General features: G+C 45.7%; 1 protein-coding gene across 3 annotated transcripts; it reads right to left on the reverse strand.

Annotated features, from left to right (window-relative positions):
- Positions 1–248: 248 nt before the first annotated feature.
- Positions 249–58,405, reverse strand: BARD1 (BRCA1 associated RING domain 1). Of its 3 annotated transcripts, XR_008450336.1 has the most exons (12): positions 58,222–58,405; positions 57,018–57,074; positions 52,325–52,470; positions 43,729–44,729; positions 31,470–31,550; positions 30,583–30,755; positions 21,255–21,363; positions 19,503–19,632; positions 18,375–18,467; positions 6,782–6,879; positions 3,685–6,105; positions 249–446 (listed from the first exon to the last, which is right to left on the reverse strand). XR_008450336.1 is itself a non-coding variant. In XM_054069550.1 (11 exons), exons 1-11 carry the CDS (start codon positions 58,362–58,364, stop codon positions 5,776–5,778), a joined length of 2,361 nt encoding a protein of 786 aa, XP_053925525.1. In that variant the 5' UTR covers positions 58,365–58,405; the 3' UTR covers positions 3,427–5,775. The 3 variants fall into 3 exon arrangements, 2 of the variants coding, with proteins under 2 accessions (XP_053925525.1, XP_053925526.1); XM_054069550.1 differs by lacking the exon at positions 249–446 and having other exon boundaries at positions 3,427–6,105; XM_054069551.1 differs by lacking the exons at positions 249–446; positions 52,325–52,470 and having other exon boundaries at positions 58,222–58,287.
- Between the last annotated feature and the right edge of the window lie 13,438 nt (positions 58,406–71,843).

The following is a 71,843-nucleotide window of genomic DNA, read 5'->3' on the forward strand; positions in this document are numbered from 1 at the left end:
CACCCTGTTCCTCTACAACCAAATACATTTTGACTTCACTGAGAACCATCATTTTGCTAAACTAGCAGGAAACTAACTCAGCCTCACACTAACTAAAGAAATAACTAAGTTTTTATCAGTTCAGCAGGCTGAGCAAGGCAGCGCATCCCCATTTTATGTATATTTTGATCCCCTTTCTCACCAGGTATTTGTTCTGCATATGAGCTTGTGATTCTGCCCTTCTACTCTGCTCTCATGAGACCTCACCTGGAGCCCTGCATCCAGTTCTGGAGTCCTCAGCACAAGGGGGACGTGGAGCTGTTAGAGCAGGTCCAGAGGAGGCCACTGAGATGATCTGAGGGCTGGAGCACCTCTGCTGTGAGGACACGCTGAGGATTGGTGTTGTTCAGCCTGGAGAAGAGAAGGCTCTGAGGAGACCTTAGAGCAGCTTCCAGGACTGAAAGGGGCTGCAGGAAAGATAAGAAGGGGCTTTTGATCAGGGAAGGCAGGGACAGGACAAGGGGGAAGGGTTTGAAGATGAAAAAGGGGTGATTTAGATGAGATCTTAGGAAGAAATGTGAGGGTAGGAAGGCCCTGGCCCAGGTTGCCCAGAGCAGTGGTGGCTGCCCCATCCCTGGAGGGGTTCAAGGCCAGGTTGGATGGGGCTTGGAGCCCCTGATCCAGTGGGAGGTGGATCTGGATGGGCTTTGAGCTCCCTTCCAACCCAAACTATTCTACGATTCAATGATTCTAAGGTCAGCACAGCGTGTGTTCACACAACCCTTCTCATGGCACATGGTTAACTCCTCCCCAACGGGATGCACAAAGCTTCCCACATCCACTGGGGCCAGACATCGCAACCACCGCCGCAGAACACACCCGGGAGTACCAGCCATCCCCTCACCTGCCGCTGCCTCGGCACCTCCGCCTGGGGAATGACCCCAGGGCCTCCAACATACGGCGGGAGCCGACAGTTCTCTGCTACTTCATCAAAGCAGCCCTGCTGCCAGGAGCTAAATTAAAGCACAGAAAATGCATTTTCTCCATAGGGGTAAAAAGAAGAAAGGTGGGAACCTTCTTCCCCTTCCTCCATCCGATTACACACAAAAAAGCGCTTCTGCTTTTAAGGGCAATTTAACACTAGTTAAACTACCGTTAATTTAAATCAAACAAGTCTGAAAAGATAGAACATGCTGTGCTGCTATTAAAAGCAGCTGAATCTTCATTTGTTCCACCCGAGACGCTCCTGCCCATCTCGCAGCCAATGCTATCTGGCTGCCCAAAGACCTCCTTCTGTCGTTTTTAAATTGATGTTTAAGCCTACTTTGTTGGCTTTTGCAACACAGTGCAATCTGCTTTGGTATCAGAGAAAGATTCAAGAAAGATTCAAGCCTACCCATCACGCTTTTTTTCTTGCAAAGTATGGGAGAAAACCAGACAAAGCACAAGGGGGCTAAGATCGATTAATCTGACATCAAATTCACCCCCTTCCCAAGAGCAAAACCAGGCGGTCCTCCAGCACTGAAGTACAAAATACCTTAAGGAGGGGAAAAAAAAGAAGAGCTTTGCTCTCCCATAGACCTGTTCTCAACAAGATCATAGAATCATAGAGTCACCAGGTTGGGAAAGACCCACTGGATCATTGAGTCCAACCATTCCTAAGACTCCCTTAAACCATGTCCCTAAGCACTTCATCCACCCACTAGGGTTGAGTCCCCCCACCCCGATGCCGGGGATCTCGAGGTGCTGCTCTCCAGGCTCTGCTGGCAGCTCAGCCGATGCACCAGACAGGCCAGAACAGACGTTCCTGCCCAGCAGCTCCACTGGCACTGCAGCACTGGCAGCTATAAACCCATTTTTCCCCTTCCCTCTAGTGCCCCGACAGTAAAGCCAGCCTGGGTGAATTGGAAGCAGCACTGAAAGTACGGTCGGGGGGAAGATGATCCCTACTTTTCCACATTTTCCCCCAATAACACACACCAATGCATAGTTTTACAGCACTCTGCGGCTTCTATGCAGGTGATCTTTGCCCTGAACAGAGAGTATTTGCAACAGTTCCGCTAGCCGAAGTGCCAATCTGCTGGAAGAACTGCTCCAAACTAAGTTTGGCCTTGGATTAAGACACTGGACCTAGGCTGGGAATACAACCAGCTTCCGTCCCCCACCTAGAATTGTTCCCTCCCTTGAGTTATTTCCCTTCAGTGGCTCTTGCTCCTTCTATAGCTGACCATGACTCACTTTGTGATGGGTCTCCCGCAGCTCAGAAGCTTGTGACAGAGCAGAAGAGAGGGGCTTTACCTCAAGCCTAGCGAAGGCTGTGTAGAAGCCAGCTGAGCAAAGTGCTTGCTGACATTCTTCTTCTCAGAGATGCAAGACTTCGCACCCTCCCACGCTTGTTACTCATTCGGAAGAAGACTCCGAGACCCTGAGCACCTCCCAAGTGTGCCAATCCGTCTATGAGACCAAAAGCAGGTACCGCTGTGACGTATTATTCATTTGCCTGCTCTTTCCTTAAAACACTGCCGAGATAACGCAACATCCATCTCTCTTGAGTTGCTCTGGTAAGTTCTTTCTTTTGGGCCACTCACTTCTACCTGAGAAAAGTCACTTCTGAGTATCTCCAATAACAAATGAATCCTCAAAATTCAGCAACAGAGAACAGATTTTATCTTGTAGCCAGGAGAAAGTCCAAGGAGAACTACCGATATTTTAGGGATATAAAAAAACCTATGAGATCTTTGAAAACGACTAACCAGGTAGAGGTAGAAACAGCCAAAAGTATGAGCCATCCAAAGGCTATATTCCCCGGGACCTACCCAGGACAGCGATGCAAGGAAGCAACCTTCATACTCACAATTATCTTTCACTTCAATACACAGAAACCAAACCCCACACAAAACAAACCAAGCAAACCACAAAAGGCAAAGCAAATAAACAAAGCAGCCAGGCTTCATATATCCCCCCTTAGATCTAACGGCCGTTCCAAAGGATTACACGGTATTTATTACAATTTTTTTTGTCCATACTCTCTTAGCCCCGTTAAAGTGATGTCACTGAACCCCAGACGTTGCTACGGAAAGAATTTATCCGGGATGCCTGATAACAAATTCATAATGAGATAAACAGAGAAGTTTCACGGGAAGCTGCCTGAAAATCATTAACTTTTCTGAGATTTACAGCACTTTTAAGGTATTAACTACAAGATTAATAAGCACATCTATAACTGAGCTTTCACCTCTTCAGTTGCCCCAGTCACCAGTGCACATTAAGCAGAACGCTAATACAAATTCATGTCACAGGTAAGATTCTTTACTAACCTTTAACAGATTCTCTTTGATGAGCTCATCCACTCCCTGCTTCAGACCATGCCAAAACATACAGCACCCAAACCGGTTTTCGGTGCCACAATCCCGCTTACACTGCATGAAATCCCCTCTGTTTCGAGCCTGCCTCCTCCCAGCTCCCTTTAACGCACTTCAGACTGGAAGAGACGATGAGAAACGATCCCTACCATATGACACCTGATTTTATATCCTTGCTTTCACGAGCCAAAATCCATCCAAGGGATTAAGGGACTTGATTTATCCTTAGGACAAGATGTTTTTTAGACCTGATTTATCAAGTGCTGTCCCTCCGCTTTTAGTGATTAGCAAAGGTGGATTGAGCAGGGTCTGTGTCACTGACCTCTGGCTTTGGTGGGCTTACCTACTGCTCCAGTTGCGTTCGACACCTGCTGCTATTCTGGCGCCAAAGTCTACTCCCAGCAGTTCTATTTAAGTCTACATAAGTTGATCACACTCAAACTCCAAATTCCCGAGGAGACCTGAAGGAAACGGGCCAGAGTTTATAGCAAGTGCACTTCACTGAGAAGGATAAGCGAGGAATAAGACCTTAGGAAAAGTTCAGAGTCTGGCTTAAAATAAATGAATCAATGGCAGTTTTCTAGCAGTTTCTTTTCAGCTGCCAAGGAACAATGCCTCTTAAAACCTTGTAAATCTGCTGCCTCTGCTTTCAGTCACAGGACAGGATTACCGATGGGCCAAATTTCTTCTTGGTACACAGCAGGAAAGCTTCATCCTGAAGACCTTTGCTGAGATGCACTGCTACTGTTGCGAAGCATATTGCATTAGGTATATTGATGTGCTATGAAATGCCAAGCTAAAATGTGCTCCAATTGTTAAAATAAATGAGCGAGTCCACGTAGTATCGACTCGGTGCCTGTTTATCTGCACAAAAACCCAAGCCACGTTCATCCCACGGGTTGTTCCGTTTATTAATGAGCCTTGCATTTTTGCTCGCTTGCGCAAACGTGCAAGAACTGCATTTAGTGAAGAGCAATGATTCAGTTGAGCCGAAGTGATAGATGAAGATACTCCAGTGACTGAAGGCTAGAGGATGCTACTGAAAACTGTACCTGTTGTACTCGACGGGTAAAGTTCTAAGAGTTCTACAGAGCGTATTGAAAACTGCCACAGGCTCTCCAATGGCAACGGTTACCAAAAGCAGCTGTCTCTTACATTGAAGAGCTCTCTTTGCAGGTGGATATTCAATCTTCCCAGCGCTATCGAGTCCGCAGCAAAGCGTTTACATTTCCATTTACCTGTGGAGATACACATGGACAATGTACTTATGCTGCAGCTAAGCTCATGCAATAAGACACTCCAATCTCACAGGCACCAGAAGTTTTATTATTACAAGCGATACCAAGGCAAACACAAGCAGCTTTGTTTTATCCCGCAGCCACCATTCTCGTATCTTATTACAAGACACCATTTTAAGATTATGAATTCACAAGCCAAGGCAATACAAACGATGCCAGACATCACACAAGAGTGAAGAAGTAGGAGCCTGACAATAACTTATGATCAATTACAAAAACTGAATTACTAATTTATTGTAACAAATATGAAGGAATCAAATATTGCTCCAATGCTGAAGTAAAATAGGGCAAAGTGAGGCATTAATTCTTTCGCAATCATTAATTTTTTTTCACTTAAGTAACCATGATAGCAACCATCCGTACGTATATTTTTGATTTTAATAAGTTAATAAGCATCCTGATGCTTAGAAACCTTCAGAAAAATAGAATCAAATTTGAGTTACACAATTGCAAGTACGAAAGAGGACAGAAGTGAACAAAGTATTACTTTGCTACAAATAACGGATTTTAGACCATGATTTTTTAAAGACAGCGTTGTCTCCTTTCAAATTAATCCAGGCCATTAGCTCTACCTCAATTTTTCGCCAAGCTTACCCCATGCCAAGAATTTCCTGCAAAACCCAGTTGTAAGAAGTCACAAGAAACACCACACGAGAGGTCTGCGCAGGCAAATGCCTCTGTGCAAAGAGTCCTTTTCTTAAAAAGTACAAATTCTGGCCTGCCTGGGACATCTTGACACACACAGTAGATCCTTGTTAATAGATATTAAACAGAAAAGAAACAGAATGAAGCTCTACCACTTAAGAAGAGCTGGTTTAAATCAAGAATGCACAAGGTTTCATTTTGCAAAATCTTGGTTACAAAATGTCAGTGATTATTACGCTTAAGCTGAATGCAAAAATAAAGGACACGAAACCACCCGAGGCACTTTTTTCAATGCAGTACATTTATCTCCCTCCTCCATTCTAAGTTCATTTATCCCAGCGTATCAGTGATCTTAGTAACTCACTTAAAATGGTCAAAGCTCTTCTGTATTCCTGAGCGCAAAACATAAATCACGTTTCAGGCCAGTGTTTACCAGAGTGCTCCAGCTGCTCAAAATTCAGCACAAAACCTCGCTCACGAGACACTGACATTCACTTTACCGGCAGGAGCTGAAACGACATCACACAGTCTATCAGCCAGCTGGAGGGAGCCATCCAAACTTTGCCTTGACGAACCTTCTCCGGTTTGAATTTAGAAGACGTGTCGTAGATTACATACTGAGTGCAAAACCTCTGGTCGGAAGCAGATTCGGCGTGGTAAGCCACCGTGTTGATGGTCTGCGTCACATCGCTGTCTGGTTTTGGTTGCCTAAGCAGAATCTGTCCTCCTGCTGCTTTGACCAAGTCCACGAGATCAGCCTTCTGGTGATGCTTGAAAGATCCCAAAAAGTAGAAGTAGCATCCGTCAAATAAGTTGGGCAGCTAAGCAGAAGGGGGAAAAAAAAATGTAAAAATAGAGGACTTCACAACTCAGCACGCAGGAAAAAAAGGCTAAATGAGCAATCAGTGCCTATAAAAAATACAATTTAGAATAACCAACGCTGGAAGCTAAAACAGTAACGTAACACGTAAGGTGGTAAGTATGGCAATCAAGAAAAGCTTGCTTACATGGTAAATTCTTATGTTTAAATATTTGCCAGCACAACAGGGTTTAACTATGAGCTAGGAATATTTACAGCTACCGCTAAAATACACATAACGAACTCCTCCAGCGTCACCCAGAAATTAACTCAGTCAACTACAGAAGTGGCCCTAAATGGAAACAAGAAATAATAAAAACATTTTTATTTCGGCTTTCAGATAGTTTCAACTAGGCTCTAAAGCTGAGCAGAGAGGGCCACTTCCTATCCCGCGCAGCTTCTTCCCTGAATGTCACACAACATTCGCTCTGACAAGGTTACAGCAACACATCCGCTAATAGAGACAAATGACAGCTTTATGGGCGTTCGCGGTTCTTGCGATCACCTTGCACATAATCAAATTTCTGTACAAGACCACATTAAAATTTTACATCTCCTGCACCTGCGCACGTGGCAAAGGGCAAAACTGCATGAACCAAAGGTCATTAAGATAATCTGTCTCAAGCAATAAAACCCACCAGCTGTTCTCTGTTGAGCCGGCCTCGTCGCGGGCCACCTTGGATTTCATACTTCTCCTCTTGTTCACGTACAGAGGTCCGTAGACAGGCTTGTACCCCTACAAAAACCACAGGAAGACAGACATAGATTAGAGATCCCATGTTTTAAGAGGCTTGTGTATCATGCAAGACCTCATCTGGAGTACTGTGTCCACTTCTGGAATCCTCAACATAAGAAAGAAATGGAGCTGTTGGAACGGGTCCAAAGAAGGCTACAAAGATGATCGGAGCACCTTCTATATGAGGACAGACTGAGAGAGTTGGGGTTGTTCAGCTTGGAGAAGACTCTGAGGAGACCTCACAGTGACCTTCCAGTAGCTGAAGGGGCTACAAGAAAGCTGGAGAAGGACTATTCATAAAGGTGTGTGGTGATAGGATCCGGGGAATGGGTATAAACTGGAGAGGGGCAGATTTAGACTGGACAGAAGGAGGAAATTCTTCACCATGAGAGTGGTGAGGCCCTGGAACAGGTTGCGCAGGGACGTCGTGGCTGCCCCATCCCTGGAGATGGTCAAGGCAAGGTTGGATGGGGCTTTGAGCAACCTGAGCCAGTGGGAGGTGTCCCTGCCCATGGCAGGGGGTTGGAACTGGATGATCTTTAAGGTCCCTTCCAACCCAAACTATTCTATGGTTCTATGATTTTAGGGACTAGAGTCGCACTAAAATAAAAGGACTACTCACGAGGCACAAGATAGCATCAAAACTTGTGTGCTTTAGCAATTTGCTTTCAAACTTGAAAAAACGCACATCAGTGGTTGAAGATGCAAGTTAGATGGAGAGAAGCAATATCACGCTCCAATCAGCGCTGTAAACACTAGGAATTATTAGCTTTTCCTCTTATCCACTAAAGGTCAACCACTTACTGTCAAATGTCAAATTGCTGATCATTTGGAAGCTCGGAGCCAGTGTGTAGATCCAACTCCGCAGTTATGGAATGGAAGCAATTGCCTGATAAAGAGCAATTACAAAGCAAGCACAAAGCTGTTTCCAAACAGCTATGGCCTCAAATAACAAATCAGATGGGATTTTAAGGTCTCCAAGATCAGCACAAACTGGAGATTTATGCTAGGGTTTAACAGTGGCATTCATTTTTGTTACCAGTGCTGCATAATGAGATTGTCTTTCAGAGTCGATGTGTTTCTACCTTGTTTTAAGGCTAGTTATTTTTTCCAATATGGAATGCGCTGATGCTAATGTATTGCTAACATCAGTTAAACACACTACCTGACCTCGCTTTGGGAAGAGAAATTGCTGTGGTCACCCATTCGAGGATGGAATGCTTTCTCTACACAGACGTTGCACCCATTAATAAAAATTACCCGAGAAAGAAAGTTTGCAAAGCTGATTTTGAGAACCATTCCATGAGGATTTACAGTGTTGTCAAGGTTGGAACTTTTAAAGTAGCACCTCACTCCTTGCACAAGGTTTCTTACGCGGGCAACTTATTTCTACCCTGCAAACACGAAACCCACAGGATTCAAAAAGACTCTTACAAATGAAAGAAAATCAGAAGTAAAATGTGAGGGCTTGTGCCTAAAAAGGATGGTACCAAGGTGCTCACGGATCTGGTTTAGTAGTGGGAAGGTATGGTTGGACTCGATCTCAAGGGTCCCTTCCAACCAAGTGATTCTATGATTATTCTATTACTCTGCCAAGTCCTCCAAGGAATCTGCCTGCCTCAGAGTTTCTTGTCATAGGTCATGACAATCCTCCAGCACAGCAAGGAGACAGACTCATCTACCTGCGTCCTGCTTTCATTACATCTATAATAACCAGAAGATACACGTCTTTCCTTGCAAAAAACACAAGCAGAGCATTTGTCCAGCCAGCAGCTGCGTGATCGGCGTTCTCATCAACTTCAACTTTTCTTTACGAGGCAGAATCAGAACAAATCTGTGTCAGAGCAATTTGTGGCACAAAACCTCTGTATTCCTGATAAGACAAAAAGCCCTGAAGATAAGTTCTCAGTGCCCAGATGTTTCTCTTTGACATAAATATGTTAAGAGGCAACACTGTTAGGCCGACACACACACACAAACACATCCCCCCTTGCGGATCAACAGGTTCTGTATGTTTCTTTGGTGATGAAAAAGCAACACATTTTCAATTCCCAAACATATTTTTCATGCAAGATGCAGAAGCAGAACTGGCTCTGACTCGTGGGTCTTATCACATTTGGTAGATAAGAACAAATGCTTCTTGGAACCACTGTGCTCCGGGACATTTCAAGCGGTCACATCTAACACTTTGTCTATGTGCAGGTAGAGAAAGAGGTAAGAGGCATTGGAATCCTCAAGCTCAGAAGAGGTGGTGCTTCAGGCTTTAGCGTACTTCATGGCATCTTATCACCAACAGCACAACTGATTTGGAGTAAGAGCATCTCTTGGAAAGAGACAAGACAGGTTATCAGTGAAAGGAGAGCCGTAGGCACAAGGAAATGAGAGAAACAGCATGTCACGTGTCATCAGAATCATGGCCTAGCTATACGTTCAGAAAACCGATGCCGTTAGCCATGGATGTTTGAGGAAGGTGCTTCCAACTGTAAGGTGAACAGTCAAGGAATATCCACACAGAGGGGAAGGCTTCGTAACTTAAATGGGAAGGTAAAATCATTTAAGGTGATAGAGACCAGTACGTCCTTTAACTGCAGACTTCTTTCAGACTGATTTCCTCCCAAGTTACTCATTTCTCTTCCACAACACTAGAAAGAGATTTTGTATTAGAGAATTAAAAGATTCACACACCATAATATAAAAAGAAGTCAGTGAAAAAAAAAAAAGGGACACATCCCCCTGTTCTCACATTTGAGATAAAATGACAGAGGGCCCGAGCTGTGTTTCTACCTAACCCATTATGCATTTGTCTGAACAAAAGGTTCATATTTGCCTGTTCTTTTTCCCCTTCTCCACACAAAACTTGGTGTCAAGTCACTTGCTCCTACATCACCAATTTTAACCACATCATTCTCAGACGCAGCGACTCCAACTGGATGCACAATCAAAGTGAGGTTCTCCAAGACAGTACGATCAGTTTGGGTTGCGTTGCCGTGTCATTTGGAAGCACCAGGCATGTACAAGCTTTAACCATTCTTCTAATAGATGGTAGGACCACCACAAGGTGACCTTATGCTAAAACCCCCTGGATTTCACAGAATCATAGAATCGCTTGGTTGGAAAAGACCTTTGAGATCATCGAGTTCAACCGTACCTGTCCACTACTACACCATATCCCTGAGCAAGGGATGCAAATGTGAGATTAAAGCATACTCCAACCCTTCCAAGGTTTTTTGTGGGTTTTTTTTTTTACAGCTAGGGATTTTATTTTGACAATTGAGTGCTAAGCTGAGCTCACACAGTAAAGCCCAGGTCTTTTTCTTGAGTAGGCATTACTAATTTTAAAGCTGCTAACGTGTACAGGTGGCTGGATAACATGACAGTTCCCTTTTAATAGTCTCTCCACTGGACTGAGACTCATCCTGATTAAGAGGATGTATAAAAGGAAATAAAATTCCATGCTGTGCTCGAAGGTATATCACTCCACTACTTGCAGAGACATTTCCAGAAGCTCTGCTGACCTTAGAGCACTCCTGTCTAAGAGAGGTGATACAGTGTCCTTTGACTTCAAGCAGAAGCCATGTTATATTGATTCCCAGAACTCCTGAGATTATAGTCTCGTTTGTTCAGCACTGTACCGAAAAGCCACCAGTGCGAACTTGATGCCAAAATACTGGGCAGAAGAATGGACTGAAAAGAATTGCAATTACCCTAATTAAAAAGTGACCGGGACACCACTACCAATACTGTGCTACCTCCTTTCTGAAATCACAGAACGGTTTGGATTGGAAGGGACCTCAAACCCATCCAGTCCCATCCCTGCCATGGGCAGGGACACCTCCCACTGGATCAGGGGCTCCAAGCCCCATCCAACCTGGCCTGGAACCCCTCCAGGGATGGGGCAGCCACCACTGCTCCGGGCAACCTGGGCCAGGGCCTTACCACCCTCACAGCAAAACGTTTCTGCTTAAATTCTCATCTCAATCTCTCCTCTTTCAGACTAACACCATTCCCTACTTGCCCTTTCCCTGCCCTCCCTGACCAAGAGCCCCTCCCCAGCTTTCCTGGAGCCCCTTTCAGGACCAGAAGTTGCTCTAAGGTCTCCCCACAGCCATCTCTTCTCCAGGCTGACTAACTCCAACTCTCTCAGCCTGTCCTCATATGGGAGGTGCTCCAGCCCTCCGATCATCTTTGTGGCCTTAAATCAAGAGGGACATCTTAATGCTCACACGAAATACCTTTAGATTAGGACTGAATCTTGGAAGGACAAGGACATCCTTAAAGAAGGTGTTTGAAAATGCAGTTAAAAGTGAAGTTTTGGAGGACACCTGTAACTTTAGGAGAGGGCAGAGATCAGGGTTACGTTGTTTTCCTTCCCAATCTTCAGTTATTTCTTGATACTACTGCCAATAAGAGCTGTGGACCTTCTAAGTCTGAGGCTCACCAAGTTAATTCATTTACCGCATTCTCTTCCCTAAGGAGAGAGGGTGATTATTGCAACTAAGCTTTTTAATGGCCCTTTAGCTTAATCACGGTAGCCGGATCAATCACCCACAAAAGGGTAAGACTTGTACCAAGGCAAGTGGCATTTTTCCCTTTCAAAGGGCGCAGAACTGTTTTGCGATGCCCAGTTCCAGCGTGCGAGCACTCGTTATTAAAGCTTGCCTTGAAGACCGTACTGGGGCAAGACTGCATGTGCAAACTGGTCCCACAAGGTTCTTCCCTAGAAATATAGACCATTAGAACTTTAAAAGCCTCTTAAATCGCTGATTTCGCACTTGCGATTTGTACATATAAACAAGATCATTTGCACTGAATTCTAGCAAAAATCAAGCCTGCATTAAAGTCCCTAGGAAATATTGCAGAAAAAGGTTTTAACTTAATAAAACCGCATTTTAGCTTGCTGCTTCCACATTTGGCAAGGATAATACCGCTCATTTTTTTTCCCCTCATTAGCAAGATCGGCAAAGCATCACTGCTTATGCTGATGCTTATTACTCGACTGAACAGCTGCCCCTACCTTCTCACCATCCAGGATATAAGGAGCGAGAAGGTTAAAAGGGCATCTGCTCTAACAATATCGTTAATTGGCCTTTGATACAGCTGTAGCTACTGGTACCGGAACTAAAGAAATCATTATTTGCAAAATTTAAGATCAGAGCCCTCTAATCCTTATTCACGTGTGCGTTATTGGTTTATAATGCAACCGACTCCATCAGCAAAAACTATTTAAGCTGGATGAAGCACAAAAAGAACCGGTTGCCAGGAACAAGTTGTAATCACCCACCGATACCCAGGGGTGGCTCTCAGTAACTCAATTAGTCTTAGAGGAGTTTTGTTGGATTTGCATTAATAAAGCAAAGAGCAGAGGTTAGTCCCAAAAAATCTCTTAGAACAGCTAGAACCAATTTAGAAATGCATGATAGCAACAAAGAAGATAAAGTACTGCACATCCAAGATCTAGTAGAACTTCCTCAGCTCAACGTGTGCTGGGTTTTAAGACTTATGTGCAGACTGAGCCAAGCTTGATGAGATTATTTTCCTAGAAAAGGAAGAAAACTGGACTGAGAGAAAGCCCGAGAGGAATTTGGCATGGCTAGCTTCAATTTGCTTCCATCAACAGCATTTCTGGTCTGTGCTACAGCAGAGAAAAGAATTTTCATACTCTTATATGCTTAAAAAGTAACTTGAGAATAACGGATTTTCATGGGGTGAGGTAGATATCTCATTTGGTGAAACAAGAGCAGCCCATTTTTCCAACACATGGAAACGACACAAGATGCTGCAGAGACTAAAGATTCAAGAACGGTAGTTAACGAGTCAGTCCAGGTGATATTTATTAAACATGATGGAACAGATGCTCAGGAATCCTTAAACACCAATTCCTAGGAGCGTGGAGCATGTGATATGAAAATCATTACCTCACTTATAACCCCAAGCCTCTTATCTTCCTGAAGAAACCACTATTTGCCTCGGCTGTTTTCCGGATTGATCCAAGTGACTGCTCCTGTGGTGCACAGGTCAGGTTAAATTCCATCGAAGTGCTCATCCTCCAGAGCCCCTCACATGCTTTTAAATAAAAGAGGTAATATTTCCTATCCTTTCCCATACAACAGGCTTCCTTTATGCAATGTTTTCTTCAAACCAAAAGCCAATTAGAGCAATAGGACTCTCTAAGCGTGAAAACCTGAGTACCTGATGACATAGAGGAGAACAGAGGGAGCAGTGGAAGAAGGGTTTCCTTTTCCTCTAGACCTTATTTCACACCAGCCAGCTTCCTAGCTCTGCAGACAAAGGCCACATTTAAGCCATTCTCACCCCCGTTTTCACCTCTGCAAACACCAGAAGGTCCACAGTCCAAGTCTGTGCCAACTTTGAAACAAACCCATCTCCCTGATCCTTTCCAGAAGAGGCAGGCACTGCGGGAGCACAGAAGTTCAAGCCTGCTTGATGGGAAACATCCCCCTCAGCTGTGTACGTACAATTATGCCCATCAGATATTCCCACCACCTCCCACCAAGCTGTGAGCCCTTCTGTACAAGGAGGCAGTTGAAGCCTCCGCTACAAAACAAGCATGAAACTCCAATGATTAAGTTTGGAGCTGTTTTAAGGAAGGAGGGCTTTGATGAGTCCCGGCCTGTTATCCAGAAGATGTTTACGCACAGCAGAGAGACGGTCCAGCCCGAGAAGCAGACAGCTTTGTACTTCTCTTGCCTAACAGCCTCAACAAGGATGGGCGCATCGCTTCAAGAAATTCAAAAAGCCCTTTTCGCCTTGAAATGTCAGTCATGCAATCCCTTAGGCTTTTCCAGTCAACCCCCAACGCCCCAAGCCCTTAACAAAAAAAACCAGGGTGGTTTTGCATTCTTTTAAATGAGTGGAGCTGCAGCTCCACGTAAGGAAAATAGAGGAAAGGAATAAGCAATCGGATGCTTACGATTCCGCCAGATCCTTCTCTGCAAAGACTGACACAAGCGTGTTTCATTGCCTATCGTTACCGAGATCATTTTTCATTCCCTGCTTTAACAGATGACAATCAGTTTAAGAAAAAAAATTTAAAAAAACCAAGCTGAAAAGCTATTAAAGGCTTCTGCTGGTTTTAATTACACTATTCTATGCTCTACAAAAAGAAGAGAGGAAACACAATGATGCTCGAATCTTTGTCTCAGCCTACTTGCAGAATAATGATATGCTACTTTGTGCCCTATTACCGTCCCAGAAATAATGAAGGCAATAAAATAATGAAACCAACGGAAGATATGGCCAAGGGCAAGGAGCACAGTGAGAGTGTCTCAATTGAATTCCATGCTGCTTTGGGAGTGGATATATTGCTGACAGTGTAGTACACATGGCAAATACGGAACTGCAACTGGTAAGGGGAATTCTTTCTTCTGTGAATATCTAATATTACCCAGTGGCGACATCTTTTCAGCCTCATCTTCTACCTGGAGACAACAGGGAAAGCCAAAACTGAAGATACATCTTTACATCTTGGGCTGCATCAAAAGAACCGTGGCCAGCAGGGTGAGGGAGGGGATTCTGCCGCTCTATTCCGCTTTTGTGAGACCTCAGCTGGAGTATTGTGTCCAATTCTGGAATCCTCAACATAAGAAGCGTATGGAGCTGCTGCAACGAGTCCTGAGGAAGCTACAAAGATGATCCAAGAGCTGGAGAACCTCCCATATGAGGACAGGCTGAGAGAGTTGGGCTTGTTCAGCCTGGAGAAGAGAAGGCTCAGGGAGACCTTCCAGCTTCCAGCACTGAAAGGGGGCTACAAGAAAGCTGGGGAGGGAGGATGTAGTGATAGGATGAGGGGGAATGGCTCTAAATTGGAGAGGTGAAGATTTAGATTAGACATTAGGAGGAATTTCTTCACAAGGAGGGTGGGGAGGCCCTGGCCCAGGTTGCCCAGAGCAGTGGTGGCTGCCCCATCCCTGGAGGGGTTCAAGGCCAGGTTGGATGGGTCTTGGAGCCCCTGATCCAGTGGGAGGTGCCCCTGCCCATGGTGGAGGGTTGGAATTAGGTGATCTTTAAGGTTCCTTCCAATTCAAACTGTTCTATGATTCTATGATTAATTCTAAATCTTGGCTCTTGGATACTTCCAGGCCTTACATTTAGCTCAAACTCCACGGGAAAATTCTACTACTTCGCTAGTGACACTGAGGGATGCTCTGTCTGCTTGTACAGGCACACACTGATGGGAACACAGAATTATACAACACAGAATTATACAAGAGAATGAAATTTCTTTTTATTAGAGAAACACGAGCCTGAAAGCAAGCCGTAATGGACGAGTTAATGGAAGAAATAGACTCTTAAATGAAACAGTTTTTTGCAAGCATGCAATGATTTTTTAAGAAGTGATATCATTATGAGTAGGTTATAAATATAATTTCAGAAATATCAGTCAAACGCACCTTCCCTTGTAGTTAAAAACCCAAATACTCACTTCTGCACAGTCAGCATTTCATTAAGTGCTACACTGAGCTTTGTTTTTTCAAATATTTCAATGAAGTTTTTGAACATGAATTTACTTTAAGTGAATGGTTTGGAACAGCAGCTCCTTCAATTTATTCGCAGTGGCTTTGACAGAAGTAAACCAGAATATGCACACACTTTTGGAAGTTTATTTGCATCACATCTAAGGAAACTTATCCAAATAGAAGTCAAAAAGCCCACAATAAATAAAGAGAGAAATTACGGAAAAGAAAAGCAAAGACTTTTTTTTCCTAGACAAATGTTCCATCAGCAGGAGTCCCATTATTTGTTATAATAATCTTTAACTTGTAATGACTCTGAAGAAGACTAATAACAGACTGGTGGGAACAGATGGAGTGGTGCTGTTAATTATAGGCACTTAGCTGCATCAGACCCCATGAGTTATTACTAACATTTCCCACTAGGGAGGAGAATCACTCGCTTTTAAGTAGTATGTTGCTTACTAAGCTGGGAGCATTAGCAGTCAGGATTGCACTAATCAGTACTAACGACATAAAATAAAACTCAGCTGCAAACACAAAAATATGAAAATAGTCCCTCAATATCCCCTCTCCTCCATTTTATTTATTTTTTTTCTGTGACAATCACTTCAAAGTCTAAAAGTCCTTCTACGAAGATTGAAACGCAGGTCTCACTAATAAAATCTCCCTACCACTCAGCTGAAGAAAGCTACCAACCTTTACCAGCAATATTAGTTTTCTAAACACCTGACTAGCAAAAAGTTAAAATGAAATAAGGAAAACCATCCAGACATATATTATAGAAGGTGTGCAGACATCCTTAATCGTGCAGAGCCAAGAACCTGTCAAGCGAATCACTGCCCAAGCAGATGATTCAGTCTTAGTTAAGCAGGAGGAGGCCCTGCACACACCTTTCCAATCATAGAATAGTTTGGGTTGGAAGGGACCTTAAAGATTATCCGGTTCCGACCCCCCTGCCATGGGCAGGGACACCTCCCACTGGATCAGGCTGCCCAGAGATCCAACCTGGCCTTGAACACCTCCAGGGATGGGGCAGCCACCACTGCTCTGGGCACCCTGGGCCAGTTCCTCATCGCTCTCATGGTGAAGAAATTCCTCCTAATGTCTAACTTATATCTGCCCCTCTCCAGTTTATACCCGTTCCCCCTCGTCCTATCACCACAAGCCTTTATGAACAGTCCCTCTTCAGCTTTCTTGTAGCCCCTTCAGGTACTGGAAGGTCGATATAAGACCTCCTGGGAGCCTTCTCTTCTCCAGGCTGAACAAGCCTGGAGAATCACACAACCCAAACACACTTCCAAGCCCTCTAAGATTCCTGCTGCATTCCCACCTCCAAAGAGGAAGCAATCTCCTTTCTGCTTACCAACAAAATGCCTGGAGGTTATTAAATCCATCTGCTTGCTTAAGCAGAAGCGGTATTTCTCCACGCTATATATTCAACAAAAAGCTACTGTAAGAACCACGGCGCGAAGACAACACAATGTTTTCCTTTTGCTGATGCATACAGGGCTGCAAACAGAAGCCACTGTTGGTGTTGTAGAAAACATTTCTGAGGAGACATTAATTCAACAGAGCCTTTAAATAAAAAAAACCAACATGGAACGAATCCAGTGACTATCTGGAAGCCAAACAAACACTGAGAAAGAGTCCAATGTTCAAGGAGTCTGACGACGCGCTGTTTGAAAAACTAATATGCACCTTTAGAAGCTTTAAGCAGTGTCTTCACAAATATTAGTGACTGGAATATTTAGACCACGAAAGAATCTTTATATTCTGATGTTTAGTCACACAGTAGAAAACTAGAAGGAAATTTGTCTGTGAGTTTGGCGTGGATAATTAACTCATTTGTAGCGTACTTATTAGCTGAAAGGACTTAGCCATAAAGGTCAAGGGGAAGAAGATGGCTTTTACAACTACTGTGAACGCAGATATTAAGAAATACACCGGAAAGAATGAACTTAAACAGAATTAGGGTTCTAAGTCCACAAACCAGCTATACAGCAAGGCACGCGCTGTCTAAACTAATTACAGGTCGCATAAAAGGTGACTTCAAGACAGCTATTTGTACGCTAAGGGAAAGGTATTCAAGTGATCTTGGAGGTCACTGTTCTAGTTGAGCATTTCAGCCTGCAGGGCTCGTGTGTACAGAAATGGGTATTGGGTATTAATATGAGGTCTGACTAGGCCTGTGACTGCAAAGAGCCTGACAGCTTTCTCAACAAACGGAGACCTTTCTATTAAAGTACAAACAGGGGTGATGGTCAGTTGACAGCATAACTTTCGTTAGAAGTTGTAACTTTCAGCGGATCTCAGTTTATATGTAAATAGGCAACCCTTTACCTTCCTACTAACCTTGGTCACACCCCCAGGCAAGCAAAAGTTTGTTATTAATTTCAACGGAAGCTTATACTAATTTAACACATTCCTTCCTCCTCTCCCATGATATTTCCCATAGTCCTCCAAATCACTGAACCATAGAATTGTTTGATTGGAAAAGACCTCTGAGATCATCGAGTTCAACTGTACCCGTCCACTACTAAACGAGATCTCTGAGCATCTCATCTACCTGTCTTTTAACCACCTCCCTGGGCAGCCTCTGCCAGGGCCCGAGAACCCTTTTGGTGAACAAATTTTTTCCTGATATCCAATGTGAAGCTGCCCTGGCGCAACATGAGGCCATTTCCTCTCATCCTATCACCCGTCACTTGGGAGAAGAGACCAGCACCCACCTCGCTACAACAATCACTCTTAACGTAGCAATGAAGAAAGTCAGTCCCCACAGACACATACGGTACGACCTACTCAATACATCTAATAATGAAACGCTCACATTCGCCAAGGAAGGAGCGGTTGTATTTAATTAAATCTCTTGACATTCAGGAGATAAAAACCAAAGCCCTCACGCTTTATGTTAAGTCAGTATTGATATTAGGGCAGTTGGAGGAAAAGACAACTTTCTCTAGAATCACATTACAATTTCTGGTTCAAAAGCCTCAGGAATCCGATATATTTGATACTTACATTCAAACTTGAGGACCCAACATCCAGTTAGAACGGCCATCATACATTTGACGGTTCTTGGCATCGGAGCATCAGGGATAACAAGATGAGTTACTAGGAGAAAGATTACATCAGTAGAACTAAAAGCACATAAAAATCAGAACTACGCCTGGCTGAAAAGCAATCAATCACCATTTAAAGAATAAATAGGCTATAATAATTTATCAACCCCTCTTTCCAGCACAAGTATTTGATTTTGGAGACTAAGATATGGGTAAGTACAAAATGCTATTAGAAATATTGTGGGTTTCAACGTATACTTGCTGCGAAAAGTCACATTTTTATAGTTCTGAGCTCACACTTAAATCTTCAAAGGAGGCTCCAGTTTATAGGACAGTATTTTTTTCAGTCCTTTTAAAGTTACATTAAACTCTGACAGGAATCTTGCTATGGGATCTCACTGCTTTAACAGAAAGGTAAGAAAATTCAACACTCAATTCTGGAGTAGTAATCAGGGTGTGAGAGATGGCAGGGGAAAATGACCTTAGCATTTCTCTCATAAGCGGGAGAAGCAGCACTCCAAAGAAAAACTAATAGGAGCGATTAAGACAATGTCAAGCCCCTAAAAAAGGAACAACACAACACCCCCCAATCGCCCAAGCCCCATAATTCACCTCCCTCATCTCAACAAAGAACGACATTTGAAGGAAGGTGGTGTGTGAGAAGAAATTGGTCAACTTTTAGCCAGTGATGTTCTAAAGGTGTTGTGATGTTTCTAAAGGCACCATCTGTCCAAAACTCACTTCTGGAAAATAAAATCTTTACATGATGCCTGATATGAGCAGAGACCTTGAAGTTTGTAAAAGAAGCGGAAAGAGAAGAGGTCTCTGAGGAGGACTTATGGATTTTAAATAACAGATAATAAATATACTGTCAAGCTGTAGCTCCCCTAGAAGTCTCCTGCCTCAGCAACCAGGCAGGCTTTAAACCTGTTTACACGACACTCCATCCCTCCACTTTGGCTATAATTCAGGGATTTCAGAAACTGCGCTTATTAGGAACAACAAAAAAACCTGACGCAGCTAAAGGAGAAAGCGCAGAACTGTAGTTATTACATGTGAAGAGAGACGTTTCCAGAAGACCACGTACCTTTGCTGTTAAATTCAGTGCACCGTTGAGCCTTCAGAACCGTGGCGAGATTGTTCAGCAGTTTCTGCTGCTGGGAACTAAGGTTGCTCCCCAGTACACCAAGAGGTCCGTCTCTTGGCTGGCTCAGCACCTGCATGAACAGAAAACCCTACAATAAGCCGAATCCTTGGGGACATAAAGAAAGCAACTAATTTGCTTGACAGCTTTGTTTAATAAAGAATAAGCATTTTGAGAAACAACCCATGGCGAGTTTAGTGGATGGGGTCCATAAATAAATCTCTATATAACAAACCATCCGTAGAGGAAAAAAACTTGACATTAGAGGTCCTTCACTTTGCTTCTGCATGGTACTGATACAGCTCGTGCATCAGTCTTTCCTCCCTTGCTGTTTTTTATTTAAAGACACCGGTGCGCACACACGTAGCTGGTTGAACGTTGTGCAAACAGCCTTGTTGACTGCAGCGGTGAAGGGCAAAATCAATTCACAATAAAGTAGTAACGCCTCCTGCTTTTAGCAAAGTGTTACCAACAGACGCGCTGCCAATACGATGAGTAACCTACAGAATTTACACCTGCCCTTAAATACATAAGAAAAAGCCCCTAATACATTGCCCTGTCAGTAATTAATGCTTTATTTTTTTTTTTATATGGATACTAAATGCACACTAAGAGGAGCTGCTCGCTCAGGTTTTACGCTGGCAAGGATGCAAGTCTTCAGCTTCTGGATCTTCGCAAGGACTCCCAGATTCCATACTACAGACGTATCTTTGAGATCTCCTTCCCCTAAAGCCTCGGGCTTTGCATCGAGCCATCCATACGAGCCAGTAACCATCCACCGGCACACGCTCATCCCAAAGCAAACAGAGATACTGAGCGTTTTGGTTGCGACAGAAGAGCTGCATCTTGTATTTGCTACAGGTGGAAGGAACAGTCATATCCTCCCAATTTTGCTCCAACAGATTACTTTTGGCTGATGGGTTGCTTATAATCTCAATGAGAAGGGATCATGAACAGGCTATAAAGTCTGGAGTGGACTAGGAAAGCCTGTATCAGCCAGGTCAGTTTAACCATCATTTATTAGGAATATCCTATTAGGAAGCACAAAGCATTTCATACCACAGTAACTTGTTGAGTCCGAATAACCTGGCAAAAAGAAGGGAAAAACAAAAACCTCAAAATAATCTCCCAAACCCAGTTTTTGACTACTGATATCTTCATTGTTGGGCAAAGGACACTATTGGAAGAACCTTTTAAAGGTACACAAAAAGCACCTGATGCAAAGAATGTGGCTGCTTTCAGGCAGTTTGGCAAGCAGAAGAAACTTAAATCTGCAGAAAACCAATGACAATAGCAAAGTTCAATCGACAGTACTTCAGGACAGTGTTTGGTCTCCTATAATAAAACTGAACTGCAAGAAATCACCTTTGTTTTCCCAGATAAATTTATGATGACACAGAATACCACAGCTTGTGAGTGTCCTACATACATTCCAGAAATATTGAGCACCCTGATCCAGTGGGAGGTGTCCCTGCCCATGGCAGGGGGTTGGAACTGGATGATCTTTAAGGTCCCTTCCAACTCAAACCGTTCTATGATTCAACGATTATCCAATTTAGCTTCCCATCCTATTTTAGATCTCCCTGTAAAGGCAGGCAACGGACTGGACTTGGGTTCAAGCCTCTAATACTTAGAGGGCGAACTTACAGGTTTTTAAAAAGCACAGCAAACCAAAAAAAACCCACACACACTTACCTCAGAGGGTTGGTTAAGTGATAATGATTCATTCTTCACTGGTAACATTAGCACAGACTTCATCTTTTCACTTTCTGCATAGTCCACAGGCCGCAGACCAAATATATTACTGGCAAAACAAGCACAGATGGGTTTAAGTCAACAAAATGTGACTTGATTCTTAACTAACTGGGCACATTAGCTGGGTAGCTTTCCCACCCACTTTCTTATTAATATGTAATTTCAGCTGAAAAACACAAAGCTTCAAGTAAGAATTGCATCCGAGACAGATGGATACCGAATTACAAGCTGCTGCATTCAGCTGAGGAGTAAGGGATGTTCAGAGCAGAATGTTCACTTAAATAAACCACAGTCCCCGTTAAACTGTTTCGAGATGCACTTCGATATCATTCACAAGATCCAAAAATTTCAGCTTTAATATTTCATTGCAGCCATATAACCAAGCAGATGTATTTTTGGCTTACCCATTTGCCATAAAAGACGTGTCAGAAGATTCTATAATACATGCTGCGTTAAACACTGGAGCCTGATGTGCTTGTGCTTTTATGGGAGAAGCTATCTGCTTCCTACTGGGGAACTGTGACTCCCTCACACTTTCAGAAGTTGACTATGCATCTCATTTTCCTTCAGCGTGTGCTGTTCCACAGAACGCGTTGCAGCCAATTCATTCAAACTTTAGTGGCTTTGCCCGTTTTGTTGAACACGACCCATCCTATGTAGACAGAGTGATTAGATAGGCTTCAGGACCCCTTTTCCTCCCCTTTTCTTGTAGCATCAACTCGGATACTGTTTGCTATAAACACAACACAAAGCACAGTGATGGCTTTGCTCTCTTCTTCACACAACTTCGCAGCTGCAGGACAGCAGGAAGTGGAGGAGAGCTGGAAGCCACCAAACAGGTATAATTGTCATTAACAACCATAATTCTCCGTCAGTGCTCTTGGGAAATACTCTCCTCGCTTTGCCCTTCACGAGAATAATGGCTATTCCAGCCGATCGTCTCCTCCCCACCTCATGCAGCTCTGGCTCTCAAAAGGCACGAGCTCTCAAAAAGGCAAGAACTTGTTATGAAAGGGAAGCTTGTCACCCAGAACAAAGCCCCGACTCAGTAACTGCAATCCAGAAAGCTTAGTCATCAAACAACGAAACATTTCAAGAGGTCAAAAAAACCCACTGCATCTTTGAAATGTTCTCTCTTAGTTAGCCACGCGTTCCTGTGCAGAGTAGGAATCTAGGAAGCTTTATAGGGGATTCCATGTAAGGCCATAACCCAAATCAGCCCAAAGAACAGCTCAAACCATTAAGTTTTCGCTCTTATCTAACCAGGGGAGCTTTGGCCAGTGCAAGGCTTGGTTGAGTCTCCATCCCTGAAGGTATTTAAAAGACCAGTAGACGAGTTGCTCAGGGATATGGTTCAGTGCCAGATAGGAATGGTTGGACTCGATGATCCAAGTGGTCTTTTCCAACCTGGTGATTCTATGATTCTAAGGCTGGAAGATGCACCTGACCTTCACACCTTTCTGAGCACTGCTACAGTAGCCTCTTGGGAAACAACAATTCCCAACAAGCCCCCATGGAAGATTCCAGGGTGGCATTTTACAATTGCTCATTTCAAATCATTACCAAGCTCCTCCGTGTTCCTAATGAGCAAAGAGCTGGCATAACACAAATTCTGCAGACTAAAAGATAATTGGTTACATCTCAGCCCAGTCCTGGGATTTGCAGCCCATTAAATATTGTCATGCTGTTCCTATTTTGTCACACATCATCAGGGTAGCTCTTGCCCTTGCTTTAAATAAGGGCCATATTCGGCTCAAAACTGCTGCAGGACAGTTCCTTTGAAGAATGCAGCGAGGGTGGGGGGCAAATATACGAGCACATATACTAAAATCAGCCTTAGTCTCGATGGCTGACCTTGTACCGTGAACGGAGCAGAGGGAAGAAACCATCGCATGTCAGCAGCAGAGGTCTGGGAGTGTCTTTTTTGGCCCCCAAGCCACATTAAGATCCTTGAGTGCTGGAATAAACCTCATGATAAATAGATATAGACAGGACACATCTTGCCAATTAAACCGTACAAATAAAGCTCCAGCCCCCCCCTTCTTTACTCAGTTTTCTTTTCTTCATTTTTAAGATCACTTTAATTGCTTTTGACCTGTGTATTCCAAGAAACTATCCCATCATTATGCAGAATTAATGGCTAATCATAAGATGTTAAGGTGGCACAGTTAAAATACAACGTGACCAACTTGGGAGCTCAGGTCTGAAAAACGGAACACCAGCCCAAAGGATGGGTTTAAGAGTTTTGAATATCTGCAATAAAGCAGCTCGTTGAGCTGAAGGAATGGGAGAAGAAGCAGCTGAAACAGGAGAGAAGAGGGATCACAAAATAAAATCTAAGCTAGAATGCATCTAAACAGATTCTGAGCATGATATTCTTTTAATTCACATATCCTTCTCAAAGAAAAAGGGTGAAAACCAGAGTTGTTCTTTTCCATCAGGCACCCACTAACCCTTCATAAAGTAAATAATCACGATCGGCAAAAAACCTTGTCTGGGTCTCTGTTGGGCTGGAACAATTATCACTGTGGCTACTTGAGGAACCTTTCTTAATATATTAGGGAGGTATATTACTAGGAATGTGTATTATTTTTAACTCCATGAAGAACCAGATCTATGCAGCCATGGGAACACCAGTACAGCATAGGAATGGGAAAAAGCAGCTATCAGAAAAATGTGTGCTCAAATCTGTATTTATTCAGCCAAGCTGAACAAGAGAAATCTTCTACTGTGGTTAGAGTGAAAAGTGAATTTTGATCCAGTTTGCTAAACAAAACTAAGTGGAACACGCACTTTAGGTCCACCCTAACACACAAAGACAGCATTTTTAGAAATACTAATAACTATGTCCGTGTGCTCCTCCCACGGGACTGGGCTGAGAATCATAGAATAGTCTGGGTTGGAAGGGACCTCAAAGCCCATCCAGTTTCAACCCCCCTGCCATGGGGGGTCAGGCACTGGCTCAGGCTGCCCAAGGCCCATCCAACCTGGCCTTAAACACCTCCAGGGATGGGGCAGCCACCACTCCCCTGGGAAACCTGTGCCAGTGTCTCACCACCATCAGCGTGAAGAAACTCCTGGCGTCTGGTCTAAATCTGCCCCTCTCCAGTATATACCCACTGCCCCTCATCCTATCCCCACAAGCCTTTGTAAACAGTCCCTCCCCACCTTTCTTGTAGCCCCTTCAGCTACTGGAAGATCACTATAAGATCTCCTTGGAGCCTTCTATTCTCCAGGCTGAACAACTCCAACTCTCTCAGCCTGTCCTCATATGGAAGTTACTCCAGCCCTCGGATCATCTTTGCAGTGCTCCTCTCAACCATTCCAGCAGCTCCATCTCCTTCTTACGTTGAGGATTCCAGATGAGGTCTCACAAGAGAGGAAGAGGGGCAGAACCACTTCCCTCGCCCTGCTGGCCACGCTTCTTTGGGTACAGCCCAGGACACAGTTGGCCTTCTGGGCTGTGAACGCACATTGCCGGCTCACGTCGAGCTTCTCCTCAACCAGCACCCCCAAGTCTCTCTCCATAGGGCTGCTCTCAATAAATCCTTTGATGAAATCCTTTGATGCAAGCAGGCTCCTATCAGTCAGTCACCAAGGCACCGAACAGTCAGAAGGTGCTCTTACAGCTCGAACAAATTCCAGAGAGAAGGATGTCCGCACCGAGACCAAAGACGAGCCCAGTAAAGAGCAACTCAATGTAATCTGCGGAGTATGACTTTACACGAGATGACAGACGATACCTTAAGGAGTGACAGATCAAAGAACTTCTTAGCAAAAGCTTTAGAAACGAGATTCAGTTTATGGTGCGACATTGCAGGAGTGCTGAGTAGGAAGACAACAGCGGTTACGACTGTAGGCACAAAGAAACTTAACACTCACATTCTAAACGTTCCAGTAAACTTTCAGGCAATAAGCAACCAGACGAGATAGGATAAATAGGGAGAAGGGCCTTAGAAGCCTCACACTTCCACACCTTTTGTCACAAGCAAACGAGGACCGAATAACGTTTGTAACCAGGTTGAAGTTGCTCCATTTTGAGACCAGAAGTTGTTTGTTGTTCCACAGCTGAGTAAATTTTACCCCAACCGCTAAGTTGGGAAGTTCTCCAACCGGGTGTCTGTGCCCTAATTCCCATGGGGAAATTCCATGGGCCTTCTGCTCATATTTTGAGAGCAAGGTAAGCAGAAACCTCTTTTGAACCTGACAGAAGGAAGAAAATGTAATCTGCTTAGCCAGAAAGACAGTCTTAGATATCCAAGCAGGGCCAGGGTTTTAATTAACCTGCTCTCAGCAATAAGGTGAGCATCATCTTGCACTTGGACATGGAGTCCTGCACTGTCTTCACTTAAAAAAGGCAGATAAATTTAAGTTGGTGTCATGGGTCTGATGTCTCCCAGCATTAACTGCAGGTTCCAATAGTCCTTGTCCCTATGCCATTCACACAGGTGAGGACCACAGTCTATCCCTAAGCATGGATCTGTCGGAGCAGGTCCGGAGGAGGCCATGAAGATGATCCGAGGGCTGAAGCACCTCTGCTATGAGGCCAGGCTGAGAGAGTGGAGGTTGTTCAACTTGGAGAAGAGAAAGCTCCAGGGAGACCTCAGAGCAGCTTCCAGGACTGAAAGTGACTCCAGAAAAGCTTAGGAGAGGCTCTTGATCAGGGAGTGCAGGGATAGGATGAGGGGAATGGTTTTAAGCTGAAAGAGAGGAGATTGAGATGAGATCTTAGGAAGAGATGTTTTGCTGTGAGGGTGGTGAGGCCCTGACCCAGGTTGCCCAGAGCAGTGGTGGCTGCCCCATCCTTAGAGGAGTTCAAGGCCAGGTTGGATGGGGCTTGGAGAAACCTAATCCAGTGGGAGGTGTCCCTGCCCATGGCAGTGGGTAGGACTGGATGAGCTTTGAGGTCCCTTCCAACCCAAACCATTCTGTGATTCCCACAGGCTTGTTCAGAATCAGACACACAACTACACAAAGACCGCAAACACCTGAAAAAAACCAGGGCAACACAACCATTTTTACTAATGCTAAACTTATTGTGCATGAAGAACTGGCAAGACAGCCCATTTGAGTGAAAGCAGTTAGGAAGTGCTGTGAAATTGCAAATGCAGAGATCTAATTTTTCAAATCACTTGGCTAGCTGTGAAGCAAGGAAAAAAGACAGAATTCAAGAGAGTGAGCACATGGAAAAAAAAAAAAAGCTACAAAAATATAAATTAGCTATGTGTAGGAGATTAACTTAAAAAAATTAACTAGACCAGCGGGACAATTAATAGGTCCACTGGTCCATATAATATTTTTCATTTGTAGTTCCTATCTTTCTTATTCAGTGAAAATTTCAAATGGCAAATGAAGAGGCACAACTATTAAATCTTACAGATTTCCAAACCAATTTTTTGCTAAGGAATACTGAAATCCCAGGCTTGCTTTCTGGCAAAAAAGGTAGTTCTCATCTGTCTCACTTGGTCCAAAAGATCATGGAATCATTTAGATTGGAAGGGACCATGAAGGTCATCCAATCCAACCCCCCTGCATAAGCAGGGACATCTTCAACTCCATCAGGTTGATCAGAGCCCCACACGATCTGACCTCGAATGTTTCCAGGGACGGAGCACCCACCACTTCTTCCCCAAATTCACTCTCAGTAGTGCTTTGGATATGCATTTACTTCTCAACCTGCAAGGAGACTGAAAAACTAGGCTGAACACTCCGAACGAGATGTACTTGATGAGTGTGTGAACCTTACGATGTAAATCCGAAATTGCCAAGTCTCAGCTCTCTGCCAGCTAGGTTTATCCCAATATTCACGTGCCTCATGAACTGAGATCCCTTGGGAAGCAGCTGTATTTGCTCCCAGATCCATCCACACCCCTGTACAGACCAGAGGATCTCACCTGCCTTTGGGCTTGCAGTCAGCAAACACCGCACGCCGTTAGAGCAATATTTCAGCTTGCACAACCGAATACCACACTAAATTTCTAAACTCCTGCCGTAAGCCAGTTATTCAACACAAGCTCTGTTTTCATTCCAGTAGATTAACTCTCCAACACACAGGGGACATTAAGACACCAAACCGAGTTAATTCTACGGTCAAAAGAGCAGCAAGACATCAGTCACTTTTGTGCGGTTTCGTGCCATATATTTCATAGAGTCCCAAGTAACGTTTGAATACATTCATCATGTTCGCATCTTACTCTGCTTAGATAAAGGAAAGGAATTAAAGAAATCACAGTGAACTAATCCAATTGTGCCTCTACGAGGAAAAGAAGGATTATTTTAATACACTGGGATACACGTGGCCCTCTCCTGGGCTAAATGTTAGTTCATTGAGACCCGAAGAGCCCGCACAAGGACCAGAAAGAGTTTCATACGCACAAAAAGTCTTCATAAAAGTCTTATGAGGAGTGGCTGAGGGAACTGGAGTTGTTTAGGATGGAGGAGGCTGAGGGGAGACCTCATTCGTCTCTACCGCTCCCTGAAAGGAGGTTGTGGCGAGGTGGGTGCTGGTCTCTTCTCCCAAGTAACAAGTGATAGGATGAGAGGAAATGGCCTCAAGTCACACCAGGGGAGGGGGGTTAGATCAGATATTAGGAAAAAAAGCCTGAAATAGTGGTGAAGCACTGCCCAGGGCAGTGGTGGAGTCTCCTTCCCTGAAGGTGTTAAAAACGTGCGTATATGTGGCAATTTGGGATATGATGGTTGGACTGGATGATCTCAGGTCTTTTCCAACCTTTATGATTCTGTAATTTAACGATGCTATGATTAAAATTAGACAAATTGATCGGCATGGCAAAATTGCTGCGGTATAGGCTTAGCTCACACCTTGCACATCTCTAAAGTTAAGGCACTTCTCATGGATATTCCTAAAGAAAATAAACGTCTGAGAAGAGATAAGAGGTCTAATAATCGCCGCTCAATTTCTGCTTTCAAGATCCTGCGTAATAATGTGAGCAGATCCACCATTAAGTACAAAGAGGCCAATTATAACAATTTCAGTCAGACTGAAAGGACTTATAGGAAAAGTGATCACCCCGTCCCCATCTCCTGTTTCTAAAACTGCAGCCTGCAGGTCTCGGGGATCTAGGAAAAAAGCCACCGAAGAAAAGCAAGCTTCTTTTCAGATGTGGTTTCATCAAAACAGTACCCACTACAAAAAGATATTTTAACTTTCTACTTTAAAGAAAGTTCAAATCCACTAGCCCAGAAAAATCCAACTGCTGTTTAATTAGGACTAGAACTACCAGCGGCAGTGGCAGAAAAACCCCTGTAGGATTTGCAAAGTCATGATCCAAGGAAAGAGCATGGCACGATTCACGGCTGGAAGCTAGTCAGGCACAGGGAGGGAGGAAGGCACAAGACAGATTCTTGGAAGCCTCAGAAATTTTCTTGTTTCTGTTGTTTCTTGGTAGTGTTTGGAAGAGGCGAGCAAAGTCTTACTACTGAGTGAACACGTCTCTTGTACAGCTCTTTCTCCATGACCTTAATGGTCCCGTAAAAATAGTGGGGGGAAAAAAACCAACCTTTTCATTGTTAATGCAATAGGAACATGCACAGCAACATTTCAGCCAGAGGCAGAGAGCCTACAGAAGATTTGGAAGCCTCAGTTTTTCCAGCAGGGGCAGCTCTTGATCAGAGAGGGCAGGGACAGGACAAGGGGAACGGTTTTAAGCTGAAAGAGGGGAGATTGAGATAAAATATCAGGAAGAAATTCTTCCCTGTGAGGGTGGGGAGGCCCTGGCCCAGGTTGCCCAGAGCAGTGGTGGCTGCCCCATCCCTGGAGGGGTTCCAGGCCAGGTTGGATGGGGCTTGGAGCCCCTGATCCAGTGGGAGGTGTCCCTGCCCATGGCAGGGGGTGGGACTGGATGGGCTTTGAGGTCCCTTCCAACTCAAACCACGCTATGAGTGTCACAAGTTCAGTTCCTGATATTCCAGTGGCTTGAAAATTAGTTTCTGGAGCTGTCAGCTATTCAAGGTGTAAGGTGCTGGTCTTTGCTGTTTGAGAACAAAGTGAAGATGAACAACTGAGCCTTGGTTTACTTTCTCATCCTGAAGTTTTGTGGGTTTGTTTGGTTAGTTGAGTTGCTTGTTTTTTCTCAAACTCCAGTATACTCAAGATTAAGACCCGTTTTGTAAACCCCATGGTCCTCCCAGAGAGTTGCTTAATTCTATAAGCTTCAAGAGCAAATACTGAGAGTTGAAGTGATTAAGCTGAACTTGTTTATGCTGCTTCACGCGGCTGGCAAGGAAATTCATGTCACGCAAGACTTCATCCTATCGTGTTACTATACAGACACATCTATTGACATCACGCATTGGACTCAAATCTTCTCTACACGAGCCCTGGCACAACTGCAATACTACAACACCTAAAACCACATCTACTGTCTGAAATACTAATAGCTTGCAGGGATATTCAGACTAGCAGGTTCTTTCGCACCTCCTATGAGCAAATGCCAAAACACTCAGGAGGCGTAACTGGATGGGAGATTGAACTGAAAGTATTTCTAAGCTTTTGTTTGAATTAAAAAGTGTTCTAAGGATTAGTGCTGTGATCCAGAACAGAAAAAATAAAGCACATTGCCCACACCTCAGCCTGTGTCTACAGTATTTGTGAAGGTAAAAGAGACTGGACTGAAACGTCTTCTCCTAGCGAGCAGAGTAGTAAAAATGAAAAGACAAAAAACAGCTGTAGCAGTTCAAAACTCATCGAGCTCAGCGTCGTAGAAATGACAGCAGCTATAACAAGAAAAGTGTAAAAACAGGGTAAGCGTATTTTGTTACTTTCCAAGTACAGTCTCCAATTCTCTAGCTATCTGCAACTCGCACATCCTCAGAAAGGCTTAGGACAAAGCAAACAAGAAATATTTAGATTAGATATTAGGAAGAAATGTTCTTCTGTGAGGGTGGGGAGGGCCTGGCCAAGGCTGCCTAGAGAAGCCGTGGCTGCCCCATCCCTGGAGGGGTTCAAGGCCAGGTTGGATGGGGCTTGGAGTCCCTGATCCAGTGGGAGGTGTCCCTGCCCATGGCAGGGGGATGGAACTGGATGGGCTTTGAGGTCCTTTCCAATCCAAAGCATTCTATGAAAACGACAGAAAACACTTACCTGGAAAAGGGGGATGTAAGTATAGCAAAGTATATGTGTAACACCCACCCCCTCCCTTCAAATAAATCAAATTTTATTACTAGCCTCGCTTTATATTTACTTCACACCCCCCCTGGAATTTGTAGCTGTAGGTAGCGCCATAGTGAACAGCCCACGCCTACTTACACCGCATCGCGGGAGGCACCGTGCAAAAGCAGCAGCTCAACAATGCTCACGTGCCCGTTCTTGGCAGCGTCATGAAGCGGAGAGTCGTTCTGATACCCCGTCGTGTTCACTAACGCCTTGTGTTGCAGCAACAGCTCCACCACTTCTTTGTGCCCGTGATTACACGCCTCGTGCTAGTTGGGAAAACCCAGAAAGAGTAAAGAGAGGAAACACGAGTGAAACAGAATTCAGAGGAAGGGCCTCAGTCACACCAGTTAACGCGTTTATCTTCAAACACCTCTCAGTAGATGGTCGGAGAAGACAATGCAAAGACACCGCATTACATTCCTGACATGAATTAACCTTGGCACCCAGTGCTAATAAAAAGCGCAGAGAAAAACCGAACAAAGGCCAAATGTGCACAAACTACACTACGGGGAACAAAGCTGCCCACATTACACTCTGTCAAGGGTATTCTTCAGGAGAGGAAGAAGTCATCGTTGCAAAGAACCTTTTGTTTACTTTCTATACCTCAAGTGAGCAATTCTTTTCATTCGGCTCCTTGATATTTTGCCAAAATGGTAAAAAAACACTGAGGACACTAAGAATCCATAAAATACACACAATGTCTACAACTGATCGCTTTCTAGTTATCATAGGTTTATTTCCTGCCTTTGCAGAATCGCGAGCTGATCGCTCTCCTGGCATGCCCGACTCCAGCAAAGGAGAGTTGGACCGGGGCAGGTCAGTAGCTGCTAATACGTATTTAAACTTGCTTAACGTCATTTCTTCGCTTGGCGTAATTCTTTGTCACCTAAATCATATAAAGGGAACTAAAATATAGGAAAGGAAAGCAGGGGCAAAACGAAATCTGATCAAATGACAGAAAAACAGTCTTCAACACTCACCAGTGGTGTCCACCCAGCGTTATCTTTGACATTGGGATCTGCCCCGTTTTTCAGGAGCTCTTCAACCGCTGCCAAGTCGCCCTACAGAGGAAAAACCCAGTTATTAAAAAGTAATGAAGAAGAAACACAAAGACCACAAAAAGATGTAGAACTATAAATTTAGCTGCAATAAAAATGTAATGATACAAATTTTCCATCTAGGTATTGTCAGGATAAAAATCTTGGCTGGTTTGGAGACCACAGTTTATCATTCCTGTTCATTTAGAAGCACCCACACATTTTACATGAATATATATTTTTACATAAAAACAACGCACATAACAGACTTAACTTAGAATAAATGGGCAGATTTGTGCTGAATCCAATCTGTCCGTCAGAGGCAACAGCAAGGATTAAAATCAGGAACCCTTATTCAGAAATTCCTTATCCTTCAGAGTGGAATATTTTTCCCAAAGTAATCTAAATAACTGGCTAGAAACACGCATATATGAAAGATATTATAAAGCACGACAAGCTCCTATAAATTGTTTTCCCAGAAATCGAAAGGGAAAGGGGAAAGTGTTTTATTTAACACTTCAATTCCTACTCATGTTGAATCTCACTGACACTTTCTCCGACGGTTATTCTACCAAAATAGCTTTCACTTGGGTTTTGGAAGAACATTAGATTCAGTTTTCACTATACGCAAGGAAATGTATGTGAAAAAGGGTGCAGAGATTATGGGAAGAGGAAAGAGGCTGAGTAGAGACGAGGTGAAGGAAGCAATGGAGCAGAATTTGAGAATCAGAGGTTTTGATGCTCTTAAAAGGAAAGCGTAAGAGAGAAAGTTGGTCACAAGACCGGAGCATGTGCAGAGGCAGCTATAAATAGGCAAGGAGAAGCCTCCCGCGGAAGCTTAGCCATGGAAAACTCTGCAGTGCAGGTTGGAAAAGCAACCCAAAGAGATTGAAAAGAGACTCTGACCCCCTTCTCCTTTCACAGCCCCATCGGCAGCGCAGCACGTTGGTATTTCATATGCATTTTGTGCGCTGTCAGCCAGCCCCCCTCCTTCTCACATTCGTTACCGCAGAGCAGCAGCAGCAGAGAGCAGTCCTGCTGGAACAGGCGCCACCAATTCCATTCCAAAATCTTCGCTGTACTACCAGAAACCCTCCACGGCTGTGGGCACACAACCAACAAAGCCAGCCCGTTCTGCCCCTCTAAGTGTCAGGTACCACCACCACGCAAGCTTTTCAAAGCTTAAACCAACGCAAGGACCTCAAGTTTCTGCACGGCTTTGGCACAAATGCCTTAATTTCTAATTTCTATTGTCTTTTGGATCCTCCATCTGCAACCAAGGACTACTGGTTTCACTGCAAGGACCACTGACATTTTCCCTAGACCAGGGTATTGGGATGTGTCCCTGCCCATGGCAGGGGGTTGGAACTGGAGGATCTTTAAGGTCCCTTCCAACCCAAACTATTCTATGATTGTGATCCCCAATGAAGAGGCTGATATATAAACTGGGGTATAATCAAGAGGGTGGAGCACCTCCGCTAGGAAGACAGGCTGAGAGAGTTGGGGTTGTTCAGCCTGGAGAAGGCTCTGAGGAGACTTTAGAGAAGCTTCCAGTACCGAAAGGGGATAAAGGAAAGCTGGGGAGGGGCTCTGGATCAGGGAGTGCAGGGACAGGGTGAGGGAGAACAGCTTTAAGGTGAAAAAGGGGAGATAGAGATGAGATCTTAGGAAGAAATGTTTTGCTGTGAGGGTGGGGAGGCCCTGGCCCAGGTTGCCCAGAGCAGTGGTGGCTGCCCCATCCCTGGAGGTGTCCAAGGCCAGGTTGGATGGGGCTTGGAGCCCCTGATCCAGTGGGAGGTGTCCCTGCCCATGGCAGGGGGTGGGACTGGATGGGCTTTGAGGTCCCTTCCATCCCAAACCATTCTGTGATCTAGTTCTTGTCCTTGACCAAAACTGCAGTGTATAAATGATAGGAACTGGAAGGGGGAAGGGAACTTTACTCCATGATACAGAAAATTCTGTGCTGTTAAGTAGTGGCAAGTCAGGGAATCCCTAAATGCTACTCCAGTGATAAAAAGTGAGAAAATATTACATTAAGCTTTAAATACAACAAAAATAAACTTAATCCCATTTTTCTATTATCAAGGAACACTTTGGAAAAACAAAACGGCTTTAATCTTTACTCAGAGAAAATACTAAGACTCTGCTCAGCAGAAATAAATCCAGCAAGTAACAACTGGAAACTCAAATTCACCAAAACAATGCTGAGGATAACTGGCTTTACAACAGCCAAGCAAACCGGCACATCAGAGAGAGATTACATTCACAAGCAAAATGTCGCAGCAAAACGTTAACTTTCACAGCAATTAAAGAATACTCTGCTGGTAAAACACTTTGTGGTTGCAAAGCAAGAGACATGCATCAAATCCGGAGAGTTATTCTGAGACAGCTAAGCCGGCGCTGAGCGTTAGATCTCCTTCTACGAGGAGAAGATACAATTATCTATAATGAGCAAGATCTCAGCTTATCATTTAAAGTTAAGTTTGCAAACATGTACAGCAAGGGTTTGACATTTCGAGAGAGCTCCTTTAAAGCGGTAAGCACAGCTAATAATTTGTGTGGGCATTAGGTGGTACCAGAGCCTTTTTGGAACAGTTAGGTGAACGTTGATTTGTAAAACATCTCTGCAGTTCTGTCACAGGAAACGTTGCTGGTGTGGAAAGGAGCACCGACAACACCCACAGAGTGACATCCAGGTCTAAGTTGCAATTGAGAAACTGCTGTTTAGCTATTTACAGAAGGAAAATGTTGTCATTTAGCCAACTGAACAGGAGCCAACAGTGGCCACGGTGGCCAAGAAGGCCAATGGCATCGTGGCTTGGATCAGAAATGGTGTGACCAGCAGGGCCAGGGAGGTTCTTCTGCCCCTGGACTCTGCACTGGTGAGACCGCACCTTGAATCCCATGTTCAGTTCTGGGCCCCTCACCACAAGAAGGATGTTGAGGCTCTGGAGCGTGTCCAGAGAAGAGAAACGAAGCTGGTGAGGGGGCTGGAGAACAAGTCTGACGAGGAGCGGCTGAGAGAGCTGGGGGTGTTTAGCCTGGAGAAGAGGAGGCTGAGGGGAGACCTTATTGCTCTGTACAACTACCTGAAAGGAGGTTGTGGAGAGGAGGGAGCTGGGCTCTTCTCCCAAGTGACTGAGGACAGGACAAGAGGGAATGGACTGAAGCTGTGTCAGGGGAGGGTCAGACTGGATATCAGGATAACATTTTTCACAGCAAGGGTCATCGGGCACCGGCAGAGGCTGCCCAGGGAGGGGGCGGAGTCCCCATCTCTGGAAGTGTTTAAAAGACGGGTAGATGAGGTGCTCAAGGACACGGTTTAGTGGTTGATAGGAACGGTTGGACTGGACGATCCAAGAGGTCTTTTCCAACCTGGTGATTCTATGATCCCCTCAGCTGTAAATGGAGCTGCTCCCTGCAACTGGCACCTCGCAATGAGTGACAGAAAGGGAGGGGAAGCTGTCACACCAGCTGTGACTGGATGGGTGCTGCCAATCAGCATTACAAGAGACGTTAACTAAACTGTCCATTGCTAGGAGAACGGGCCTTTTGTCCTTGCAGAGCCTCTTCAGTCAGTTACTATGTTGTGAATATTTAGTTAAAAGGAGGAAGATGAGGTTTCAAGAAGCAAATCCACAGCAGACCTATATATGGGTAACTCGGGCTGAGAGGACCACCATTGTCTGACAGTGATTGAAAAGTAAGAAGCGCAGGTAACACATTATCATAGAATCACAGAATGGTTTGGTCAGAAGGGACCTCAAAGCCCATCCAGTTCCACCCTCTGCCATGGACAGGGACACCTCCCACTGGATCAGGGGCTCCAAGCCCCATCCAACCTGGCCTTGAACCCCTCCAGGGATGGGGCAGCCACCACTGCTCTGGGCACCCTGGGCCAGGGGCTCCCCACCCTCACAGCAGAACATTTCCTCCCAAGATCTCATCTAAATCTCCCCCCTTTCAGCTTCAAACCCTTCCTCCTCATCCTTTCCCTGCCCCCCCTGATAAAGAGCCCCTCCCCAGCTTTCCTGTACGCTCCCTTTCAGTCCTGGAAGCTGCTCTAAGGTCTCCCCAGTTCTATTAGAGTTGATGGAATCACTCAAAACATTTAAAAGTGTTTCGCTCAACTCTAAACAAGAAAGGCTAAGCACCTGGTAGGGACAAATCCTAGTCCCAGACACCTATCTACCTTGTGTCTGTCCTCCACAAGAAGGCAGAAGGGACCCAAGCATTGCTTTAAGATTACTAATTCAAACTTGGACAAGTATTGAAATAGACTTTATACATCATTTAGCATCATCTAGCAACACCAGCAGAAAATCATCAGCCCGGAATACGGAGCCATATCCGTACCCGAGGGTACGAGGTGGAGCCACCACAGCTTGTCCTACCAGTTTGTAGCAACAGCAGGGAGGAAAGGTGACTGAAGATACGACTCGATCAGAAACAGAGAACAGGACAAGCACCAGATAGAACAATGCCAACATTAACAATTCACAGGGAAACATTTATTTTTAAATCTCATAATCAATGAAGGATTACAACCAGCTCTTGAAGAGGCAGAAACTACTGCATAATGCAAAATTATCCATTTGGAAGAACAAAGCAAAGGACATTTTAAGCTCATAAACAAGCTTATGTGTAGTGACAACACAATAATGCAAAGGGTTTGCTCTTCCTCTGCTACAGCTTAAGGGAGCTCTGAAAACCACAGAAGCAAGAAAGGCATTGGGGCCATCTGTTGGCAGACCCAGAAGACAGCATTAGCTCACACAGAGAAGGGCATTTACACGGCTTCACTATCGCTTTCCTCCAACAAGAATTTAGCTCCTGCAGACACAAATGGCACGAGCCCAGAGAACCAGCTTCACTCAGCTTAGACAAGGCTTTCTCGTTTGTTTTCTTCCAAGTCAATTGTGTCACGATGCTAACGCAGTCAGATAGTTTAGAAGGACTGCAAGCGTTCTTATAGTCTTATTTTGTGTCTGTTTGGGGTTTTTCCCCATTTTACCCTTTACTATTTCCACTAACCATCAAATTTTTCCACCTAAAAGTCACATTTAAATTATCGAGTTAAAAAAACCCATACTCTACCAGTTCAAAAAAGACCTAAGGAATTAGGGCAGTATATGAAGATGAACATAAAAACCTGTACCACATCAACCAAGCATTTCTCCCTTTATTTGCAAAGGTAACCAGTTGACTTCAATCATTAGCTCAAACAAATTAACAAAACCCACATTTCAAGCCAAGATACATTTGCTTCTTTAACTCATGGCAGGGAGAAGGGAAACTAGGTTATTTACAACTCCTAAGTGGTCAGAGAGGGCAAGTAGGAATTCCAGAGTGCTTACAGTAATTGTGAAGGCTTCAACCAGCTCTTCCATAGAATCACAGAATGGAATGAGTTGGAAGGGACCTCAAAGCCCATCCAGTCCCACCCCCTGCCGTGGGCAGGGACACCTCCCACTGGATCAGGGGCTCCAAGCCCCATCCAACCTGGCCTTGAACCCCTCCAGGGATGGGGCAGCCACCACTGCTCTGGGCAACCTGGGCCAGGGCCTCACCACCCTCACAGCAAAACGTTTCTTCCTAACGTTTCACATCAATCTCCCATCTTTCAGCTTCAAACCGTTCCCCCTCATCCTCTCCCTGCACTCCCTGAAAAAAAGCCCCTCCCTGACTGTCCTCCAGGCTTTCTAGGAACGAGCAAATTTCTCACCTCAAATATCCTCAAATTCATTCCCTACCCAGCAAACAATGGATTAATTAACAAGCATACAAGCAGCTATGCTTCACCTTTAACGAAATGACAACATTCAAGAAGTTTAAGCCACCGCGGAAACAAGAGGAGTAACAACCAAGCATTATCAAAAAAGAAAGGGCGATTAGTTTCCGAGCTTTCAGATCAGCTGTCGGGAAGATGGATTGCTTTGACTCATGGCCAGTTTCCATGTCCTTAAGACCTGCCTTTCAAACCATTACACCGTCTGGTATTTGTGCTGACCTACGTGCCGGATGCTACCCACAACCAGGAGGCTGCTTACCATTCCCGCACCACTTGGCTTTAACATTAGATAGTCGGTGTCAAACTACAACTTCTAAGCAGTCTGAGGTGCTACACCTGCACCTGAGTCACCCAGCTCGTTTCTGCCAGTAGACCTCATTTCTCCAATTAGATTAATATTATACACACAGCGAAGTCATCTGCCACACAGAATCACAAGGTCTGGACTTTGGTCTTTCTGATCTTGGACCAGTGGATGTATTCATTCATGGTGAAGCAGCTGGCTGTTGTTCATCCAGTGCTTTTTGCTCCGGGGAGGCTGGTAATGGAGAGGAAGCCAGAAGTGGAGATATTCCACCCATGTACAACATTCAACCATGATACTACACACATTCATCTATTACCCAAAGCAAGGAACTGCACTGCTACCCAGGTCAGACACCTGAAAAGAGATCTAAAAGGCATTTGGATGTTGGCCATCATATGCACACAAACCCACAAAATCTTCTTTCACTCTTTCTAATGTATCATTAACCTGTAACAAAGCAATAAAAAAAGGAAGAACAGCCTCACGGGCTCAGAAGAAATTATCCTGTAGTTATTACAGCATTAGGTTTGACAAACATGAAGAGTCCAGCACAGCATGCTAAATGCAGGTGAAGCCTTTATGAAGCCCTCCTGGTCAGCAGTCAAAACTGAAGGGTCCCTGGAACAGGACGTAACCTAAATGGGTCCCAATGCTCCCTTTTCTTTCACAGAATCATAGAATGGTTTGGGTTGGAAGGGATGTTGAAGCTCATCCAGTTCCAACCCCCCTGCCATGGGCAGGGACACCTCCCACTGGACCAGGTTGTTCCAAGCCCCATCCAATCTCGCCTTGAACACCTCCAGGGATGGGGCAGCCACCACTGCTCTGGGCAACCTGGGCCAGGGCCTCCCCACCCTCATCGTGAAGAATTTCTTCCTACGGTTTAATCTAAATCTTCCCCCTTCCAATTTAAAGCCATTCCCCCTCGTCCTATCACTCCAGGACCTTGTAAAAAGCCCCTCCCCAGCTTTCTTGGAGCCCCTTTCAGCATTGGAAGCTGCTCTAAGTTCTCCCTGGAGCCTTCTCTTCTCCAGGCTGAACAACCCCAACTCTCTCAGCCTGTCCTCATAGCAGGGGTGCTTCAGCCCTCGGATCACCTGTCTTCAAAACCAAGTAGATATTCTGCACAGATGCAATTTCCACCTTTCTCAGAAGAGGGACAATGGTGTAATTGCTTCTAACTTGAACAATAAAAACTCGAAATCTTCTTCCAGCCACCTCCCAATCTGCTCCTGTGTAACAGTGCGGCTGCTGCCGTGGTCCTCCGTTATCCTGTAGCATAGCAGTTCGCTATTTCTCTTTCTGGAATCCAAGCAGCAGCGATTGTGGGGTTCCCCAGGGCTCAGTACTGGGTCCAGCCCTGTTCAATGTCTTTATCAATGACCTGGATGAAGGCATTGAGTGCACCCTCAGCAAGTTTGCAGATGACACTAAGCTGGGAGGAAGTGTCGATCTGCTGGAGGCTCTGCAAAGGGATCTGAACAGGCTGGACTGCTGGGCCGAGACCAATGGGATGAGGTTCAATAAGACCAAATGCCGGGTCCTGCACTTGGGGCACAACAACCCTATGCAGCGCTACAGACTGGGGGAAGAATGGCTGGAGAGCTGCACGGAAGAGAAGGACCTGGGGGTGCTGGTTGACAGCCGACTGAACATGAGCCAGCAGTGTGCCCAGGGGGCCAAGAAGGCCAACGGCATCTTGGCTTGTATCAGAAATGGGGTCACCAGCAGGTCCAGGGAGGTTATTCTCCCTCTGTACTCAGCACTGGTGAGACCACACCTCGAATACTGTGTTCAGTTCTGGACCCCTCACCACAAGAAGGATGTTGAGGCTCTGGAGTGTGTCCAGAGAAGAGCAACGAAGCTGGTGAGGGGCTGGAGAACAAGTCTGACGAGGAGCGGCTGAGAGAGCTGGGGTTGTTTAGCCTGGAGAAGAGGAGGCTGAGGGGAGACCTTATTGCTCTGTACAACTGCCTGAAAGGAGGTTGTGGAGAGGAGGGAGCTGGGCTCTTCTCCCAAGTGACAGAGGACAGGACAAGGGGGAATGGCCTGAAGCTCCACCAGGGGAGGTTCAGGTTGGATATCAGAAAAAAATTCTTCACAGAAAGAGTCATCGGGCACTGGAACAGCTGCCCAGGGAGGGGGTCGAGTCAACTTCCCTGGAGGTGTTTAAGGAAAGGGTGGTTGAAGTGCTTAGGGACATGGTTTAGGGAGTGCTAGGAATGGTTGGACTCGATGATCCAGTGGGTCCTTTCCAACCTGGTGATTCTGTGATTTATTCTGTGATTCCAATTCCACTATGTAAACTGCCCCATCATCTCCTTTGTCAGTGCAGAAGAAACATAGGCACAACCAAGACCCGAAATACCATACCAAGAAACTACGGTTTTCTTCTCTGTGTAGGAGACTTAAGACTCTAATAACTAGTTTAGTACTGGGCTGCATTTTTAATTGCCACATAAGAGGTAGAACTGTGAACAAGTGGTTATTGTACTGCAAGAGAAGTCATACATGGCTGTTGACTGGGCAATTTCCTAGAACCATGGAATGGTTTGGGTTGGAAGGGACCTCAAAGCACATTTAGTTTGAACCCCCCCTGTCATGGGCAGCGACACCTCCCACTGGATTAGGTTGCTCAAATTCCCATCCAACCTGGCCTTGGACACCTCCCACCAGTTTAGAATGTCAGGAGTGCAATAAGTCACATTTAGTATTTTAATGAAATGGAAGTTTCAAGTTCAACGACTATGGAGGAAGACAAACACAACTGCTGTTTGCTATGGGAAGAGCAACATATACTTTAATTTATTAGTTTAACTCAGCAACAAGTTCATCCACACTCCACCCTTCTCCAGAAGCATTTTGATTTCAGTAAGTTTATAACTAGCAATAGTAAACAGGGACAATCCCTCAGAATCACTTGAAACAGCACAATACATTTAATTTTAATGCCTCATAATGTTGTTTATTATCTCTTTTAAATAAGGAAAAAAGGGAGAACTCGATTAGCTTTAATTAAATTCAGGGTATTAGACCCTAACAGCTAATGAAAATAACACAGATTTATTTTTGTAATTAATGAAGTCCCAGAGAATTAGACTTTATTTCACTTTGGGGGGAGGGTGGCAGCTACAAGCCTGTTTCCCATTACACACACAGAAAAACATCAAGGGCTGTGGAACGAGCAAGAAAACAAAAAATCACCTATAAAACAAAACTGGAAGATAAATACTTGTAGAAACAGAAAAAATGACAGGGCTATTCTGAAAAGAAACGAAAAGAGAATATACATACAGTAAAAAGCCTCGTGTTTGGGATCAGCTTTAAGAAAGCGTGTTTATCAGCTGGGTAGCAGGATTCCTCCAGCTCCGAAGAGTGATCCGGAAACATACAAAAGACGCTTGCTTACAAGAAATGTCTTCTTGCATCTCACGCATCCTCAGCAGATTCATGGCAATTAATCACCGATATTTCTTGTTCACTGCTCCATAAAGTAAAATGTTACCAAATCCCATGACAAATAGTACTTTAGAAAGAGCAAGTCCTCACACCATGCTGGCTTCGAGCAACTCAGTCTTAATCCACTTTGAGATGGACCAGTAACTGTGCCTACATTTACCGGCTCCCAGGGGAGACAGGATCTTCGGAATGCCATAACATCCCCATAATTAAGCTCTATAGCAAGAACACCACAAATGAAAGGAGATTATCTGTATCGCTTCCTTCTACAGACGAGGAGAAGAGGAACAGAGACAGCAAAACAACTTTCTTGGAGTTGCACTGGAAGTTCACCGGCTGGAAACAGAGACGCGTGCGGATAAACTGAGACCATAACCAAAAGACACCTCTCCTCACCTTATTTTAATTACCTTTAAAAGAAAGTCGGAACTTAGAGATCGCCCTGAAGCTCTGTGTGGTTAAACAAACCTTTACTAACGAGCACCTCAACGCAAAATGAATAAATGGATTAAAACCACAGCAGAACTAATGAAGAACAGAAGCAACTCCCCATTTTAGCTCCATAATTAAAAGCATTCAAAGACGACACCAAAATCAATTCACCCACAGGGCTGGAAGAAGAATTCATGTGTCTGTCCCACCACCTGCCTACGCTCCAGCTGGAGTTCAGCTGCTCAGCCCACCGGAATAGCCCTCATCCTTTCTCAGAGAGGCTGTACCAATGCCAACAGGCACTGCCAGCTACGCCACTCAACTCAAATAATCAAAACGGGGTTGTTTGTCTATAGCATGAACCGCTCAATTTTTACTCATTTACTGTCAAAATGCTTTGCAGTGAAAAGCCACCTTATTGGCACATCCCTGTTTACTCCACATATCACGATAAGCTGCAGAGATGCTGTTTCCTCAGATTAAATACTTGTGTTCTAAAGAAGAATCAGACATGCGTATCCCCAAAATCAGAAGGCTGTGGAACTGTTGGAATGGGTCCAGAGGAGGCCATGAAGACGATCCAAGGGCTGGAGCACCTCTGCTGTGAGGACAGGCTGAGAGAGTTGGGGTTGTTCAGCCTGGAGGAGAGAAGGCTCCAGGGAGAACTTAGAGCAGCTTCCAGTGCTGAAACGGACTTCTGGAAAGCTGGAGAGGGACTTTTTACAAGGTCCTGGAGTGACAGGACGAGGGGGAATGGCTTTAAATTGGAGAGGGGAAGACTTAGATTAGACCTTAGGAGGAAATTCTTCACACTGAGGGTGGTGAGGCCCTGGCCCAGGTTGCCCAGGGAAGTGGTGGCTGCCCCATCCCTGGAGGTGTTCAAGGCCAGGTTGGATGGGGCTTGGAACAACCTGGTCCAGTGGGAGGTGTCCCTGCCCATGGCACAGGGTGGAGCTGGATGATCTCTAAGATCCCTTCCAAGCCAAACCATTCTATGATATTGCTGTAATTCATACCTGCATGAAAACTTGTCAAGGTAGATCCACTTTTTAGATCCAGTCAATCATAACAGTATTCCTTATAAATTCCCAGAAAATCACGAAAAGATAATTTGTAAACAATGCTTTAATAAAGGGGAATATACAGGACTTATAACGAAAGGTAACAAGAGACCTATCTTTTAAAGCTCTTGAGCCCTGTGATGGCAAGGTATCACTTTCTCCTCCCTAATTCTATATTAATGACATCAAGTAAGATCTCTGAACTCAGCTCAGCTGCTGCTTCCACTGAAAAAGGTCTCATGCAGCCGGAATTGGCTCAGTAGACTGCTTTTCAAAGAGGTTATCGAAGAAATTCTTTGTCTCAACAGAAGTGCTCTACGAACATGAGGATGCTGACAGGTGAGTTCCACCAGCACAGGCAGTTTACGAACCACACAGCATTTCTATATCACGATTTAGCACAAAGTGCATCTGAATTGCCAGACTGCAAACTCTTTGAAGACCTCTCGGAACAGAGCTACCTTGAAGCCATCAAGTTCTACCACAGCAGCAACCGGCTCATGCAATAACGCAGCAGCAAAATGAGTGACAGCTTTCATTTCAAGAATAACATTGATCCTACGTAGAAGTGAGGTCTACCAAAGACATCCCAACTCCATCCTAATCCTCCCTTCCTCACCATCTGTGCTCAGGGCTCAGCATGGGAATCCCAGGGTGTAGCCTTTCGTTCCTCCTGGGCCAGCACTCACATCAGATGGAGGATCTCAAAGATTATGAAATCGCTTTCCTCAATTAAGGTTGCATAGAATCATCTTTATGTAGATAATTCAGATCGTGTCCTGGCTGAGCTACCAGGTCAAGCTAATCTGCTCAAGATCACTCGGGGAGATCTGAAATACTCAGCTAAATTCCTTAAAACAGAGACAACTTCCTGGCACATAAGGTCAAAGCATTTGAACGCTCACCACTTCCAAGAACTCGGGTGCATAACTGACACTGCAGTACACAGTTTCTCAAGTATAGCTATTTTTTATCATTCCAATAGTCATTCATTTATGAAATCAGAAAATCAGGTTGAAATCTCCCCTATAAACCTAGAAGAAAAAGACCCCAAGATAAGATTTCCCCCGACATCCCGAAACGGGATGTACAGAAGTAACATTGTCTTTTTAAACATCTATTTAAAGGTAAACTAGAAGATGATGGCCCTACCTTGATGGAAGCAACATGGAGCAAAGTTTCTCCTTTGTAATTTCTTCTGGCAATTGTGTTACCACCAGGGGACTTCAACACAGAAGGACTGTGTGGTATTCCTACTTGATTACAAGTCTTGGAAGTTGATGGGGTAGAGGGAGGTTTTGAAAGCGAAGGGCTGTTTACTGCTTGAATGACTGCAGAGCTTCTTGTCCTCATGACAGTGTTGGTGACTTTTGACACGGAGGAGGAACTCTGAATTGGTGTTTTGTGTTCAGACACTGGGGAGATGGGGTGACCATGAGCTGATTCCTTTAAGCAATCTGCTTGCCTGCCTCCCTTCCCAACAGTGCTCCTCTCGCTTCTTCTTGGCCTTTTAGACTGAGGAGTAACTGGAAGTCCGGAGTGCTCCCTTCCGCGTTTTAGAGGTGTGATTTCATTTTCTACTGACTGCGATGTCTCCGGAGCAGGATTTTTCTCCTCGCTGACTTGAGCAGGGCATGCAGCCTCACTGTTCTCTTTCTTCTCTGAGGATTTTGCCTGTGGTGGCGTTCCCACGTGTTCTGTGTTTTTGCTGGAGTCAGCTTCCTTTCCGGATTCCTGCTGAAGCAGCTCTTCAGGGCTCTCTGGTTCGGGAGTGCAGAAGACTACTGGTTGACTGCAGATGGTCACACACTTTTCCTTGGGAGTCTTCTCCTCACCTCCTCCTTTCTGCTCAGGCTTCTCTAAGCTCCAAACTTTGTTAATGTCTGCCAGACGTTTCTTCTTCATCTTCTTATTCTGTCTCTGTGATGGCTTTTTTATCGGATCGGAGGGCTTTTCATGAGGAGGGGAAGGAAAGTAATCATAAACGGAAGACGTGTCTTGACAAAGGTCATTGCTTTTAGTCTCAGGCTGACTCTTGTTCAGGATGCATCGAATCTTCTTACTTCTTGGGCTGAACCACATTTTTATCTGTTCCTTCTTACTCTTTTTTTCACAGTCTGAGACAGTTGGCGTGGACGTATCTTCCGTTGAATCTAAGTGCATCAAGGAAGAAGAAAGATAATTTAGAGCACTCTTCAGCACAACTTTGGAAAGAGAAGATGAAAATAACAACTGCATTAAGTGTTGAAGTGTTACTAAATACAACCTATGAGTGCCTCCATTTCTCCTGAAGAGACAAATGCAATGGGGCTTTAAAACAACCGTCAAGGTCAGACGCCACTCTACCCCCAGGGATCCCAGCACAGCTAAAGCTGTCCACCAGGCAACGGAGCACCCGGCCAGGGAAATTTGCTCCGTGGTCTGGGCTCAGAGCATGGCACAATCATGGAAAATTTCTGACCAGATCATAGAGAGGAGAGAACCTGGCTCTATCACTGAGTTTTCCTTGGAAATAGGTTTAACGAAGTACTCTGCACATACACAAAAGAGAAAAGAAACTATTATCATAGAATGTTTTGGATCAGAAGGGACCATGAAGGTCATCCAGTGCGACCTCCCTGCACTGAGCAGGGACATCTTCAACCACATCATGTTGCTCAAAGCCCCATCCAACCTTGCCTTGAATGTTTCCAGGGATGGAGCACCTCTCCGGGCAACCTGGGCCAGTGTTTCACCACGCTCAGTGAAAAAAAATTCTTCCTTATACCCAGTCTAAACTTCTCCTCTTTCAGTTTAAAACCATCACCCCTTGTCCTATTGCTACAGGCCCTGCTAAAAAGTTTCTCCCCATCTTTCTTATCAGTATTGAAAGGCTGCAATAAGGTTTCCTAAGAGTCTTCTCCAAGCTGAACAACCCCAACTCTCTCAGCCTCTCTTCACAGGGGAGGAGCTCCAGGCCTTTGATCATTTCAATGGCCTCATCTGGACCTCCTCCAAGAGGTCCATGTCAGTTCTGCGGTTAGGGGTCCAGAGCTGGACACAATGTCCCAGGTGTGTTCTCAGGCACTGGCAGAGGCTGCTCAGGGAAGTGGTTGAGTCCCCATCCCTGGAGGTGATAAAAAGACAGGTAGATGAGGTGCTCAGAGATATAGTTTAGTAGTGGACAGGTATGGTTGAATTCGATGACCTCAGAGGTCTTTTCCAACCAAGTGATGCTATGATTCAATGATTCACCAGAGCAGAGAAGAGGGGCAGAAAATTACCTAAAAAGATATTACAGCTCATCTCAAGTCGAACAGAAGAATAATTGCAAGCAAGTGAAAATAGCATCCTCATAAGAATGTTGAGCATTCCAGACAAATTTTGACTGATTCTGCAGATATAGCAGATGAATCAAAGGAATATATGTAGAAAACCTGTGAGTAATTGTGTCCTGTCATTTGATCCTTTACCTCTTGGCTGTAAATAATTCCAAGGAAGCTACACGTTTTGATGATCCTGAACATTTCTTTAAAAATATGCACTGGAGCAATTTCATAAGTCGCATCGTACAGCACATCACAAATCAATAATCAAGATGAGGGAGGAATATCCTGTACTCCCGGCACATGAAATAACAGTTGAGAACAAGGGCTGTAAACGGTGTCCTCAATGGCTTAGGAATAAATTAAGGAACATAAAGTGACCTCTAAGTTAGACACTAATTTAATTTGATAACTCTTTCAGTGCAAAGAACTGTAACAGATTATTATTTTTTACATATTCCTTCTTGGAAACCTAAGTTATTTTAGGTTACTTGGACAAGTTCTCCAAAGTAAAGGCACGACTCAATCTTTCTGCCGCCTCCAGACTCAGGGACTACCATTCGCAAGAGTCTTGGTGATTTATAGCAATCAGTCACAAAACCAATATTAATTTTGCCTAGTGAGGCAAGTAGGGTATTAGGATAATTATTTTTAGCAGAACTAAGACCAGGATTAGTGGGTTTTTTAAAACATTCTTGAAATAAAGTACACAAAGGCTTGATTATTCAAAGCGAAAGACAGACACTCGCTGCAATAATGTATTACCTTCACTTCAGTGCATTAACTTGCTACGGGTGATTTACCTCTTCGTACCTTCTCTTCCATTTTTGGTGTTAGTAACTACAGCCTCTTTTCTACAGCAAGCTGTGATGAACTCACAGACAGCAGAAAAAACATTTCCAATCCCTTAGCCACAAGAAAAAAAAAACAGGTCTGAAATTTCACTTAAACCAGGACTATATAGCTAGTAATTCAATACCAAAATAGACATCTGAGGTTTTCTTTTCAAGCAGTATTTCAAGGTTAAATGCTTCCTCAATCTTGATTTAAATTACCCCACTTATCCCTGGAATTAAACTATGATAGACATTAGGAGATTTAGCTGGAGTACTATCTGAGGCATCAGAGCAAAAGTGTCTTTAAGAAGACAGCTTCGGGCTACCTAATCAATCATTTCGGTATCTGAAGATAATCATCGAGTACAGAGCAGCAGCTATTTGGTTTTCCTGGAGGGCTGAGCTTGGTGCAAACAGGGAAAAAAAGGACTGAAATTGAGACCCAAACCTCATAACTAGCTGGCCTTCAGAAAGCAATCATATCCAATTTCACCCCTGACAATAACATCAGGGGAAAAAGAGGAAGAGCTTGATTGCAAACAGATGCAAAATATAAACCACAGTTACCACTTACTCCCTGTTTACACAACTAGAAGATTTTCCTTCTAAAATATTTACTTTGCTAGGAACTATCAGTCATCTCCAAGTAAAAAGCAAGAAAAAAATCAGCTTGTGAAAGCAATTTGTGCGGCAGTTTTGTGATGGCCAGAATTCTTTTTGATGTGTGCAGCACAGCAAGTGACAAATACAATCCAAGTCACTGTCCTTCAGAAGTGGGATCTAAAGCAGCCTAACACAATTAAGTATTTACGCTGGAAGCTGTCTATATACCACTTTTGGCAGCGAGGAAGCTTGTGAAAAATCAACCACAAGGTTTTCTCAAACTGATCTGTTCATTACCGGTTGCTTAGCAGGGATTTAGAAGTCAGGCTATTAAAAACTTGCTGAGAATACACCAAATAAATACTTTCCCAGGATTATTTTTCCTCAGATGCAACTACTTTAGGTGGTTTAGAACAGGGAGGCACTCCTGGAATATGATTAAAAGGCCACACATACTGTGAAGGAGATACAACACATTCAGAGGCCAGCCAGGGGACTTCTCCAGAGCTTACTGGGGAAGGCAATTTCTGCCAGGCTCTGCGCCGTCTCTCAGCCATTCATCAACAACTCCATCTTTTGGAATGCTCTGTAGCTAAAATCAACTTTACCTGAACAGTTCTGCACAGCATCTGGAACGCAACGTTAATTCTTAGAGCTTGCTGCCCCTTTCCTCCGTTTCCAAAGCGAACGAGGGAGGAAGTAGAAGTCCTAAGGACAAAGAGCCAATTTACCCTCCTTGAAAACCTAATCCTTTAATGGACCCAGAGCTGTGACAGGGAGAGAGAGAATATCCTTACGGCTTAATAAGTAAACGTTATTTTGTATAAAGAGGGCATTTTATTTACGTGAAGAGAGTACACCTGGTGAAGAGTCTGGAGCACAAGTCTTAGGGAGAGCGGCTGAGGAAACTGGGGTTCAGCCTGGAGAAAAGAAGGCTGAGGGGAGACCTCATTGCTCTCTACTGCTGAAAGGAGGTTGTAGCGAGGTGAGCGTTGGTCTCTTCTCCCAAGTAACAAGTGACCGGATGAGAGGCAACAGCCTCAAGTTGAACCAGAGGAGGTTTTTACCAGCTATTAGGAAAAAGTACTTCAACAAAAGTGTAGTCAAGCATTGGAAGAGGCTGCCCAGGGATGTGGAGGAGTCTCCATCCACAGGGGTATTTAAAAGAGAGGTAGATGTGCTGTTTAGGGACATGGCTTATGGTTTAGGGAGCTGGCAGTGGTAGGCTTATGGTTGGATTGATGATCTTAAAGGTCTTTTCCAGCCTAAACGATTCTGTGATTCCGTTATCTGGTAGGTAAGCGCATACAGTTAAACTACCTTCAGAGAAAATTGCTCACAGAAAAATCGATCTAAAGGAATTCTTTGCTGTCTTCGAGTTGGAAGCCGGAGCTTGCAACTCAAAGGGAAAAGAAAAAAATTACTATATATGAGTAAGATTCAATTGTATTTTTAAAACAGAAGAAGTATCCTCCCAAAATTTTTAGAGGTTTATTGAGACAAGGTAAATTGGTAAAGCGTGCCTTACTGATTCTACATTTTAAGCATTTATAGTAGTTTAAAAACTACCCACAACAACAGTATTAGTATCAGCTTATAGTAGGTGCAGTAAATTTATTCTCCATTACCTATTAAATGCAACATTCGCGTACATGCTGTATTAACGGAATTCCTTCTAAACAAGGCTTATTTGCACATAATAAGCACAAGTTTCTTAATAGAGCTGAATTTCTTAAGTCTTAAAAGGGTGGAGAGTAGACAAAGACATTAGGAGATGCGCAGTGCCTTGCAACTAGAGAGCTACATCTCCAAGTTCTGCTGCAGCGCAATAACAGGCTAGAGCAGGAAAAAAAGGAGCAATTAGAAAATGTGGTTTAGCTATCATTAATCTGCATCAAAGGAATATAATGATGCACATTGTGTGCCTTTCAAATTATTCTCTATTACGGGTTTCAGAACAGAAGTTGAGAAATCTCTTTGACAAACTAGTCCCTTATTAAAAATCAAAGGGAAGTGCTTCGGTACCATCTGTGCAACATTAGTGCCTTCACTGAAGAATGATTATTTTGCAAGTTAAGTATTCAACACAGGGGGGGGAAAGGGAGAAATTCCAGCTATTCAAAAACTCATCTTTAGCTATTATGAAAAATGTCATTGCACGCATGGAATGCAATGTAATCTGTTACAACAGGAGTTCAACCTCTTTCCTTCCACGTCGGTACATGTGGAACTATATTATGACACTACAAAGGCTAATCAGAAGTGAATCTCTCCCACTGTCCACCAGCATCAACACAAGCTCAGGAAGCTGTGACCAACACCTGCAAGGTCTAGCTCTGTCTGAGAAGAGGAGAGGAAGGTTTGCTGTTTGACTGCCTTAGAGCGAAGCGGATTACCTTACAAAGAATAAAGCACAATCATCTATAAACGGTTGTTGTGAAAATTCATCACAATCTCTTCTTTATAAAGAACTTCACACAGAAAAATCTGCTGAAGTATTTATGAATTCTCTTTCCAAGTCATTATTTTAAATCAAGCTCCTTCATCTCCAGCACACGATACACACCGTGGTCATGATTCAATAAATTCTCACTAATTACCCACTTGTGAAGCCTATTGTCCCATCAAAGCCAGTTCTCAAGATGCCTTGGACTTTGCAAGAGCTGAAGATTTTGAGGTGCAGACATCCCACCCGTGAAGGCTGCCAACCAGACAGCTTCCTGTTCCCCTAACAAACGTTAAGCCGTGAAGAGGTCACACGAGGGACGGAGTACAAAGTGAGATCCCTCCCCATCCACTGTGGAACGTGGGGGTACAGGGATTTTGTACGTCAAATATTCAACATGTGAGCTTAATCCTATCCTTTTCAGCCACATTAGCTCTGTGTGTTTTTAAAGACAACACACACGACTTACTGTGTTCAGTAGGTCTGCCTTGGATTGAAAAATGGGTCGCATGATGTGTTTGCAATAAATAGAGACTTCAGAGTCAACGAGGATCTCGAACAGAAGCCTTGAGCCAAGCCACAATTGTCTCAAAACAAGGCACATGCAAAAGACATAATGCAAATCTATGGAAAGATTCCTTTTCCAATGGCTTCTCCCCCTTTTCTCCAGAGAAAGATTGATTCTTTGGTCTGTTTCGTTTACTGGAACATAAAACACAATTTCTGACCTTCTAACCAAAAAGAAAAGAAAATATTGTTGACAGGAATGTGATAGAAGCACGGTGCTGTAAGAAAATGATAGCAACTCCTTATCAAGAGACCTCCTGATCCTCCAAACACAAACATATTTCACTTTGTACACATGACGCTCATGAAATGCAGCTACGGGAGGGGACAGATCTGCCAGAGATGAGTGACAGAATACCCTCGAGGATTTGCTCTCAAAATCTCTAAAGCTACAGCATCCTGTGACTTCCCATAGTACAACACCTAACTGGCTTTTGGTAGAGGTGTGCTCGTTTACTTGCGTATCCAAACCAACCCTGGCAGTGAACTATCACCAGTTTGGGAGGTTTTCCTTTTAATCTCAGTATGAAACATCCAAAAGGCCATTAATCCTTAGTACACTGCAAAGACTACAAGGGATGGAAAGTAATCTCCCAGTTCCTAACTTTACCTCCAAATAAAACAGCCTTGTAAACTCCAATTTTCTGCCTGCTTTTAAGTCAGAACAAGGAACAATAAAAAGTACCTGATTTTATTCTGTGGCTCAGCCATATCACGCCAACTTTATTTTAGAAGAACTACGGGATTAAATGCATAATTCAACTTCTAGGACAGTTAAGCATCAGATGAATTTTTAAGAGTTAATCCACCTATAAGAGTTCTCAAAAACGCCTGAACAGTATCAACACGGTACCATGTCGTATTTTAAATGCTTTATGTACAGCATCACAAACAGCTCCTCCCAGAGATTCTCATCCAACTATGTTTTTAAAAGTCTTCACCACTTAAAATGCTTCCCTGAAACCCTCTTTAAGCCATTTTCTATGCTCGAGTAGATTTAATCACTGTAGGATATTATATCTATATAACATGTATTCCCTTACAGTAAGACATAAGCTTCCAGCCTCCTCCCTTCAATGTATTTTGATGTCAATAAAGAGCTACCCCATAAATGAACACGAAGGTGCTGAGGGGATTAGACCGAGAAAAAGAATCTTTAATTTAGACAAACATATTAAGAAGCAACAGTGAAGGAAGAATTACCTTTTCTATATCTGACAGCTAAATTAATGTTTTCTAAAACCTGGTATTACCTAAAACGTCCTCTCTGGGCTTGCAGAAGACACACACAGTCACCTACGCTCATTTAACTTCATTTTTCCTTACTTTGACAATCAGCCTAGAATTTGATAAAGAGATGAATTCCCAGAGAACGATCTCTGCCATCTTCTAGCACTGTCAGCAATGACAAAATTCCTTTGTAGCAGACTAGCTGATTGTTACGAAACAAGAAATAAATGAGTTAAGACTTGCATCCTTCCCCTTTTTAGGCACAGAGCAGATCAATTTTTCTGTGTGCGAAAACCCTAAACTGAAAATTACTGGGACAGCACGTGCGCTCTGGCGCAAATACACAAAAGGCGAGAGAATATATGGATTAATCCTCGAACAGAGCCCCTACACAGAAGCGTACGCTGCAGAATTTCACCTATTATGCTCCCCCAGGAGCCTACGATATGACAACTTGTGCCCCTGGTCTGGCAACTCATTGCCACGTGCCTTGGGAATACATCCCACTTTCATCTAATTTTGGAAGACAGATTCTAATGAATTATGGACTAACCCGCTCATGGAGATTTCTACGTGAAAGAGATTCAAAGAACAAGCAATCCATACAGACAGTTCTCTTCAAATCAAATTTTCCAAACATCATTTGGAACAGCTTTTCAGAATCTTAAACAGGGCTCTGCTGCTCCTTCTCTACAAAGCCCATGGAATGAGATGGAGCGTTCTGGATTCAAGGGCTGTCAGAGGCCCTGGTTTGCTCTTACCCGAGGTGTCCACACCCAGTAGATGCCGCAGTTTGCTGCAAAGCTGAATCATGTTATCGAGCTGCCGGTTTATCTGCGCATCTTGCACCCAGGCTGGCATGTGGCACACTGGGCATTCTTTGCCAACGGAGTCACCCACGCAAGATCTGAAAGTCAAATGTAAAAATCCATTATCCGGTGTAAATTATCTACTCTACTTGCTATCAAACTGCTCAAAGCCAAATGCTCGGAAAGAATCTTTTAGCATTGACAAGTCGCTGTTGGAAAGCCCACATGAGTAAGCCACAAACGGAGGAGAGGACATATTTATCATGGCAAGTGACAAGCCATAATGAAGAAAGCGAAGCCCATAGCCCTGTCACAACTCTGTCATGAAAGACGTGGTATCTTGTGACTCTCACACTCACAAGCTGATACATAATTTTCAAGGTATGCTAAAGCTCCACTGCTCTTTGACTCCAGATAACAATTAGGCTCAAACAATTAAAACTCCAGATTCTTTGAGACCTCAGCTAGAGACAGGGCTATTCTTCCACAGCCTTCTATTTTGAAACCAGTGACAGAAAGCCAAGCTATAGTAACCATCATTCCCACTTTTTCCTACTTAACATTTTCTTGGTATCGTGAAGTTTCACTCGTCTGAACACTTTTCCGTAAGAAGTCCCACGAGGATTTGCAGGTTCAGAGTATCCCGTCTTTTTTTACTTTCTGAACATTTATGCCAGGAGATGATCAAGGCAACATGGGTGGGGGAACACATCAACATAATAAAGGTCATTTAACATTCGTAGCCTCTTAGTGATTCTACTTTCCCTATATGTGCCTAAAATCTTTTATTCATTTGATTACTCCACTGAGAGAACCTTATGATTTACCATCTGAACTGCAACATCCAAGGGCCACGGTTACTTTTCAACTCCAATCTATCCTGTTAAATATATGCTATAATTAAACATTCTCGAGACCGAATGAATTTCAAAAGTCACCGTTACTTTACCACCACGTAACGCGCACAAGTCGAGCGAAAGGTATCAAATTAAATCATGTTAAACATTCAGAGGAACAGAATGCAGGTAACAGCAAGGCACCGCTACCTAGAGAGGAAAATCACAGTCTATGCATCTAAATGTTAAACATACAGTCAGCTGACAGCCATACACCCCAAAACTAGGAGCAGGTCAGTTAACAATACTAGAAGTATAACTATCACCACTTTCCCTATGAGGACAGTAATTTTCAGATGTGTTCTCTGCACCAGCATCTCTCCCTCAAACACCATCTCAAATGTATATCATGCCTTGGACTCGATGATCTAAGAGGTCTTCTCCAACCTAGTGATTCTATGGTTTAGTTAACTCCAACATAGGAAATCTGGTACATAAAAATAACTGCCAGGTATGTTTTGTGCTTGAAACAGCCTGCTCCGAACGAGAACAGGACCTTTTGGTTGAGCCATTGCTGTGATCGAGAGACTGAAGTGCAATTCTTGGCTCTGATATATTCCAGATGACACTGACAAATCACTTGGAGCAAAGATAAGAGCCAACAGGGTCTCGTTCTGTAGGAAAGTTGGCCTCAGGTTTCCCGCATCTGTAAAAGGTAGCGCAAAGGAAATGCTGAATGACTTTTATACCACAACATTTCCTAATTACTTTTAGCTGTTGGGTTTTTACAGTCATTGTCTATTAACTATAACTAACCGCGTAGAGTTACTCAGACAACACTGCAGAGGCTGATCTTAATAAATACCCCTGCCCATAATAAAATCCATGCTGAAGGAGAATCAGCTACATTACGCGTGACGTGACTCTTGCAGTTCATTATTTTCACATATTTCACCTTGGATACGAGGAGCCAGCTCTGACCGTTCACCCTGCTCCTTCCCAGGCATATTAATAAATCATCGAATCATAGTATTGCTTGGTTGGAAAAGATCTTCGAGATCATTGAGTCCAACCATACCTGTCCACTGCTAAACCAGATCTCTGAGCACGGCATCTGCTCGGCTTTTAAATGCCTCCAGGGATGGGGACTCCACCACTTCCCTGGGCAGCCTCTGTCAGTGTCCGGAATGTCTCTCCTCAGCAATGCATCAGTCAGCTCATGTCAGGATACTGCAGGTTCGATCCATGCCCCACCAAAGCTGCTTGTAAACAAATTAATCTAAATTTTCTTCGTTTTATTTAAAAAAATAACCACCATCAAAGACTCTGTCATCAAAGGACACGTTAAATTGATGACTAAAAGGTCAGGCACACAAAGGAGGAAAGATCAGATAGAACAATAGCTCGGGTAATAGCAGATAAACTCTACTTTTGGAGTAAAAAAAAAAGTACCTATTTCTTACTCCAAAAGTAGAGTTTATCTGCCTGACTGTCGCCTTCCCTGGAGGTGTTTAAGGAACGGGTGGATGAAGTGCTTAGGGACATGGTTTAAGGGAGTGTTAGGAATGGTTGGACGCAATGATCCACTGGGTCCCTTCCAACCTGGTGATCCTATGATTCTAATTGTTTATTGAAGCCACCCTTCAGCAAGCCACACTACATCTGAGGAAAAATCATTTAAAAAGATAGATAAGAACACACTTATAACTCCTTGTTGAAGCTTCTGGGGTCTGTTTCACCGACTATTCGGTGGATAGGTAGTATGAATGAAACAAGTGAAAATATTGCTTCAGATGGTGGCATCTTCCACAATGGCCAAAGCTAGGAAAGAACCCGCACATCTGGATACAAATAAATCACTTGTACATCTTTTAATACATCCCTATAGGGGGGGGAAAGATGCTGATCCCATAATCAGTTACTCCTTAAAAAGCAAGGAAAACCTTTAGCTAGTATTTCACTTGTCAAGCCATCAGCACTTGAAGCTCCTGTTAGAGGTGCAGCTGAAGACAGGGAACAAATGAGCCACAGCCATGAGGGAGGCTTCTCCTCCGCTTTTGCTGACATAATGCTTGCAGCATTAAAAGGTAAAGCTGAATATCCAGACGGGCTTACAAGCAGAGGTAAGAAAGTGTATCTCCTCCTCACTCTAACAAGCACAGCATTTTAATAGACAGCTCACATCTGTGCTGCGCGGAGAGACCCTTAAGATACACGACTGACCTTTTAACTCCCTGTGTTGGCGTTTCTATGCCACGAAGAGCAGCGACACACGGGACACCCAGAGGTTCCACCACAAATAAGGCTTTGGGGCAGGTACGTTTCCAGCCTCTGCCAGTCCTAATGATGCCCTAAGTGGTCCTAAGGAAGAGTCACCTCCTCGGAACAGCCTTGATAGCAGGATGGTTCCAACTTGACTCAAGATTTTGTAAGCACTCGTGTGTGCTACCCCACAACCAGCAGCCTGATCCAGTGGGAGGTGTTCCTGCCCGTGGCAAAGGTTGGAACTCAATGGGCTTTAAGGTCCCTTCCAACCCAAACCATTCCATGTTTGGATGGGCACAAACACAGGAACAACTCCTGGCAGACCTGAAGCAGCAAAGCCATGAAGACAGTGAAAAGCCAAAGCAGCAACCCAGTCCTTTCCAGCCAAGCAAAACCCCCTTGGAAACAGGCAGCACCTTTCCAGGCTGCTCTTTTTTGTTTGTTTTGAAGGGAGGAAAGAGTCGGAGATGGCAGGAAGAACTGGAAGCTGGTTTTTCCTCCTGTCCCGCTATGGGTGGGCTCCGTCCCGTCAGATCCAGCACTCCCCTTCGTCAAAGTTTAGATGTGACGGTCTAGCACGGTCCCAGCTGAGTTATCTGAGTGAGTTAGGTGGGCAAATGTTCCAGAGCGGTTTAGAGGGGTCCAATTTGGTTCGGTTTGGCCCAATTCAGGGCCCCGCGTTGGGCAGCAAGAAACTGTTGTGGTTTAGCCCCACCCCAGCCAATTTCAGGAGCTGAAACTGGGCAGTTGGGGTCCCAGTTCCCTCCTCTCCCATCCCAGGGAAAGGGAAATCAGAGGAAAAGACTTGTGGGTTGGAAAGCCAAAACTAAAACAGCTTTAATGAAATAATAATGATGAATAAAATACTACTAATAAGAAAATGAACTACCCCACGGTGACTACGTCACCGCAAACGCTGCAGGGTAAGCAAGGTGAGTGGCAGGAGGGAGCTGGGCTCAGGAACTGGAGTCAGGAACACACAGATCCAGGATCGAAGCAAACAGACAGACAAGGCCCTCACTGGACATTGGCCATCAAAGAGGGCGAGACCCTTATAATCTCTCAAGTTTATAAGGAGTTTGAATTGTGTGGAATGGAATGTTCTGTTGGTCAGTTTGGAGTCACCTGTTCTGCAGGTGTGACCTTTTTTCACCTCTTTTACTTAACAGCATTCTATCAGCTAGAGGATGGCCTTGGATTCTAGAGGAATAAATGCAAGCAATGGCCTTTCTGCACCCCTGTGCCCTGTGCCATCACTTCTAGAGGCAAAAACAGTCTGAAAAACGTCCGATTAACTTTGGGAAAATGAAGTTACTTAGGTGAGACTGAGCTGAAGTGAGAAAACTGATTGTGCTTTAGCTCAAACAACAAGACCTTGACACCTGGCAAACACACTGAGGCTGAAATGAGCGCTTTAGGAAGCCAGGCTGTCGCTCCCGCTGGTGCTCCAGCTCCCTGAGGCAGCCGCCTGCTCCCCTCGGCGTGGTGGAAGGGAGGGCTGTGTCCTCGGGGGCTTCCACACTCCAGGACAACACGCTACTCACAGGCAGAAGACGTGCTCGCACTGCCCCAGGGACACGGGCTTCCGCAGGACACCGGCGCTGTGGGCAGAGGAGGGAGAAATGCCGTGGGGTTAACACAGGGTGCCCTAGGGAAAGGGAAGGGGAAAGGGAAAGGGAAAGGGAAAGGGAAAGGGAAAGGGGGGGAAAAGGGAAAGGGAAAGGGAAAAGGAAAGGGGGAAGGGAAAGGGGGAAGGGAAAGGGAAAGGGGGAAAGGGAAAGGAAAAGGGAAAGGGAAAGGGGGAAAGGGAAAGGGGGAAGGGAAAGGGAGAGGGGGAAGGGAAAGGAGGGGGAAGGGAAAGGAGGGGGAAGGGAAAGGAGGGGGAAGGGAAAGGGGGGAAGGGAAAGGGGGGAGGGAAAGGGGGGAGGGAAAGGGGGGAGGGAAAGGGAAAGGGAGGGGAAAGGGAAAGGGAGGGGAAAGGGAAAGGGAGGGGAAGGGAAAGGGAGGGGAAAGGGAAAGGGAGGGGAAAGGGAAAGGGAGGGGAAAGGGAAAGGGAGGGGAAGGGAAAGGGAGGGGAAGGGAAAGGGAGGGGAAGGGAAAGGGGGGAAGGGAAAGGGAGGTGAGAAGGGAGGGGAAATGGAAAGGAGGGGGTGAGAAGGGAGGGGAAAGAGCATCAGAGGGAAAGGGGAAAGGGGAAAGGGGAGGGGAAAGGGGAGGGGAAAGGGGAGGGGAAAGGAAAGGGGAGGGGAAAGGAAAGGGGAGGGGAAAGGAAAGGGGAGGGGAAAGGACAGGGGAGGGGAAAGGAAAGGGGAGGGGAAAGGAAAGGGGAGGGGAGGGGAAAGGAAAGGGGAGGGGAAAAGGGAGGGAAAAAGGGAGGGGAAAGGGAAGGGGAAAGGAGGGGGCAGAAGGGAGGGGAAGGGAAAGCAGGAGGAAAGGAGGAAGAGAAAAGGGAAAAGGGGGGCTCAGAAGGGAGGGGAAAGGGAAAGAGCAGACAGGAGGAAGGGGAAAAGGAGGTCGAGGAGGAAGGAGTAGAGGGAGGGCAGGAGAAAGGGGAGAATAAGAGGGGAGAGAAAATAGAGGATAAAGGGGGGGCAAGCAGGAAGAGAAAAGGGGGGAATCAGGAGGAGAGGAGGAAGTAGAGGAGCGAGGAGGTGAAGAAAGACGGGGAGGCGTGGCGGGAAATGGGGGCAGAAGATCAGACGGAAGCAGGACGAGCGGGAGGGCAGAGAAGCGGGGGGAGGGCGTTACCAGCGGGAGCAGCTCAGCGCCGTCTCCAGCCGGGCCAGCGCGGCGCGGGTGCGGCCCCAGGGCGGCTCCATGGGGGCGGCGGAGCGGGGCTGCCCGCCCGGGGCCACCGCGTTCCCCGAGCGCCCGCGGAGCGCCGCCCGCATCGCCCGCGCCGAATCTCCCGCGCGCGCCAGCGCGAGGCCACGCCCCCTCCCGGAGGCCATGCCCTCCCGGTGGCCACGCCCCAGTGGGCCACAGAATCACAGGCTCCGCCCCATTAGTCACGCCCCCTCCGAGGCCACACCACCATATGAGGCCACGCCCACTGACGGAAGCCACGCCCTTTAGCTTAGGTCACGCCCCATCCTGCAGGGGCCCCTCCGCCTCTATATAGTGCTGTGACCACAGGCTCTGCCCGTGCCCGGTTCCCGCGCTGCGGGGCGGGGCCACTGTGAGGGGATGGGGGGGCGCCATATCCCCCAGCCTTGGGGCGCGGAGTCGTGAAGTGGTCTGGGTGGGGAGAGACCTCAAAGCCCAGACAGTTCCAACCCCCTGCCATGGGCAGGGACACCTCCCACTGGATCAGGCTGCCCAAGGTCCATCCAACCTGGCTTTGAACACCTCCAGGCAGCCACAGCTTCCCTGGGCAACGCGGGCCAGAGCCTCCCCACACTCAGCGTGAAGAATTTCTTCCCAATGTCCAGTCTAAATCTTCCCCTTTCCAATTTAAAGCCATTCCCCCTCATCCTGTCACTCCAGGCCCTTGTAAAAAGCCCCTCTCCGGCTTTCCTGGAGTCCCTTTCAGCACTGGAAGCTGCTCTAAGGTCTCCCCAGAGCCTTCTCCAGGCTGAACAACCCCAACTCTCTCAGCCTGTCCTCATAGCAGAGGTGCTCCAGCCCTCAGATCATCTCCGTGGGCTCTTCTGGACAGGTTCCAACAGCTCCATGTCCTCCCTGTGCTTGAGGACTCCAGAACTGGACACAACTCCAGGCTTGTTCTCACCAGAGCGGAGCAGAGGGGCAGAACCTCTTCCTTCACCCTGGTCCCACAGCTTTGGATGCAGCCCAGGACACGGCTGGTTTCTGGTCTGCAGGCACACACTGCCGGCTCATGTCCAGCTTCTCATACATCGAAGTGAAAGACCACAATAGCAGCCAAATCATAGAATGGTTTGGGTTGGAAGGGACCTCAAAGCCCACCCGGTTCCAACCCCCCTGCCATGGGCAGGGACACCTCCCAGAGGATCAGGGGCTCCAAGCCCCATCCAACCTGGCCTTGAACAGCTCCAGGGATGGGGCAGCCACAGCTTCCCTTCATCTATAGTGAAAACAGCACAAACATCTCCTACACAAATAAGGTCTAAAATGGGCTGGCAGGCACAACGCCGCCGTGTTGAGAGCATCTTCCCCTCACACCCAGCAAGACATCTGCCTCATGCCAATGCCTTTCCCATCTGTCTTCAAAAACCTATTTTCCTTCCCTCTCTTCCACTTATTCACCAGCTTCAGGCTGACAGAGATGCTCCACTTGTCACTGAAAATCAGGACTAAAATAAAAGTTCTTGAATACCAGTTTCTGTATTAAGAAGCAGGCGTTACTTTATTGAAAGTGCTGGATGCACGGGGATAATTCCAAGCCCTCGTGCATACTGAACCCCTCAACCTGTTCCTCTTTTGTTACAAGAAAACATGTCTATTCATTAGAATTCCAAGAGTTATCATACATGCTAATTATATTTCCCAGAACTACTTATAATATTTCTCCTCCTCCTTGCACATTCTCAATTATTTAAGGTGGTGGTCTTCAAAGGTTTTGGGTATCTTAGAATCATAGAATAATTACGGTTGGAAGGGACCTTAAAAGATGATCTTGAGCAATCCTTGATGGCCATCCTCCAACTGAAGTTTCCTTTGAAGCCTCCATATATGACCTGGTTGTTTTGCCCCCTGACTAACGTCATTGACGAACCCAACCAATTTCTGCTGGCTCCACATCTCCAAGAGCTGTTCATTTCAAACTCGCCCTCAGGCTTCATATCTCCAGCTCCTCCCCATCTCCAGCTCTTTACAGGTCACTGGTTTTGAGGTGGTGCCTCCCCAGACGCAGCCCCCGCCTTGCCCGTACGGTGTAATTACTGAAGCACATAAAGCAGTTATAGCAGGAATTTATCACTTTCAGGTAGAAATACTCCTGGCCAAATAAAAGATAGAGCAAGAATGCCAGGAGCAATTTATAACAGGCTTACTGACATTTCGCATCGAGAAGCTCTGCTGGTGAATAAGCATCAAGCCATAAATCTTGGAGCAAACATGATTAAAGAAAGCGAGTTATTCTTTGAGGGAACTTCATCATAAAAGGATGGGGCGGTGCAAAGCTGCAAAATTTGGTTGGCAATGGTGGTAGGAAACAGCCATCGGCGCGGCATCCCAGCATCCTGCCTGAAGTGTCGGTGTTCTCATCCTGCGACTCGGTTTGCTCCCTGCGGGTGGATGCTTTCTCCTCATCCCTGTGAAATGAAAGCAGCATGATATTGGGTACCACCACTCAGCCTGGTGAAAGGGACTGATCTGACTACCAGTGGCAAGAGGGGCATTTTCCACAGCTCTTACCTTATCTAGAAAGAACTTCTACTCAGATGGGTGTTATGTAAGCATTTCTTAATAAGTTGTCCTTGCCTTCCAAGATGGATGCTCTCTGTTTTTCAGGTTTCACACTCTCTGCTTTGATAGTTTGTTCCCTCTGTAGCTCCTGAACACTGAGGATGACTTCATAGAATCATAGAATGGTTTGGGTTGGAAGGGACCTCAAGGATCACGCAGTTCCAACCCCTCTACCATCCCAATTTTAATTTGGATCTTTTTTTTTGGCCTCTTTGTGGAAGGTCAAATATCAACCTTTGCTACTAACATTAGCCAGAGGTGCAAGGAGGCCAGCACCACAGAGGATGGGGAATTGTGAAATCTCTAAGCTCTGTGGATCCGAGATAATTTGCTCCTGTTGTCTGAGGGCATGCTGATGTGTCACAGGGTGGAACAGCATCACGTTTGACTTGAACGGTGACAGAGTCAGCCTTTATTAAATCAGTGTCATCGTATTTCCTAAGCTGCTTGACCCCAGCAAATGCTGTTTGGGCTTTCTCTGTCTTCATGATAGCTCTTGAGCTTTATCCATGAGAAAGGAGACTGCGGAGGTGTGTGGAGGGTCTGAAGGATTTAAAGCAGCCTGTCCATTGCAGGTGACTCTGTCCTTGCGGAATCAGGGTGTAAGTTCGAAGGGAGAGCGAGGGATGGATGCGTCCCCATCCACACGTGTCTCATTTTCACCATGTGAAGAGAAGGAGGCTGTTTGTTGTCATCGACGGCACAGTCGCTGCATCTGTGTGCCTGGATCCAGCTGGGAAAAGTGCGGTTGCATCTCTGTAATAGCCTGTTGTTTTCTGGTGCTCAGGAACTCCCCTGCTGTGTTAATAACACTGAGTGGTGTCCCCTTTGCTAACAGCCTGTCATCTGCAGCAGTGGGGATTGGCGGGTCCTCTGCCGCAGAGGGAAGCAGCTCTGGGGAAAGAAACAATAGACTCAGAGGATTAAAAACCAAGTGCAGATTGCACCTTCTTAAGAGACCTGCATTGGTGTCAGCTTCTCCTGGGCAGCAGGTGGGCTCAGGAACGTTTCTGGCATGAGCTGCTTTGCAGCACAACATCCTCTTTGCCTGTCTTGGGGACAAAGGGGGCAGGAGGAGGTGCTCTGGGCCTGTCCTGTTAAAAGAGGAGCTTGTCCCGAAGCCCAGCAAGGTCAGGGACCAGCCTATCCCATGGCGTCTCTTCCCATCCTGTGTGCAGGCACCAAAATGTCTGAATGTGGGATAAGGGTGACAGTGAGGAACACAGCTGGACAGGCCACCCTCCCTTTCTTCTCCAGGCTGTAGAGGATGGAGCTGGGACACTGACCTGCTCCCTCACAGCACCAAACCCAGGATGAACTCACAAAATAAAGTAAAACAGTCATTTATCCCTTAAATGTTGACAGATGCAACCTTAAAATCCTACTCCCCATTCCATGGCCATTGCATGCTCATCCTGTGCTCTAAAATGCCAGCGCCTGGCATTGTAGAATCATAGATTCATCTGAATGGAAGGACCTTTTGAGATCATCGGGTGTCCCGGTGCAGCAGGGTTGCTGGAAGATGGCAAAAGGCCTTGCTGCTGAGATGAAACTTTAACACAATTTGAGGCGTTCAGCACCGGTTACAAACAACACTTGATCCATGGATCTCTTGAGTCAACCTGGCAGTTACGTTCACGAAATATGAGATGCCGATAGATACTGTATAGGACAATAAAACAGCTAAGTGCCTCGTCTTCCTTTCCTCTGGCTGAAATATGTTTAGTGTCCCTCTCAATAAATCCACGTCTGTGTGCAGAGTCTCCATTGTGCTGAGACATTATGTGCGGATTTCCAAACATTTACAACTAAGTTAAACCGAGGCCAAGCGCTGCCCTGGGCAGTCAGCATCTAACAACTACTTGTGTTCGAGAAAGATGTAAAAGTCACAAGTGATTCATGCTCCCTAATTTTATAAAGGTTAAGGAGCTGGCACTCTTGGAAATCTAAGAAACGTCTTCCTCTGCAGTGAATTACTGCAACAAATTGGACAGTCAGAAGCAAAAAAAAAATGATGCGGAGAACAGGGGGAAGTGAGAAATATATCTCTAAATTTGGTTTATGCAGTATTTAAAGTACAAGTAAAGACATTCCAGGCAGTATAAGGCCCACAAGCTTTAAAATAAATTTGTCGCGTGACAGAAAGCTGGTAAAACGGTTCCAGCAGTGGTGTGATATAGTGTGACAGTCGCGTTCGGTGCGTGCATGAATCAGCTGCTCCCTACCCCACTGAGGCAACGATCGTCTTCGCCGTGCTGAACTCGTAGTGTGGTTTTCAAACAATGTGGGGCTTCAGAGCAAAACCGACGCTGAGCGATGCACTCGGCTTCCTGGCTGATAAAGAAGGTAGAAATCCTTGTCCACCTCGTGGTTTATTTCAAAGCGTTGCCCATTGGTAAAGACCTTTATTGTAAATACACCAGTGCCTGGTATTTTACTCATTAGCAAAGCTCCCCAGCTGTTTTTAAATAAATATACAATTATCATGCAATTCATCATGTAACAGCAAGGAAGGTGCAGAGGGAGGGAAGTCCCTCAAGTCTCACAAGTCAGTTGTTTCTCTGGGGCTTAGAAGGGCCCAAGCATCTCCAAAAAAGAAGGTTTCTCTCCTCTTGTCCACACAAATACCAGGCATATCCCAAAAACACTGCGCCCCACCAGGAATGGGTGCTCAGCTTTAGCGTGCTGAGCACCCAAGTAAGCAACAGGATGGATCTGCTTCAACAGAAGACTGGAAAAAAAGAGGGAGGAGGAGGAGCCTCAAGCTTTGAATTCCCTCTTCCCCTAAACATCTGAATTAAAGTCTTTAACCAGCTCAGTTTACTCCTCAGGCTGCACCTCGGGGGCCAATTTTGCCGCATACCCAAAACCCTGCGAGCTCACTGTGGTCTCGGAAGCATTGTGGGCTGCGGCATCAAGTTGAAAAAACACAGGGCTGCTAAGATCATTTGGCGCAGTAATTGGTTAGAGCCATTAGCTTAGCAAGTTTTCAGGTCTCAAATATCAAGGGATTTGATCCCCAAAAGGAAATTAATAATAATAACAATTTTAAAAAGTCTATTACGCTTTCAGATTAAGCAGCATAGTCAGCATTGCATTACACTGCATTAAATTACATGTTGGGTCTCCACAGCAGGAACATCTGCTGGTGTTGGATGTGGCATTTTTAATTAAAGGCAGCAGCAGAGAAGCCTGTGGTTCATCGGCTCTGCTTTTGCCGTGCAAATTGCTCAATCCAAAGGGCATTTGTACAAAAGATTTGGTCAGAGCACGTGCTCTGGACCCAGCGCTGCAGAAGTGGGTGTGATGGAAAAGCAGCCGAGGTGACAGGTAATTTGCACCTGTGCCCACCAGGCTTGGCACTTGGTCAGAGCTCTCTGTGAGTCCCTGGCTGCTTCAAAACTGCAGGGGACTTCACAAAATTGAGATTACCGTTCCGTGGGAAAAGAGAGGGTTCTGACAGAAAGGCCAGTAACAGAGAAAAGCCAAGTGGAAGGAAAGTCCGCACCCAGCCATGCAGCTGGGGACCACGTGCACACTTTTGCTTCAGCAGCTCCCCTGCTCCCGGGGCTCCCCAGGTGCGCGAACAGGTGACACACACCCTGCTAATCAAAGAGTACCCTCCCGGAATTTTACCTTCTAAAGGAATAAAGCTTTGAACAGGGAATAATATACAGCCCCTGTCAGCTGCTCACTCAGACCTCTGGCTCTAAGCAGGACCAAAAATCACCATTAGACCTGGACGAGGAATTCAAGCGTGGCTGGAAAATGCCCAAAGCTCCCAGCAGCGTGGATACATCCAAGAAATACCCCTGTGGATAGAGCCAACCAAAACAAAACCTTCATGCCTTCTTTCATGTCCCCCACCCCCCGCCAAGGCAGTCCCACAAGCATGGGGCATCTCTAGGCAATCTCCTTGGATGGAAACTGGCATTGCTGTAATAAAATTTGAATTTTAAATCTGTTTGCAAAAGGCCAGTTCCTAACTTAGCTCAGTGGATGGGCAAAGATGAGGGGCAGAGAACAGCTCTCTTCTCAGGGTATGGTTAGCAAAAACATCGGGCCCCGCAGACGTGCACGGCTGCCTTCCCGTCAGCATGGAGGGGGCCAGGATTTCCCTCAACGAGCCCCGCAGATGGTGTTTGTTTGCTCAGCCATGATGAAAAAGGAAAATATTTGGTGCAATCTGCTAGCAGGCAGAGGCAGACATATGGTCGGTGCGATGCAAGATTGGATGCTCGGGAAAACACAGTCGAAACCTTGTAGTGGCTTTTAGATGTTGGATTGCCCTTGAGTTGAGTGGGGTACAAGTCGGCCTTTGAAGAACTTGGATGCAGGTTTTGTACAGTAGCTGCTATAGCTTGAACCCACTTATTGTTAACTGCACTCTGATTAGTCCTACTATACTATTCCTATTATTCTAGAGTTATTATAATTAACCCAATTTTAATTAATGCGAGCCTCAGCTTTGGCTCAGAAGTTGGAGAAGTTCTCCCTAGTTCGATATCTGTTCATCTGGCACAGGTTAAAAATGATGGGGATGATTGAGGGAAAGTGCTTGCATGTTTGGACACAGCAGAGTCAGGGTGCGGGTGCAGCATCACTTTTCTCCTTATGAGCTTATTGTTAAATCCTTCATTGCAGCTTCAGGCACCTGTGAAATCTACAGGCCACCCTAAAACATAAAATCCTATTTATCTCCCTTTTAGTTAACTTTAAAAACCCAAACCCCCATTCTTCTAATTTCTGTTTCCCAAATACCAAAGACCATTTCGTGCTGGTCACCTTCAAGGCTTCCTGGCTGTGCCAGGGGGCAATGGGGCAGTGAGCCACAGCTCCAGAGCTGCGATGGGGCGGTGACACCAGCCACAATGGGACTCTGCACCCATTTGGAGTCTCCGCATCCCTCTGATCCCAAGGAAAGATGCTGAGGCAGCACATGCTGCATTGTTGTTTTAGGTGATATGGGTTGTTTGGGTTTTTTTTAAACAGAAAAAGCAAGACCATTTCCTTTCCATCAAGGTGCCTTTGTTAGGATTTAATTTCATTTCCCTTTGAAGTCCTTGCTTTTAAATTTACCTTTTGGTTGCTGTGTGCTCCACCAGGTTGGTCAGGGATCTCCACACCATCAGCCAGGACTCGGCACCCCCAGTTTCATTAGGATAAAAATAGATGACCAGGAGTACAGTGCTGAGTTTGTTTCAGGTAGAAATTTGCTTTGACTTGTTAGCAGCAAACCTGCCTCATTTTGAAGAATTGGAGTTATTTGGGCAGGTGGTAGAGCAGATCCACTTCTACGCCCAAACGCCCAATGGCAGGGATAGATGCTCAGTCCCAAGACAGGCGGTGAAGCTCCATCCCCACCAATTCTGAAAGGCTCTGCCAGGAGGGATGAGGGCACCTCTGCAGCCCTGGCATGAGCTCCACATCCGAAATGCTGAGTATGGTCCTACTGGTGCCTCTGCTGGCCTTGCTCTGTGGCAGGAGTGGCTCAACCCCACCTTTTAGCTTGAATAAAGTCAAATCAGGGGAAAAAACCAACCCAACAGAGCAGCAAAAGGAGCGTAGCTGGCATTTCTGGAGAATATGAAATGTGTGGGTAATGCTCCCTTAATTTAAATGAAAATGCTCCTTCCCTGCTAAGCCTTCCTTCCGAAGTCAGGAGCAAAGGGCTCCCATCCCACCAAAACCGTGCCTCATGCTTTTTAAACGTAAACCCCAGAGCTGAGCTGCAAATGATAAAACCGGGAAAGCCATGGCATCAGTACCCTCCCATGCAAAGCTCACAGGGCGTTTTCCTGACTTTTTTCGCTTTTGTGGGAGGAAACTTCAGAACAACCCCCCCCCCCCCCCAGCACATCTATTTGTGTTGACGATTAAGGTTATATATTCTTTTAAATAGGTAAGGATATTCTTTTTCCTGTACTAATTCATACCAAATCCAAATTAACACGATAGCAGTTCCTGATGATTTATGTTGTTAAAATAAATAACAGCAACTGCATGCTGCTTAGCTGATGATTAATGGTCCTTATTTACAGTCTGTTCAGCTCAGGTCTGCAGTTTACACTGGTGAGCATCAAAGGAGAGTTCAGCTTTCCTTTTCTCCCATATTTTGAGGCCACGTCGTAAATCCTGTACGAGCAGCCTTGACGGCTGCATTTTAATCCACAAATAGGATTACTATAAACTGCCGGCAGGAACACCAGTCTGCCCCGAGAGCTCCAAGGCTGTTCCCCTTCGGCCAGGGGGGCACAAACAGCTTCACCAGTCTCTATGGGGAGCAGAGCTGAAACCATGGTGGCAGCTGACACCCTCCCCTGCGAGATGTCAGGGTCCTTCACTCAAACCTATGGTGCTGTAAGCACCAACCCCTGCTTTTGTGTTCTATAACCCCTCCTCTCAGTTCACCTCCAAGGCAAGCGAGATGGTTTGTGAGCTCCTCTGTAGAAAAATACCGCCCACCCCCGAGCCAGCGCACATCCCCAGCTCTGCTCCATCCCACTGCCATGAGCCCTCCAAGCCCAAGAGGCTTCTTTTTCCCTGCTCCACCCAACAAACAGGTACTTGGAGATGGGAAAGCCCAGTGGCATGGACCCTCCAGTTTCCATTTTGCTGCCAAGCACCTCCAAAGGTCACAGCCTGGGTGGATAGAAAAACAGATTCCCATTTTTTAAGATGATCGCATGGACTCTGATAGCCGTGTAGGCTGGTGTGTTCCATTGCACGGGCCAAGTGGTTTCACAGAATCACAGAATCACAGAATCACAAGGTTGGAAAGGACCCATTGGATCATCGAGTCCAACCATTCCTAACACTCCCTAAACCATGTCCCTCAGCACTTCATCCACCCGTTCCTTAAACACCTCCAGGGAAGGCGACTCGACCACCTCCCTGGGCAGCTGTTCCAGTGCCCAATGACTCTTACTGTGAAGAATTTTTTTCTGATATCCAACCTGAACCTCCCCTGACGGAGCTTCAGGCCATTCCCTCTAGTCCTGTCCCCTGTCACTTGGGAGAAGAGGCCAGCTCCCTCCTCTCCACAACCTCCTTTCAGGTAGTTGTAGAGAGTAATAAGGTCTCCCCTCAGCCTCCTCTTCTCCAGGCTAAACAACCCCAGCTCTCTCAGCCGCTCCTCGTCAGACTTGTTCTCCAGCCCCTCACCAGCTTTGTTGCTCTTCTCTGGACACACTCCAGAGCCTCAACATCCTTCTTGTGGTGAGGGGCCCAGAACTGAACACAGTACTCGAGATGCGGTCTCACCAGTGCTGAGTACAGAGGGAGAATAACCTCCCTGGACCTGCTGGTGACCCCATTTCTGATCCAAGCCAAGATGCCGTTGGCCTTCTTGGCCACCTGGGCACACTGCTGGCTCATGTTCAGTCGGCTGTCAACCAGCACCCCCAGGTCCTTCTCTTCTGTGCAGCTCTCCAGCCATTCTTCCCCCAGTCTGTAGCGCTGCATAGGGTTGTTGTGCCCCAAGTGCAGGACCCGGCATTTGGCCTTGTTAAACCTCATCCCATTGGTCTCGGCCCAGCAGTCCAGCCTGTTCAGATCCCTTTGCAGAGCCTCCCTACCCTCCAGCAGGTCGACACTTCCTCCCAGCTTAGTGTCATCTGCAAACTTGCTAAGGGTGCACTCGATGCCTTCATCCAGGTCATTGATAAAGACATTGAACAGAGCTGGACCCAGTACTGAGCCCTGAGGAACTCCACTTGTGACTGCCCTCCAGCTTTCAGCCAATAACATCTGCTTGAGCCAGAGCTAAAAACCGGGTGGGAGGGAAGCACGGCACAGCACCTTTGATTTATCAGGATGGGCCGATGAGTAACAAACCTAGCAGTCCTGAGGGGACACCCATCTCTCCCATTTAACTTCACATGAGAAGTGGTGGCACATTGTGCAAAGGGGCACTGTGTCACCCCGGTAGATATGAGCTGATTTCAAGCACTGGAAGCACCATGTGTGGCAACTACATGTGGAACAAATTATCCCATCAGTCCTCCAGATGGCCGTGGCTTAGCCATTTCCAACATCTCCATCCCTGCGGGCATCTGGGAACCCAGCTCTGGCACATGAAGGACCTCTGAAGCTTCTGGCTTTTTTATTTGTTTACGGGTTGAGGTGGTTTTATTCTTTCAAAAACACTATCTTCCAATTTAAAACTGAAGCTTGGGGGACAAAACAGGTGACAAGCAGCCAGCCCGAGCACAGGCTTCTACCTTAGGTGGGTGGACACTGCCTGGTTTTCAGCCCCAGACCTCCTGGGTAAGGTCCCCATTGCTGTGATGCTACAGTATTCCCTAATCCTGCCCAATTTTGGAAATCCCAGTTTATCACCCAACCCTAAGGGACAAGATGCTCTGTTTAACCCTGTGAACCTCAGATGGACAACCAGCGTGGTTTATAACAAACGTACGAGCTTTGCCTTTGCTGCAATCCACCAGCGCATGTCCAAGAGCTAGTTACGGATAGAAAAAAAAGCTGCTTGCTGCATCTACAACAAGGGTGGCCAAATGCTGGAGATGTAGAATGGAGGTTGAAGAAGCCACACTGCTCACACAGCAGCGCCAGCGCCTTCACACAGAGGGTTATCGCAGCAGGAAGCACCAGCCCGTGAGTAAACGCTCCCTTGGCTGCGCTGCACTCCCCAGAGAAGCTGTAATAATTTCTAGGGAGGCTCTGAAGGCTAATAAAATACAAAATGAATAAAGAACTCAGCCTGAGCAATCGCTCTGTTCCTCTTTCATGGCAAAGCCTCGAGTTGCCCTTGTCTGGCTGATCAGGTGCAGCTCTGATTTCCTGGGTTCCCGAAGCAGAACGGATTCAGCAGTGTTGCAGCCTGCTTTGCAATGATGGATGGAAATCATTATAATTGTTAATCTGATTAAGCCTCTGCTCTCAAATTTTGCTCATCTTACTGACATTGAAGGTACTTCATAGAATTATAGAATGGTTTGGGTGGAAGAGACCTTAAAGATCATCCAGTTCCACCCCCTGCCATGGGCAGGGACACCTCCCACTGGATCAGGGGCTCCAAGCCCCATCCAACCTGGCCTTGAACCCCTCCAGGGATGGGGCAGCCACCGCTGCTCTGGGCAACCTGGGCCAGGGCCTCACCACCCTCACAGGAAAACATTTCTTCCCAAGATCTCATTTCAGTCTCCGTTCTTTAAGCTTAAAACCATTCCCTCTCTCCCTATCCCTGCCCTCCCTGATCCAGAGCCCCTCTCCAGCTTTCCTGGAGCTCCTTCAATACTGTAAGGTTGCTGTAAGATCTCCTTGGAGCCTTCTCTTCTCCAGGCAGAACAACGCCAACTTGCTCAGCCTGTCCTCATACGAGAGGTGCTCCAGCCTTGGATCATCTCCGTGGCCTCCTCTGGACTTGCTCCAACAGATCCATGACCTTCCTGTGCTGAGGACTCCAGAACGGAATGCAAGGCTCCAGGTGGGGTTTCATGAGAGCAGAGTAGAGGGGCAGAATCCCCTCCTCAGCCTGCTGCTCCCACTGCTCTGGATGCAGCCCAGGACACGGTTGGCTTCCTGGGCTGCAAGCGCACATTGCTACCTCATACTTCAAGAAACACTGGAGGAGGAGCGTATGATGATGTACGAAGCGCGTGCTGCTGTGCACTTATCAGCTGATCTTAGGGCACAATGCGGTGCGAGGTGATGTGATTTTGCATTAAAATTGGATCCCTGGGTTATCAACACACACTGTGGTTGTACAGTGGGCAAAAAGGAGCCTCCGTCAGCTAGGAATTTTGGGGGATCAAGATGTCCCACAGCCTGCTGCCGTCCAGAGCAGCCTGGCTATGGGCTTTGACAGGGGACTTTGGCTAAGGCTGCAAGCCAAGGGCCACATTCCTGGCTGGCACCCAGTGCATCTGGCTGCTCTGAGGATGTTGTTACGTTCAGGATTAGAAGTAGAAAAATACTTTTGAGTTCCTAGATATTGCAAAAGTCCCCAGAGATGGCTGAGGAACACCTAGAAGTATTCTGGTACTTTGAGCATGTCTTAATGCTTGCATTGTTCATTTTTTAATGAGTTCTCTTATCAATGTGAACTGAAATGCTTTAGCTTCCACAGTTCCTGGGAGAAAAGGATGTTCAGTCACTGTAAGAGAGAAGGCCCAATGCACCAAAAAGAGTAGAAATATCTCTTACCTTTCACAAGCACCTGGATCTTAATTGCTTTGCAGCAATCATTTATTAGAGAAAATTGCTGTTATAAAGCTTAAAACAGTTTCTGTGTTTCTGCTCTGCCGTGCTCCTCCAGGTGGCTGAAGAGAAGTAAGAGTCAGCCCTTTGGGGTTAGGTTACCCAGCTCAGGTACCTGTGACCTCCAGGCTCCCACTGCAGCCACCCAGCAGAGAGGGGGTCCTCAAGAAGGTGATTCAGGGTTCCTCCTTTCAATCTCCATCCCTTGTGTTCCACTCCAAAGCAGATCCATCCACCGCCAGTCATCGTATGCTGAGGAGCAAAGGGGAAAAAGCCCTGGTGCAGAGGTGCTCACGGCTGGGGTGCCACCCCGAGGAGCACCGAGTGCTCTGTGCCAGCGGTTACCCTGCTCCCAGGCCAGGCTGGAAGCTCTTCCTCCAGCAGAGGAGTGGACCACCACTCGGTGATGCAAACCCACACACAGCTTCTCTGGAGCCATCCTAGACATGGGTCACCAGGCAGACTTCAGCTCTGTGCTGACCGTCCTCTCAGCACGTGTCTCTCTGAAACTGCATGGGTATAATTAAAAGTACTCGACTAATTGGATGTGCAGCCTTAAGGGACCTCCGTTAATTGTGTTTCAGTCTGGCTGGTATCATTTTAACTCAAATTCATTGCTGCCTTGCACAGGAATAGCCCAGTTGGGTCTGGTTATGGAGAGGCCACATCATCCTGCTTGCTCCTCCCCATCGCCCTCTGGATGCGCTGCCATTTGTAGGCTCTGGCTGTGCATTAAAGCCGAGGGCTGTCAGAAACCCCGT

The sequence above is a fragment of the Cuculus canorus genome, chromosome 6, assembly GCF_017976375.1.
Source record: "Cuculus canorus isolate bCucCan1 chromosome 6, bCucCan1.pri, whole genome shotgun sequence".
NCBI classification, from domain to species: domain Eukaryota; kingdom Metazoa; phylum Chordata; class Aves; order Cuculiformes; family Cuculidae; genus Cuculus; species Cuculus canorus.

Bases quoted from the DNA above. Each gene is read 5' to 3' on its own strand.
- BARD1 (XM_054069550.1), bottom strand. From the start codon at position 58,364: ATGCGGGCGGCGCTCCGCGGGCGCTCGGGGAACGCGGTGGCCCCGGGC. The intron at 21,364-30,582 runs GTAAGTAGGCGT...TTGTTTTGCCAG, and splicing joins GGTGCCTCCCGCGATGCGGT to TAATATATTTGGTCTGCGGC. The intron at 6,880-18,374 runs GTAAGTATCAAA...TGGTTTTTGTAG, and splicing joins TTGGGTCCTCAAGTTTGAAT to GGGTACAAGCCTGTCTACGG.